Raw genomic sequence first — 71850 nt, forward strand, 5'->3', positions numbered from 1 at the left:
AACCACAACAGGCACATCCTCACAAATACCAACAGGTATAGCAGTTGATTAATCAGCCATTTGCAAAGATATTTCAGTAGGTGTCAACTTAATCAAACCAAGTCTATGATATAAAGAGAGAGGCATAACACTAACACCGGCTCCAAGATCACACAATGCAGTTTTAACATAGTTTGTTTTAATGGAGCATGATATAGTTGGTACTCCTGGATCTCCAAGTTTCTTTGGTATTCCACCCTTAAAAGTATAATTAGCAAGCATGGTGGAAATTTCAGCTTCTAGTATCTTTATTTTATTAGGAACAATATCCTTCATGTATTTAGCATAAGGGTTCATTTTAAGCATATCAGTCAAACGCATACGCAAAAAGATAGGCCTAATCATTTCAGCAAAGCGCTCAAAATCCTCATCATCCTTTTTCTTGGATGGTTTAGGAGGAAAAGGCATGGGTTTCTGAACCAATGGTTCTCTTTCTTTACCGTGCTTCCTAGCGATGAAGTCTCTCTTATCATAACGTTGATTCTTTGATTGTGGGTTATCAAGATCAACAGCAGGTTCAATCTCTACATCATCATCATTGCTAGGTTGAGCATCAACATGAACATCATCATTAACATTATCACTAGGTTCATGTTCATTACCAGATTGTGTTTCAGCATCAGAAATAGAAATATCATTGGGAATCTCATGTGTGTCAACAACAGATTCACTAGAAGCATGCAAAGTCCTATCATTTTTCTTTTTCTTCTTCTTAGAAGAACTAGGTGCATCAACATTAATTCTCTGAGAATCTTGCTCAATTCTCTTAGGATGGCCCTCAGGATACATAGGTTCCTGAGTCATTTTACCTCCTCTAGTCATAACTCTAACAACATTATCATTTTTCTTATTGTTTAATTCATTGAGCAAATCGTTCTGAGCTTTAAGTACTTGTTCTACTTGAGTGGTAACCATAGAAGCATGTTTACTAATAAGTTTAAGTTCACCTTTAACTCTAGACATATAATCACTCAAGTGTTCAAGCATATCAGCATTGTGTTTCAATTGTCTACCAACATAAGCATTGAAGTTTTCTTGTTTAACAATAAAATTATCAAACTCATCCAAGCATTGGCTAGCAGACTTATAACGAGGGATATCACCTTCATCAAATCTATAGAGAGAATTTACCTTTACTACCTGTGTCGGGTTATCAAGACCATGTATTTCTTCAATAGGTGGTAAATTCTTAACATCTCCAGCTTTAATACCTTTTTCTTTCATAGATTTCTTTGCCTCTTGCATATCTTCAGGACTGAGAAATAGAATACCCCTTTTCTTCGGAGTTGGCTTAGGAGTTGGTTCAGGAAGTGTCCAATTACTTTCATTAGTCAACATATTATTCAATAGCAATTCAGCTTGATCAACAGTTCTTTCCCTGAAAACACAACCAGCACAACTATCCAGGTAGTCTTTGGAAGCATCGGTTAGTCCATTATAAAAGATATCAAGTATTTCATTTTTATTGAGAGGATGATCAGGCAAAGCATTAAGTAATCGGAGAAGCCTCCCCCAAGCTTGTGGGAGACTCTCTTCTTCAATTTGCACAAAATTATATATTTCCCTTAAGGCAGCTTGTTTCTTATGAGCGGGGAAATATTTAGCAGAGAAGTAATAAATCATATCCTGGGGACTACGCACACAACCAGGATCAAGAGAATTAAACCATGTTTTAGCATCACCCTTTAATGAGAATGGAAACAACTTAAGGATAAAGTAATAGCGAGTTTTCTCATCATTAGTGAATAGGGTGGCTATATCATTTAATTTAGTAAGATGTGCCACAACAGTTTCAGATTCATAGCCATAAAAAGGATCAGATTCAATCAAAGTAATTAACTCAGGATCGACGGAGAAATCATAATCCTTACCAGTAATAAAGATAGGTTAAGTAGCAAAGGCAGGGTCATATTTCATTCTAGCCTTCAAAGACTTTTCTTTAAGCTTAGCTAATAATTTCTTAAGATCAGATCTATCATTGCAAGGTAATAAGTCTCTAGCATTTTCTTCATCCATAACATAACCCTCAGGCACAACAGGCAATTCATATCTAGGGGGAGAATCTTCATCATCACTTTCATCAATATTATCAGTTTCAATAATTTCATTCTCTCTAGCCCTAGCTAGTTGTTCATCAAGAAATTCACCTAGTGGCACAATATTATCAAGCATAGAAATAGTTTCATCATAAGTATCATGCAAAGAAGAAGTGGCATCATCAATAACGTGTGACATATCAGAATGATTAGCAGGTGTAGGTGTCGCAAGTTTACTCAAAACAGAAGGTGAATCAAGTGCAGAGCTAGATGGCAGTTCCTTACCTCCCCTCGTAGTTGAGGGAAAAATCTTGGTTCTTTGATCTTTCAAGTTCTTCATAATGATAAGCAGATATAAATCCCAAGTGACTCAAAGAATAGAGCTATGCTCCCCGGCAACGGCGCCAGAAAATAGTCTTGATAACCCACAAGTATAGGGGATCGCAACAGTTTTCAAGGGTAGAGTATTCAACCCAAATTTATTGATTCGACACAAGGGGAGCCTATGAATATTCTCAAGTATTAGCAGCTGAGTTGTCAATTCAACCACACCTGGAAACGTAATATCTACAGCAAAGTGTTTAGTAGCAAAGTAATATGATAGTAGTCGTAACGGTAGCAAAAGTAATATTTTTGGTTTTATAGTGATTGTAACAGTAGCAACGGAAAAGTAAATAAGCGAAGAACAATATGTGAAAAGCTCGTAGGCAATGGATCAGTGATGGATAATTATGTCGGATGCGATCAATCATGCAACAGTTATAACATAGGGTGACACAGAACTAGCTCCAGTTCATCAATGTAATGTAGGCATGTATTTCGAATATAGTCATACGTGCTTATGGAAAAGAACTTGCATGGCATCTTTTGTCCTACCCTCCCGTGGCAGCGGGGTCCTATTGGAAACTAAGGGATATTAAGGCCTCCTTTTAATAGAGTACCGGACCAAAGCATTAACACTTAGTGAATGCATGAACTCCTCAAACTACGGTCATCACTGGTAAGTATCCCGATTATTGTCACTTCGGGGTTAACGGATCATAACACATAATAGGTGACTATAGACTTGCAAGATAGGATCAAGAACTCACATATATTCATGAAAACATAATAGGTTCAGATCTGAAATCATGGCACTCGGGCCCTAGTGACAAGCATTAAGTATAGCAAAGCCATAGCAGCATCAATCTCAGAACATAATGGATACTAGGGATCAAACCCTAACATAACTAACTCGATTACATGATAAATCTCATCCAACCCATCACCTCCAGCAAGCCTACGATGGAATTACTCACGCACGGCAGTGAGCATCATGAAATTGGTGATGGAGGAAGGTTGATGATGACGATGGCGACGGATTCCCCTCTCCGGAGCCCCGAACGGACTCCAAATCAGCCCTCCCGAGAGAGATTAGGGCTTGGCGGCAGCTCCATATCGTAAAACGCGATGAATCCTTCTCTCTGATTTTTCTCTCCCCAAAAGTGAATATATGGAGTCAAGATGGACGTCGGTGGAGCATCAAGGGGCCCACAAGGCACGGGGGCGTGCCCCCCACCCTCGTGGACAGGGTGTGGGCCCCCCTGACATGGATTCTTCTTCCAGAATTTTTATATATTTAAAAAATAATCTCCGTTGATTTTCAGGTCATTTCGAGAACTTCTATTTCTGCACAAAAATAACACCATGGCAATTCTGCTGAAAACAACGTCAGTCCAGGTTAGTTCCATTCAAATCATGCAAGTTAGAGTCCAAAACAAGGGCAAAAGTGTTTGGAGAAGTAGATACGACGGAGACGTATCACTAGCTCATCTGTTGCATGGCTGCTCCTTCCAATTGCTTCCTGAGCAGATATCGAACCTTTTCATCGCCGCACGCGACCAATTCGATTCTTCTGCTCCTTCCTCTATATCAAACACAACCACGACCTCCTCATAATCTTGCTCTGACACCGCTTGTTAGAATAAATCCGAGGCGTTCCATCGATCTACCGAGGACCAAGCAACAACACGAGCACATAACCGAGATTTGTTAACGAGGTTCACCGATATTGCTACATCTCCGGGGCATGACTACGGGTGCTCCTCCCCATGACACTGTCACAATACCGCACCCCGGCCGCCCGGGCACCGGCACACGTGGCCGACATACCACATCCCGGTTGCCCGCACACGCCGTCGGCTCCCCCACATGCCCGTGCTATTATGTTGGAGGTTACATCGTGTGTCTACCCCCGCTATATATGAGAGGCCTAGGATAGAAGTGTCCTTTTAGGACACAACTCCTACCCTATCTACACATAGTCCAAAACCAAGTCCAGCTGTATCCTACCTTGTACAATAATAATCGACACAACTCTAACATTATCTATGGTAGGCCCTTCATTCCTAAACAATACGAAAGTATCAAATTTAAACATCATCATATTCTCATGAATATTAATAGTGGTTTCAGAAAACAAAATATAACTTATAATTTAATTGGCATGCGAGAGCGCTAGTAATTGGTCAATTTGTATAGGAGGAACTATGGGTGTAACAACCGTAGGGATGTCCTTACCATCCTCCCCTTGTTGAATTGACATTGTCCTCGAAGTAAGTTCATATTCTTCTCCCAAATGAAGCTTTAAATCTGCAATGTTAAACACGGGACTAACCCCAAAGTTTACAAGCAGCTCAAGTTTATATGCATTACTAGCAAGATGCCCGTGCATTGCACGAAACATCGAGATGCATTTTTTTACAAAACATCTGCTGTGACTGACCCATGCAGGAGTAATCCCATGTGTAAAAACTAATGATGACTCGAGAATTTCATCAAAAAAATGGTATCTCAAGAATTTCATCAAAAAAATGATATCTCAAGAAAGATGAGAGATAAGGTAAGGAGGAGTGGGGCACGGTGGTGATTGGTCGTCGGACTTAGCAGAGGCATGGGGATGGACGATGCCGACAGCGGCCACCATGCCAAATTCCAGAGGCTTCCTTTTTTTAATTACTCAACAATGAAGTTATGGGAGATAAGGATGAATGAGGGAGGTGCGGGTTGAAGGAAATATGCCCTAGAGGCAATAATAAAGTTGTTATTTATCTTTCCTTATATCATGATAAATATTTATTATTCATGCTAGAATTGTATTAACCGAAAACTTAGTACATGTGTGAATAAATAGACAAATAGAGTGTCACTAGTATGCCTCTACTTGACTAGCTCATTGAATCAATGATGGTTATGTTTCCTGACCATAGACATGAGTTGTCATTTGATTAACGGGATCACATCATTAGAGAATGATGTGATTGACTTGACCCATCCGTTAGCTTAGCACGATGATCATTTAGTTTGTTGCTATTGCTTTCTCCATAACTCATACATGTTCCTATGACTATGAGATCATGCAACTCCCGAATACCGGAGGAACACTTAGTGTGCTATCAAATGTCACAATGTAACTGGGTAACTATAAAGATGCTCTACAGGTGTCTCCGATGGTGTTTGTTGAGTTGGCATAGATCGAGATTAGGATTTGTCACTCCGAGTATCGGAGAGGTATCTCTGGGCCCTCTCGGTAATGCACATCACTATAAGCCTTGCAAGCAATGTGACTAATAAGTTAGTTACGGGATGATGCATTACGGAACAAGTAAAGAGACTTGCCGGTAACGAGATTGAACTAGGTATTGAGATACTGATGATCGAATCTCGGACAAGTAACATACCGATGACAAAGGGAACAACGTATGTTGTTGTGCGGTTTGAACGATGAAGATCTTCATAGAATATGTAGGAACCAATATGAGCATCTAGGTTCCGCTATTGGTTATTGACCAGAGATGAGTATCAGTCATGTCTACATAGTTCTCGAACCCGTAGGGTCCGCACGCTTAATGTTCGGTATTATGAGTTTATGTGTTTTGATGTACCGAAGGTAGTTCGAAGTGCCGGATATGATCACGGACATGATGAGGAGTCTCGAAATGGTCGAGACGTAAAGATCGATATATTGAAAGCCTATGTTTGGACATCGGAATGGTCCCGGATAAGTTCGGGCATTTTACGGAGTACCGGGAGGTTACTGGAACCCCCCGGGGAGTATATGGGCCTTATTGGGCCTTAGTGGAATAAAGGAGAGGAAGGAAAAAGGTGGGAGGCACCCCCCCCTAGCCCAATCCGAATTGGGTGGGGGCCAGCCCCCTCCCCTTTCCTTCCCCCTCTCCTCCCCTTCCTTCTCTCCTACTCCTACTACTTGGAAGGGGGGAATCCTACTCCCGGTGGGAGTAGGACTCCCCTAGGGCACGCCATAGAGGGCCGGCCCTCCCCCCTCCTCCACTCCTTTATATACGGGGGAGGGGGAACCCCATAGACACACAAGTTGATCACTGTCATAGCCGTGTGCGATGCCCCCCTCCACCATAATCAACCTCGGTCATATCGTCGTAGTGCTTAGGCGAAGCCCTGCGCTGGTAGCTTCATCATCACCGTCATCACGCTGTCGTGTTGACGAAGCTCTCCCTCAACACTCAGCTGGAGCGAGAGTTCGTGGGACGTCACCAAGCTGAACGTGTGCAGATCACGGAGGTGTCGTACTATCGGTACTAGGATCGGTCGGATCGTGAAGAAGTACGACTACATCAACCGCGTTGTCATAACGCTTCCGCTTACGGTCTACGAGGGTACGTGGACAACACTCTTCCCTCTCTTAGCTATGCATCACCATGATAGATCTCGCGTGTGCGTAGGATTTTTTTTTGACATTACTGTGTTCCCTAACAGTGGCATCCAAGCCAGGTCTATGCGTAGATGTTATATGCACGAGTAGAACACAAAGGAGTTGTGGGCGTGGGTATATACATATTGCTTGCTGTCACTAGTTGATTCTTGATTTGGTGGTATTGTTGGATGAAGCGGCCCAGACCAACATTACGCGTACGCTTACGCGAGACTGGTTCTACCGACATGCTTCGCACACAGGTGGCTGGTGGGTGTCAGTTTCTCCAACTTTAGTTGAATCAGATTCAATGAACAAGGTTCTTTCTGAAGATCAAAAAGCAATCACTATACCGCGTTGTGGTTTGTGATGCATGGGTAAGAACGGTTCTTGCTCAGCCCGTAGCAGCCACGTAAAACGTGCAACAACAAAGTAGAGGACGTCTAACTTGTTTTTGCAGGGCATGTTGTGATGTGATATGGTCAAGACATGATGCTAAATTTATTGTATGAGATGATCATGTTTTGTAGCATAGTTATCGGCAACTGGCAGGAGCCATATGGTTGTCGCTTTATTGTATGAAATGCAATCGCCATGTAATTGCTTTACTTTATATCTAAACAGTAGCGATAGTCGTAGAAGCAATAGTTGGCGAGACGACAACGATGCTTCGATGGAGATCAAGGTGTCAAGCCGGTGACGATGGTGATCATGACGGTGCTTTGGAGATGGAGATCAAAGGCACAAGATGATGATGGCCATATCATATCACTTATATTGATTGCATGTGATGTTTATCCTTTATGCATCTTATTTTGCTTAGTTTGGCGGTAGCATTATAAGATGATCTCTCACTAAATTTCAAGGTATAAGTGTTCTCCCTGAGTATGCACCGTTGCTAAAGTTCCTCGTGCCGAGACACCACGTGATGATCGGGTGTGATAAGCTCTATGTTCACATACAATGGGTTCAAGCCAGTTTTGCACACACAGAACACTCGGGTTAAACTTGACGAGCCTAGCATATGGAGATATGGCCTCGGAACACTGAGACCGAAAGGTCGAGCGTGAATCATATAGTAGATATGATCAACATAGTAATGTTCACCATTGAAAACTACTCCATCTCACGTGATGATCGGACATGGTTTAGTTGATATGGATCACGTGATCATTTAGATGATTAGAGGGATGTCTATCTAAGTGGGAGTTCTTAAGTAATTTGATTAATTGAACTTTAATTTATCATGAACTTAGTACCTGATAGTATTTTGCATGTCTATCTTGTTGTAGATAGATGGCTCGTGCTGTTGTTCCGTTGAATTTTAATACGTTCCTAGAGAAAACTAAGTTGAAAGATGATGGTAGCAACTACATGGACTGGGTCCGTAACTTGAGAATTATACTCATTGCTGCACAGAAGAATTACGTCCTAGAAGCACCGCTAGGTGACAAACCCGCTACAGGAGCAACGCCAGATGTTATGAACACCTGGCAGAGCAAAGCTGATGACTACTCGATAGTTCAGTGTACCATGCTTTACGGCTTAGAACTGGGACTTCAATGGCGTTTTGAACGTCATGGAGCACATGAGATTTCCAGGAGTTGAAGTTAATATTTCAAGCAAATGCTTGGATTGAGAGATATGAAGTCTCCAATAAATTCTACAGCTGCAAAATGGAGGAGAATAGTTCTGTCAGTGAACATATACTCAGAATGTCTGGGTACCACAACCACTTGACTCGGCTGGGAGTTAATCTTCCTGATGATAGTGTCATTGACAGAGTTCTTCAATCACTGCCACCAAGCTACAAGAGCTTTGTGATGAACTATAATATGCAAGGGATGGATCAGACGATTCTTGAGCTCTTCGCAATGCTAAAGGCTGCAGAGGTAGAAATCAAGAAGGAGCATCAAGTGTTGATGGTCAACAAGACCACCAGTTTCAAGAAAAAGGGTAAAGGGAAGAAGGGGAACTTCAAGAAGAACAGCAAGCCAGTTGCTGCTCAAGTGAAGAAACCCAAGTTTGGACCTAAGCCTGAGACTAAGTACTTCTACTGCAAAGGGACTGGTCACTGGAAGCGGAATCGCCCCAAGTATTTGGCGGAGAAGAAGGATGGAAAAGTGAAAGGTATATTTGATATACATCTTATTGATGTGTACCTTACTAATGCTCGTATTAGCACCTGGGTATGTGATACTGGTTCAGTTGCCAACTTTTGCAACTCGAAACAGGGGCTATAGATTAAGCGAAGATTGGCTAAGGACGAGGTGACAATGCGCGTGGGAAATGGTTCCAAAGTCGATGTGATCGCCGTCGGCACGCTACCTCTACATCTACCTTTGGGATTAGTTTTAGACCTAAATAATTGTTATTTGGTGCCAATGTTGAGCATGAACATTATATCTGGATCTTGTTTGATGCGAGACGGTTATTCATTTAAATCGAAGAATAATGATTGTTCTATTTATATGAGTAATATCTTTTATGGTCATGCACCCTTAATGAGTGGTCTGTTTTTACTAAATCTTGATAGTAGTGATACACATGTTCATAGTATTGAAGCCAAAAGATGCAGAGTTGATAATGATAGTGCAACTTATTTCTAGCACTGCCATTTGGGTCATATTGGTGTAAAACGCATGAAGAAATTCCATTCTGATGAACTTCTGGAATCATTTGATTATGAATCACTTGGTACTTGCGAACCATGCCTCATGGGCAATATGACTAAAACTCCGTTCTCCGGAACAATGGAGCGAGCAACAGAGTTATTGGAAATCATACGTACTGATGTATGTGGGCCAATGAACAATGAGGCTCGCGACAGATATCGTTATTTTCTCACCTTCACAGATGATTTGAGCAGGTATGGGTATATCTACTTAATGAAACATAAGTTTGAAACATTTAAAAAGTTCAAAGAATTTCAGAGTGAAGTGAAAAATCATCGTAACAAGAAAATAAAGTTTCTACGATCTGATCGTGGAGGAGAATATTTGAGTTACGAGTTTGGTCTTCATTTGAAACAATGCGGAATAGTTTCGCAACTCACCCCACCCGAAACACCACAACGTAATGGTGTGTCCAAACGTCGTTATCGTACTTTACTAGATATGGTGTGATCTATGATGTCTCTTACTGATTTACCGCGATCGTTTTGGGGATATGCTTTAGAGACGGCTACATTCACGTTAAATAGGGCACCATCTAAATCCGTTGAGACAATACCTTATGAACTGTGGTTTGGCAAGAAACCCAAGTTGTCGTTTCTTAAAGTTTGGTGCTGCGATGCTTATGTGAAAAAGCTTCAACCTGATAAGCTCGAACCCAAATCGAAGAAATGTGTCTTCATAGGATACCCAAAGGAGACTGTTGGGTACACCTTCTATCACAGATCCGAAGGCAAGATATTTGTTGCTAAGAATGGATCATTTCTAGAGAAGGAGTTTCTCTCGAAAGAAGTGAGTGGGAGGAAAGTAGAACTTGATGAGGTAATTGTACCTGCTCCCTTATTGGAAAGTAGTTCATCACTGAAATCAGTTCCAGTGATTCCTACACCAGTAAGTGAGGAAGCTAATGATGATGATCATGAAACTTCTGATCAAGTTACTACCGAACCTCATAGGTCAACCAGAGTGAGATATGCACCAGAGTGGTACGGTAATCCTATTCTGGAAGTCGTGTTACTTGACCATGACAAACCTACGAACTATGAGGAAGTGATGATGAGCCCAGATTCCGCAAAATGGCTTGAGGCCATGAAATCTGAGATGGGATCCGTGTATGAGAATAAAGTGTGGACTTTGGTTGACTTGCCCGATGATTGGCAGGCCATAGAGAATAAATGGATCTTCAAGAAGAAGACTGACGTTGACGGTAATGTTACTGTCTACAAAGCTCGACTTGTTGCAAAAGGTTTTTGACAAGTTCAAGGAGTTGACTACGATGAGACCTTCTCACCCATAGATCTTAAGTCTGTCCGAATCATGTTAGCAATTGCCGCATTTTATGATTATGAAATTTGGCAAATGGATGTCAAAACTGCATTCCTTAATGGATATCTTAAAAAAGAATTGTATATGATGCAACCAGAAGGTTTTGTCGATCCAAAAGGTGCTAACAAAGTGTGCAAGCTCCAGCGATCCATTTATGGACTGGTGCAAGCCTCTCGGAGTTGGAATATACGCTTTGATAGTGTGATCAAAGCATATGGTCTTATACAGACTTTTGGAGAAGCCTGTATTTACAAGAAAGTGAGTGGGAGCTCTGTAGCATTTCTGATATTATATGTGGATGACATATTGTTGACTGGAAATGATACTGAATTTTTGAATAGCATAAAAGGATAATTGAATAAGAATTTTTCGACGAAAGACCTCGGTGAAGCTGCTTATATATTGGGCATCAAGATCTATAGAGATAGATCAAGACGCTTAATTGGACTTTCACAAAACACATACCTTGATAAAGTTTTGAAGAAGTTCAAAATGGATTAGGCAAAGAAAGGGTTCTTGCCTGTGTTACAAGGTGTGAAGTTGAGTCAGACTCAATGCCCGACCACTGCAGAAGATAGAGAGAAAATGAAAGTCATTCCCTATGCTTCATCCATAGGTTATATCATGTATGCTATGCTGTGTACCAGACCTGATGTGTGCCTTGCTATTAGTTTAGCAGGGAGGTACCAAAGTAATCCAGGAGTGGATCACTGGACAACAGTCAAGAACATCCTGATATACCTTAAAAGGACTAAGGATATGTTTCTCGTATATGGAGGTGACAAAGAGCTCGTCGTAAACGGTTACGTCGATGCAAGCTTTGACACTGATCCGGATGACTCTAAGTCACAAACCGGATACGTGTTTTTATTAAATGGTGTTGCTGTCAGTTGGTGCAGTCCCAAGCAGAGCGTCGTGGCGGGATCTACGTGTGAAGCGGAGTACATAGCTGCTTCGGAAGCAGCAAATGAAGGAGTCTAGATGAAGGAGTTCATATCCGATCTAGGTGTAATACCTAGTGCATCGGGTCCAGTGAAAATATTTTGTGACAATACTGGTGCAATTGCCTTGGCAAAGGAATCTAGATTTCACAAGAGAACCAAGCACATCAAGAGACACTTCAATTCCATCCGCGATCAAGTCAAGGAGGGAGACATAGAGATTTGCAAGATACATACGGATCTGAATGTTGCAGACCTGTTGACTAAGCCTCTCTCACGAGAAAAACATGATCAGCACCAAGACTCCATGGGTGTTAGAATCATTACAATGTAATCTAGATTATTGACTCTAGTGCAAGTGGGAGACTGAAGGAAATATGCCCTGGAGGCAATAATAAAGTTGTTATTTATATTTCCTTATATCATGATAAATGTTTATTATTCATGCTAGAGTTGTATTAACCGGAAACTTAGTACATGTGTGAATACATAGACAAACAGAGTGTCACTAGTATGCCTCTACTTGACTAGCTCGTTGAATCAATTATGGTTATGTTTCCTGACCATAGACATTAGTTGTCATTTGATTAACGGGATCACATCCTTAGAGAATGATGTGATTGACTTGACTCATCCGTTAGCTTAGCACGATGATCGTTTAGTTTGTTGCTATTGCTTTCTCCATAACTTATACATGTTCCTATGACTATGAGATCATGCAACTCCCGAATACCGGAGGAACACTTAGTGTGCTATCAAACATCACAACATAACTGGGTGACTATAAAGATGCTCTACAGGTGTCTCTAATGGTGTTTGTTGAGTTGGCATAGATCGAGATTAGGATTTGTCACTCCGAGTATCGGAGAGGTATCTCTGGGCCCTCTCGGTAATGCACATCACTATAAGCCTTGCAAGCAATGTGACTAATGAGTTAGTTGCGGGATGATGCATTACGGAACGAGTAAAGAGACTTGCCGGTAACGAGATTGAACTAGGTATTGAGATACCGATGATCGAATCTCGGACAAGTAACATACCGATGACAAAGGGAACAACGTATGTTGTTGTGCGGTTTGAACGATGAAGATCTTCATAGAATATGTAGGAACCAATATGAGCATCTAGGTTCTGCTATTGGTTATTGACCGGAGATGAGTCTCGGTCATGTCTACATAGTTCTTGAACCCGTAGGGTCCGCACGCTTAGCGTTCGGTGACGATCGATATTATGAGTCTATGTGTTTTGATGTACCGAAGGTAGTTCGGAGTCCCGGATATGATCACGGATATGACGAGGAGTCTCGAAATGGTCGAGACATAAAGATCGATATATTGGAAGCCTATGTTTGAACATCGGAATGGTCCCGGATGAGTTCGGGCTTTTTTGAGAGTACCAGGAGGTTACCGGAACCCCCCGGGGAGTATATGGGCCTTATTGGGTCTTAGTGGAATAGAGGAGAGGAAGGGAAAAGGTGTGAGGCACGCCCCCCTAGCCCAATCCGAATTGGGTGGGGGCCGCCCCCCCTTTCCTCCCCTTCCTTCTCTCCTACTCCTACTACTTGGAAGGGGGGAATCCTACTCCCGGTGGGAGTAGGACTCCCCTAGGGCGCGCCATAGAGGGTCGGCCCTCCCCCTCCTCCACTCCTTTATATACGGGGGAGGGGGCACCCCATAGACACACAAGTTGATCATTGTCTTAGCCGTGTGCGGTGCCTCCCTCCAGCATAATCCACCTCGGTCATATCGTCGTAGTGCTTAGGCGAAGCCCTGCGCCGGTAGCTTCATCATCACCGTCATCACGCCGTCGTGCTGATGAAGCTCTCCCTCGACACTCAGCTGGATCGAGAGTTCGTGGGACTTCACCGAGCTGAACGTGTGCAGATCGCGGAGGTGCCGTACTTCAGATACTAGGATCGGTCAGATCGTGAAGACGTACGACTACATCAACCGCGTTGTCATAACGCTTCCGCTTACGGTCTACGAGGGTACGTGGACAACACTCTTCCCTCTCGTAGCTATGCATCACCATGATAGATCTTGCGTGTGCGTAGGAATTTTTTTGAAATTACAGCGTTCCCCAACACGGGTATCCTTTTGCAAAATTGCCATAGTTTGCTTTCTATCCGTCAGATATAGATCAGACGGTCTATATTGCAAGATGGCAAGCATATCATCATCACCAACTCGGTTTTTTTATAAGAGTAGAGATTATTTATTTTCTCTAACACCTTAAGAAACATTAGCATGTGGCATTAGCTTTGACCTGCGTAGATAATAAAACCTATATTTTACGTAAGTGTAACCTAATAAGATCTCCAGATGCAAAGACAACATGTGTTTCTACCTTTATCTTCAGCAAGTTTATATTTAGCGTTCAAATGCTTAATATTTTTCTTAGTTAACTTGTACGTTTCTAAGATCAATTTAGCATGTTGCTTAGTGATACATTCATTTTGCATCATGTTTTCATGGTGATATTTATTGCTTTATGGACTGTTATTTCACTTTATAATACAATTCTCATGTCTTTTCACTCTTTTTTTTGCAAGTTTCACATGAAGAGGGAGATTACCGGCAGCTGAAATTCTGGACCGAAAAGGCCTATATCGGAGGCAACTTTTCTGAACATCTCCAAATGAGCTGAAAATTGACGGAGAATTATTTTGGGATATATTAAAATTATCAGTGAAATAAATACCAGAGGGGGACCCACCAAGAAGCGACAAGCCTGGGGGCGCGCCCCGCCCCCCAGGGCATGCCCCCCCAGCTTGTGGCGCCCATGGTAGGCCTCCGGGGCCCATCTTCTCCTATATGGTGACAACCTAGAAAAAAAATAGAAGAAAGGTTTCAGGACGAAGCGCCGCCGTTTTGAGGCGGAACCTAGGCAGGAACACTTTTGCTCTCCGGCGGAGCGATTCCGCCAGGGACACTTCCCTTCGGGAGGGGAAAATCGAAACCATCGTCGTCACCAACAACCCTCTCATCGTGGGAGGACCAATCTTCATCGACGTCTTCACCAGCACCATCTCATATCAAACCCTAGTTCATCTCTTGTATTCAATCTTTGTCTCAAAAACCTCATATTGGTACCTCTAGATCGCTATTAGTGTTGATTACATCTTGTAGTTGATGCTAGTTGGTTTATTTAGTGAAAGATTATATATTCAGATCCTTAATGATATTCAACAACCCTCTGATCTTGAACATGAATATGATTTGTGAATAGTTACTTTTGTTCTTGAGGACATGGGAGGAATCTTGTCATAAGTAATCGTGTGAATTTGGTATTCGTTCGATATTTTGATGGTATGTATGTTGTTGTTTCCCTTAGTGGTGTTATGTGAACGCCAACTACATGACATTTCACCATATTTAGGTCTAAGGAAATGCATTGTAGAGTAGTAATTAGATGATGGTTGCTAGAGTGATAGAAGCTTAAACCCTAGTTTATGCGTTATTTCATAAGGGGCTGATTTGGATCCATATGTTTCGTAGTTGCGGATGCTTGCGAGAGGGGGTAATCATAAGTGGGAGGCTTGTTCAAGTAAGAACAACAGCGAAGCACCGGTCCACACACATATCAAATTATCAAAGTAACAAACACGAATCAAACAAATATGATGAAAGTGACTAGATGAAATTCTCGTGTGTCCTCAAGAGCGTTGTACCTACTATAAGAGAAAATTCCGGCCTGTCCTTTGCCACAAAAAGGATTGAGCTACACAGATGCCCCAGTTATCACATTAGCCAGAAGTGGTCCAAACGAGGTTAACTGAGTTGCTTTTAGAAGGAACCCGCCTCTGGCAAAGGAACCGGTCTCTACTTCCCTACAAAAGATGAAGGCAATGGAGGAAGAGAAGAGAGATGAAAAAGAAAGAAAGCAAGAAAGAATGAACCGGTGAAAGATGGTGAAAAATGCATGAACAGAAGAGTGAGGGGAGAGGAAAAGATGGTTATTGATGTCTAATAAAGTACTATTGTGTTGTCTATCTTGATGCATGTAAATCTCACCGGCAGCCTCGTCTACGTGGATGGGCATGAGGCAGCATCAACACGACGCCTCCATGGTTCATGCCCTAATGAGCATTTTCTAGAGACGCATGAGACCATATTTCTTGGATGTTGTTAAGAAATTCCGGTTCTAGTAGTAGGAGTGGTACAAACATCGCTCTCGGGATTGGCCATTTCATGAGGCGAGATCCACCGGAAACCACGGCAGCACGTCGTCACGACTCCACGAGACACAAAGATCTCTGCCGTCCTCTGCCAAGCCCGGAACCTCGACGAACCCGGTCTTCCAGCACCGCTCTCCGTACACAGGAGCACCGAATCCTCTACCCGGCTTCGCAGCACCCGTAGACCCAGTCCACGCAGCCGCAGCTCCCTCCTCCGTCACTGAGTAGGGCACCCGTGAGACGTTACTCGTCCCCTAGGCGGCCTCCACCCTCCAGAACCCCACCCCACCCCCACCCCCACCACCGCCGTCCCCCACCGCCACCAGCCGCTCCGTCCGCCGAATCGAAGTCCGCGCCGCACCAACCACCGCCCCCTCCCAGATCTAGCCCCCCACCCAACCTACGTGTTGCCCCTCGATTCGGCGCGCCCCCGACCCGGCCTCGTGCCCGGAGCATGCCACGCGCGGCCTCAAATCTGCCAGATTCCACCACCTAGCTCCCGGTAGCAGCACCACCAGCAGCCGCGAGCCGTCCGGCGGGCGCGATGCAGGCGCGGGTGGCGTCCATGGAGGACATGAAGGAGGCGAGGCTGGGGGCGCCGGGGCAGGGCGGCGGGAGGGTGTTCCCCACCGGGATGCTCAAGGTCTTCCTCGGCTTCCTGCTGCTCGGCGTCGGCCTCTCCGCCGCCGGCATGTACATGGCGCGCCACACGCTCGCGGCCGCCGCGCCGGCCATCTTCCGCCCCTGCCTCGGGGCCTCCGCCTCCGCCGAGCCGCAGCCGCTCGACGGGCTCGAGCGCTGGACGCGCCCCCCGTCCCGCGCGCGCCACGCGATGACGGACGAGGAGCTGCTCTGGCGCGCGTCCTTCGCGCCCCGGGTCCGCCCCTACCCGTTCCCCCGCGTGCCCAAGGTCGCCTTCATGTTCCTCACGCGCGGCCCGCTGCCGCTCGCGCCGCTCTGGGAGCGCTTCTTCCGGGGACACGAGGGCCGCTACTCCGTCTACGTCCACGCCCTCCCCTCCTACCGCGCCAACTTCACCAAAGACTCCGTCTTCTACCACCGCCAAATCCCCAGTAAGGTTAGCTCCCCTCTCGCCTGCTCGGCCTCGCCTCCTCATGCCGTAGTAGACTGGTAGTGTGATCGCGTACTCAACCTAGCAGGACGCCATGAGAGTGTGATAGGTGGGCTGCCTACTCATGCTGATCTAGTGATACCAACAGCAAACCATATTCAGTCGTAGGCCAACTGCCAAGATTGTACTACTACATTGAGCTGTGCTGTACTGATACTATGCCAAATCAAGACTGGGATTGAGCTGTACTGTACTGTTGCTCCACGACTTCATACGTGATATTATGACAAACCTGTAACTGAATCCCCACGTTTCAGCCATTACATTGAGCCGTGGTTCTACTTACTAGTTACTACAGTAAGGAGCCTATGATCAATGCACATGTTAGAGCTCAGGCACTGCATATGTTGGGTGCTAACTTGGGTGATTAAAACAGCTGTTGGCAGTGAAAATTTCTGAACTTCCTTTGTTATTTTTTTAAATATATATAAAAGAACTGTGCATTTTTGCATTGAAGCCTTGAAGGAGAAAATGTAGGTACAGCGAGCTACCTTCCCGAGCATGGACCGCCATTACAACGAAAAGTTTAGTAGACGTGTTGATTGATAGCCCTGATAGGTTTGGATTATGGTACTGTATTTATGTATCTTTTGGAGTTAACTTTAGGCCTACATGATGTGATCCACCTGTTACTAACTATATCACTAACTTACTCTGGGGCAAGATTCTTAAACTCAGTAACTGGTATGCATTCTGTCACCCATATATCTAGTAGCCACCGCGCCCTAACTGGAACTGGTACTATAATAGGTAGAGTCAGGGAACTCTAGAACAGGCACAGCTAGGGCTCTAACCAGAACTTATAACCCATTCCTTGTATGCGGCAGCGTATGGCCTAGTAGAGCCATTTTCTAGACAGTCTGTCAGGAGACAAACATTTCCAGCTTGACCAGAACCCAAGCAGATCTGCAATTGGGCAGACTTGTCTCTGTCTTCTTTCACCGAGAACAATCTATGACTTGTCCTTTCAGGATTTCCACATATCAAGTACTCCCTCCGATCCAAAATAAGTGTCGCAGTTTTGAACTAACGTTAGTTCAAAACTGTGACACTTATTATGGATCGAAGGGAGTAGTAATTTAGCAACACACCCATGCAGGAAGACTAAAAAAAATCTTTACCTTCCCTGTTGTGCTCAGAACTTGAGATGACCGTGTACCTGAAATTAATATGTGATCTGTTTGGTGCTCACAGGTTGCCGAATGGGGTCAGATGACCATGTGTGATGCTGAGAGACGCCTGCTGGCTAATGCTTTGCTGGATATATCTAATGAGTGGTTTGTGCTTGTGTCTGAGTCATGCATTCCCATATTTGATTTCAACACCACATACGACTACTTTCAGAATTCAAGCCAAAGCTTTGTCATGGTGTTTGATGATCCTGGGCCATATGGACGGGGCCGGTATAATTATAACATGACCCCTGAGGTTGAGATCGAACAATGGCGCAAAGGCTCGCAATGGTTTGAAGTAGACAGAGATCTTGCCATCGAGATCATCAGAGACACACGCTATTACCCGAAATTCAAGGAGTTCTGCAGGCCTCATTGTTATGTCGATGAACACTATTTCCCTACAATGCTCACGATTGAAGCTCCGCAAAGCCTTGCTAACAGAAGTGTCACCTGGGTAGACTGGTCGAGAGGTGGTGCACATCCAGCCACGTTTGGTAGGGGAGATATCACTGAGGAATTCCTGAGAAGAGTCCAAACGGGACGGACTTGCCTCTACAATAATCAAAATTCCACAACATGCTTCCTGTTTGCTCGGAAGTTCGCACCAAGTGCGCTGCAGCCATTGTTAGTGCTAGCGCCCACTGTGCTGGGTTATGGTTGATGTATGCTTTTAACAGGTGCCCCCCTGTAAGTTTTGATACTAGATCATAGGTAGGTTTACATGTGTGGAGGCATGGGCTTATTTCGATGGATGACAACCTGTACTCTGCCCACATCATTATACACAAATTTGTACTATTATTTTGTACAGTAACCTGACAGTGGACAAGAGAACTCTTCTCTTGCTCTATTGCACTGTATATTTTGTGTTAATCAGAATGTATTACCAGACATTGTGTTGGAAAAATGTCGAGATAAAGGCAAGAAAAATAATTCAAACATGTGGCCCGAAAATAAAAATAAAATGCAGATACCAGGAAAGCAAAAATGTTAACGGAAGTATGTTTACATGTGTAAACAGTTCTGCATGTGGTCAGATTTGCCCCTGTCTGTTTCCATCCAGAGAAAAATCTGTGGCCTTGGTCCATTCCAGGATTTCAACATCTAGCAACCTGGCTAGGCTTCCATGTAGGAATTAAGAGAGCACACAGGAGAGCAAACTCATCTCGCCCGATGGCTCCGCCTCCAGGTAAGCTGATGGACACGATCAGAAGGCCGGTCGCAGCAGCTTCATCTCTCCATCATTCAGCGGCGAAGCATCTGGCCATCTTGGCTCATAGGAACGGGGTTAACAGGAGGTACCTCCTCACTCTACTGGCATCCGCCGCAGCCATACCTGAGGCCGGTGAATCAAGAAAAGCCCTATTGCAAGGTACACAAGCATCCGGTCCGATTTTCCGGGTTTATTGCATCCGATGTTTGTAGTCGGTTTGCTGTTCACCTTGGATAGATAAAATAAATCTGCCTGCATTTGTAGATTATGTGAAGAAATCAAAGGAAAACAAAGAAAAGAATGACAAGGAGGTATGTGGCCTTCCTTCAACTGTTTCCTTGGTATCGCATCATTGCTAATGGAAGAAGCCCTTTGCTTTTGTTTTGAGTCAGTAATTTATATGCATTTCTCTGTGAAATCATGAGCCTTTTCAACTATTAATAATTTGGGTCCATCTGCTCTCAATTTCATTGCTTCGGTTGCTTTTATACTTATTGTCCCTTTGCCTTTTCATTTTTCATGAAAAACCTGAGGATGGTTTGACCTATGCTGTAATTTTCTATCCTTATTACTCGTAGTACACGTTCTAGTTTGTTTGTTTGTTTTGCAGTAGATGTCTCTGATTAAAATAGGGAACCTTGTGCGGTTGTGCCACCGGCAACCCATCATACTAGTTTACATCTCAAGCGAAATCAAGTGCAGCCCTCTTCAGAATGTTGTCAATTTTATCACTAAGTTTACTGGACTAAAAATTGACCGAGAAGATTTTACACCGTGGTTGCAACTAATTGTGCTGCTGTTTTCTCATATATTCCAGAGGCGGGACGCCGTTTACAAAAGGAATTACAAGGATTATTTCGGTTTCATGGAAGGCCCGGTTAGAGAGAAGCCAGCGGAGGAGCTCACAGAGTCGGAGAAAGGAATTCTCGCGTGGCTGGACAAGAACAAGTAGCTAGTGTTGAACATGGGAGGAGCACGCCAACCAAATAGCCGAAACAGCTTTTTCTGTAGGAAAATTCCTTCCGCGGTGAAGTTGTCAATGAGTTAATAAGCTTAGCATATAGCACCTCACTTGCCTCTTAAACCTGATGCAACTTGTTCTGTTTCATCATTGCTATCTCATCTGTGCAGTAGCACAAATCTTTGCTTGATCTGACAGTATGTTTCATTTTTGCAAAATCAGAAAAAATTCATAGAATGGACATCATTATACACCGATCTGTACTTATTATTTTGTACAGTAACCTGACAATGGACAAGAAATCTTTTCTCTTGCTCTGTATATCTTCTTTGCTAATCAGAATGTATTACTAGAAATTTGTTGGGAAAATGTCGACGTAGAGGCAAGATAAATAATTCAAATATGTGGCCTAAAAATAATGAAGATACCGGAAAGGCAAAAAGGGTTGTCCAAAATGCAGACTTGTCCAAAGCCCAAGCAGTACTGCGTATGGTCCGATTTGCCCCTGTCTGTTTCCATCCAGAGAAAAACCTGTGGCCTTGGTCCATTCCAGGATTTCATCATATCATATCATATCAAGTAGCAGCAACCTGGCGACGCTTCCATGTAGGACATCAAGAGAGCACACTGGAGAGCAAACTCATCTCATCCCATGACTCAGCCTCCAGGTAAACTAATGGACACAATCAGAAGGCCGGTCGCAGCAGCTTCATCTCTTCATCATTCCGCGGGAAAGCATCTGGTCACCTTGGCTCAGAGGAATGGAGTTAACAGAAGGTGCCTCCTCACTCTACTGGCATCCGCCGCAGCCATACCCGAGGCTAGCGAATCTAGAAAGGCGCTATTGCAAGGTATGTAAGCATCTGGTCCAATTTTCGGGGTCTAGTATTTGTGGTCGGTTTGCTGTTCACCTTGGATAGATAACTGGTTCTGCCTGCATATGGGTAGATTATGTGAAGAGGTCAAAGGAAAACAAAGAGAAGAATGACAAGGAGGTATGTGGCCTTCCTTCAATTGTTTCCTTGGTATTATCCCATCATGGCAAAAATGGAAGAAGCCCTTTGCTTTTGTTTTGATTCAATATTCTATATGCATTTCACTATTAAATCATCAGCTTTTTTCCAACTACTCATTTGAGTCCATATGCTCCCAATTTCATTGCTTCAGTTGCTTTATACCTATTGTCCCTTTGCTTTAGAGCTCTCTTTTATCAAAAAAAATTGTCCCTTTGCTTTTCCATTTTTCATGAAAAAAGTGAAAATCGAAAAGGTTTGACATGTGCTGTGATTTTCTACCCTTGTAGTACAATGTTTCAGTTTGTTGGTTTTGCAGTAGATGTCTCTGATTTAAATAGGGAACCTTGTGCTACCTGCAAACCCAACCTACACAGTTAAATACAACTATCATACTAGTTTAAGTCTCAGGTGTTCCAGCCTCTGTAGAATGTTTACTGGAGCAACAGATTGAACGACAAGAGCTTCTACGCCGTGGTTGCACTTAACTATGTTCTGCTGTTTTCTCATATGTTCCAGAGGCTGGACGACTTTTACAAGAGGAATTACAAGGATTATTTTGGTTTCATGGAAGGCTCGGTTAGAGAGAAGCCAGTGGAGGAGCTCACGGAGTCGGAGAAAGGAATTCTCGCATGGCTTGACAAGAACAAGTAGCTAGTGTTGAGCATGAGAGGAGCACGCCAGCCACCAAATGGCTGAAACAGCTTTTTCGATAGGAAAATTCCTTGCCCGGTTAAGTTCTCAAGGAGTTAATAAGCTTAGCATTTAGCACCTCACTCGCCTCTTAAATCTGGTGCAACTTGTTCCGTTTCATCATTGTCATCTCATCTGTGCAGCACAAATCTTTGCTTGATCTGATATTGTCTTTCATTTTTTGCAAAATCAAAGATTTTCATAAGTTCTAGAATTCAGGACAGGGAAAAATAGAAAATTATTCCATCCCAAATTCCCAACCCGCATACACTGTAGTTGTGCCCTCAGAAAAACATGTCTCCTTCTCCTCGGACGGGGCGGCAGGGTCTGGTATGATATTAAGGGATGATGGGAGCGTAATCGTTGCTGCATACCGTCATTTATTCTTTTGTACTGATGCTCTTGAAGCTGAGCTCCATGCACGATTCAATCAGATTTCTCAACAGCGCTACGATGTGCTCACCCGATCTTCTGAGGCCCTGGATCGGTTGGCTTATGCCTTATGGTCATCTTATTTTAGAGATCAAGAGTCTTATGGTGGGTAGGGGGTTTGTTCCTATGAAAATTTCCAGGGACCAAAACAGAGTAGCAGATCATGGTAGAACTGTCTATAGCACAGCTTGTTAACTTCAGAATGAAACTCTAACTCCCCTTTCCCTCAGAAATAAATAAATAAATGAAAGCTAAACTCAATGTGCACAGACATATCCCGGAATATACTGATTTGAAGAAAGGGGATTATATATTTAATAATTAGACGAGCACAAACATATCCCGGAATGACTGAAGATATACATTGTTCTTCTCCTCGTTTCTTCTAGCTACCGCCGATGGTGAAACCAGCACAAGCTCTGGCGAGCACATCGTATACGCCCTGCAGCGGAGCCGGCAGATCGGCCCCGTGTATGCAGTTGGAGCGAGGCCGACGTTTGTCTCCGGCAGAGAACACGTTGAGGAGCTCGTACGGCCCAGATAATAGACATTACACTGCGTCAAACCAACTCCCATGCAGAATACGACGCCGAGAAATGCAACCTGCCCAGGAAGAACACCTGATCATAGACGCGATCCACCTTGGACCATGCAAGCGACGAGAAATCCATCTTGTAGAGGGCGATGCTGGCCAGACTATTATGGGCGATGACGAACAGGTAGAGCCTCCCGCGGGACTCCGCCAGATGAGGGAACGCCAGCTCCCAGGAATCCCATGCGACTCGCGCTCCCTTGGTGTCCATCATGGTGAACGTCGGGCCCGGGAGGAAGTCGAGGACGCCGAGCTTCGAGGGGGACACGTCGAAGTAGAACTTGCCGTCCACGGCGGCGATGCTCCGTATCTGGAATCGATGACTGCCATGCCCGTCGCTTGGTATTCTTATTCTCTTCCAGCTGTGTCCCTCCAAGATGTACTCTGTTCTTGTTTCTTCGTCGGGAGAGATGAGGTTCGTTGCACACCCTGCTTCTTCGAAAGACTGTTTTTTCACCAAGCGAAAATTGGGTGAACCCCGTGGTTTCTCGACAATGATCTCGTACTCGTGCCTGCTCCATCGCTCGCCTCCGACGCGGCAGAACCAGATCACCGGCTCGTCGTCGACGACGACCAGCACCACGCAGCCTGCGCGGGAGCCGGGCTCGCGCGACAGCAGGCACTTGCAGTTCCGGGGAAGGTCCTTCTCCATTGATGGGAGCTCCACCTTCTCCTTGGTCGAGGGGTTCCACAGCGCGGCGCGCAGCGAGGGCGTGTCCAGCGTGAGCAGCCAGCGCTGGGGAGTCGCCCAGCACCTCGTCGTCTTCGCCGCGTCAGGCTCGTCGTCGGTCTTGGTCGCCGCCGTTAGTAGATGCTGGAGCGTGCTTATGAAAACCTGGGACTCTTTTATGCTCCAGCCGCCGCAGAAGAGGGCGTGCGCTTCCTTCATCAGTTCTTCCATGGATGGACCTCGCTTTGGTAATAGACACCACAAGTGATGGACGGATGGGGTAAAGTAAACTGAGATCGATCTTGATTCTGTTCAACTCAGTTCGATTGTTCAGCAACAGCAAAGAGAACCAACAACAGCAGTCGAGATGAGCTGGGGCTTCTTGGAACCTTCCGAGTTTAGTTATTCCGACTTGCGGGATGGCTGGCGACGTACGCTGGAGGGTTCGCTTCGCAGCGGACCTGGCGACCGCACGTCACGTCACGCTCGACGACGGCGAGCTCTGGCTGCGCAGGGAGGCGCTCCGGATCGTGCTGCTCGATACTAGGGGGTACACGGTGGATGCACGATACCTACGCCCTGGTGAGTGGATCGATATCGGGGACATCGTCGCCTTTCCCTGCCACTTTGCTAGGGTTTATGACAGATCTCCGGCGAACGGAGGAATCTCCGGCGGGGATGCACTGCCGCGTGGTTCACCGCGTGGGCTCGCGGTACACGGGAGCGTTCGTGCGGATAGGGACATGTACCGCCGAGCGTCACGTATGACAGATGGACCAGGGGTTCTGAGGCGCGGACCGGTCCGCCATGGGACGGATGTGCGACACGTAGGCGAGGGGAGATCCAACCGCCATGAGAGCGATGGAGCTAGGGTTTCCGGGGGCGCCGCGGGTATAAATCTTGCGGCTGCTACTCCTTCCCCCATTTTGGATCTCGACGAGGGGCTCACCCACTTCTGGAGCGCTTCGCCTCTCGCCAGATCTAGGGTTCGTCCTAGCTTTGCTTGGTGGGAGGGCAAAATCCATGGCGATCTGCGTTCTTTTGCCCAAGTAGTTGCCTCTCAATCCCCCACAAATCCCCTTACTAGATCCAAAGAGAAGCCACCTACGAGTTCTTTCGCGAATCCTGCTGCTAGATCCAAAGAGAAGCCACCTGTTGAGATGAGAGGGGACGGATTTGGTGCGGGCCGCCATGGGCGCGGCGCTGGGCGTTTCGATCGTGGCGCGGCCGCGGCTTCGACTCTAACGTCTGGAAGCGCAAGACGGAGATGGGAAGCTCCTCCACCACCAACGACAAGTGGGATGAGGCGGCCGGCGCCCTGCAGGCGAACCGAACCCGGCAATCCAGATGGGATGGGGATGGTGGCGACCTGCAGGAGTCTCAGGTGCCGGTGACGACAGATGGGCAGCAGGCACCTCCTCCCCACCGCCAGGAGCTGCGTGGTGGTGATGCCGGAAGCGACAAGGCTCACCACGCCTTCGACAAGAACACTGCCACTGCTGCTAATCGCGAGTACTCCTCCTCTGGTACTATCGTTCCTCCTTGTGATGCTTGTCAGATCTGCCATCTTCCTGGGCATTTCACCGTTAGGTGTCCTCAGGCTCTCTGTGATAGATGTAAAAAGAGAGGTCACCTGTCCTTTGTCTGCAATGAGTTCTTTCCTTGGGATTACACACCTGTGATGTGTGCTTTTCAAACTAAGGGTCAGGGCTTCTTTTACATTCCTGATTACAGCGTGGATAGGCAGAGTAGGGATAACATTTTCAACATTGTTGTTACCATTACTGATGGCTCTGCTCACACCAAAGATATTGAACATGAGTTGAGTGTTTACGTTGGCCAGGGATGGCGATGCTCTGCTAGATTCTTTGCTCCACAAAAGTTTGTCATGAGAATGCCGAACCCTAGAGAGGTTGACAGAGCTCTTTTTGTTGAAAATATTAAACTGAAAAAGTGTGGGGTCAGTGTCAAGTTTTCTCCTTGGTCTGAGGATATTGATTCTGAGGGACTGTTAGAGATTGCTTGGGTTAAGATCGGAAAAATTCCACCTAACAAGAGATGTGATAAAACTGTAGCTTATGTGGGAGGCCTTGTTGGAATTACCCTGGAAGTTGATATGTCTACCATAAATCGCCCATCCTCTGTCAGAGCTAAAATCGGTTGTAGATCGATAACTCAACTCCCTGCCACTGCTGAAGGGGTGCTTGCAGGATGTTTCTATAGGTTTACATATGAGGTTGAGGAGGTTTTGGTTAAAAATCATGTGGACACAGAAACCGTTGATCCTATTCCTGATGAAAGGACCAAGCCAGACCAGACTCCTAAGAGAAAACGTACTGAACAAGAAAAAGGGATGCTGCAGCCTGAGTCTGCTGGGCATGGCAATACTGGGGGCTCTTACCTTGGTGACAAGGCCTGTCGCCTGCTATACGATGATAAGGAGGGATCTCCCTCTACTGAAAGTGATGGGGACAATTCCCTGCTCATTGAAACATTACAGAGAGAAATTGAGGAGAAAATGAAGGATGGCAAGGGAGATTCCTCCAACTGGATTGTCCCCAGGAATCCTGTTGTCATGGAGAAAACTGCTCAAGTCATTCAGGTGAAGAGAGCCATACATAATAATTTTGCTTCACCCTGTCAGGCTGCTTCTAACCATTCTCAGATTGTGGAGGTAACTGGTGAGGTGGACCCTGGGATCAAGACTTCGTGCAGCTATGTGGTACAACTCCCGTCCCCTGAAAGCACTGAAGAGATCATTCTCACTCCTCCACTAGCAACTGAAGCCCCGCTGAGATTCAGCAAGCGTAACCTTTCTGGAATGCAGGACAAGGTGGAGGATAAGGCCAAAAAATGGCTAGTAAGAGGAATCTGGAAGGTAATAATATTCCTACCTCCAAAAATTCATTTGATGTGCTTTCTGATAATGAGTTAATTAGCAGAGCTCATAAGATAGGGGTAGAAATACCCAATGATGATTTCATTGTTGTTGACATTATTAGAGAGCTTGAGTGCGTCCGAAAAGAATTAGATGATAAAAAAGAAGATAATAATGATGATAAAGAGCAGGATAACATGACTGTGACAAATGGCTTAGGCAGGAATACCCCTGTGATATTAGAGTGGTTAGACCAGGAAGAGCATATTTTTGAGCGTATTTCTTCTGTGAAACCTAAGAAGAAAAAACATAATAAATCCAATATCAAAATTTCTAGGCCTGTGACTAGGAGTCAGAAAAGAAACAACACTGAGAAAGAATTGTTATGTAACCCTGCCCTGTCTCCTGGTAGGGTTACTAGAGCCAAATTCCACAAAAAACGTTCCAAATGAGAGGCCTCATTTGGAACTGTCGAGGGGTAGGTAAGAAAGGAATGGCCACCTGCCTCTCAGACATGATTAGTGACCATTCCCTTGACTTCCTGGGTCTACAAGAAACTATAAAAAAAGAATTCACACCAAAGTGTTTGAGAAGAATTGACCCCTTTGACATATTCCAATGGAACTGGGTGCCCTCTATGGGCAAATCTGGGGGCATTTTATGTGGTACGAGGAAAGATACTTTTGATATAGTATCCTGTGCTAAGGGCAAATATGTTCTACAACTAGTGTTGTTTGACAAAAAGAAGAAAATTCAATGGGGGCTGCTGGTAGTTTATGGATCGGCGCATGATGAATTCAAAAATGAATTCCTGGTGGAGCTAGCATCCTTTTGTAGTGGCATGACCATACCCTACATTGTGGGGGGATATTTTAATATCCTGAGACATTCGGGAGAGAAGAATAAAAAGATGGTGAACAACAAAGCCACTGACCTGTTTAACTCCATTATCAATACACTAGCTCTTAGGGAGATCCACATCAATGGGGGGAAGTATACTTGGACTAACAACCAGACTCATCCCACGCTGGAAAAACTAGACCGAATCCTTATGTATGAATGTTGGGAAGATATTTTCCCATTGGTCTCAGTGAGGAAACTAGTTCGGGAGCTGTCTGATCATAACCCACTCCTGCTGTCCTCCGGGGAAGAGGGGCGCGAAGCCCCGAAACCCCGCGAATTTCGTTTTAACCTGTCCTGGATCAATGATGACAAGTTCATGCCCACTGTGAGGAGAATTTGGGCTAGAAAAGTAGCTTCATCAGATCCAATTGATACCCTGAACATCAAGCTGAAAAGAATCAAATCTTATTTTAAAGGTTGGGGCTCGAATAAGTATGGGCATGATAAGAAAAAGAAAGAAGAACTACGTATGGAACTAGCTATGCTTGAGAAACTGGAAGAAGAAGATATGTTGCCTCCTGACTTGTATAGTAGAAAAATGGACATCAACGCTGAGCTCTATGAGCTCCTGGTTAATGAGGAAATATTTTGGCTTCAATAGTCCCACGAGCGCTGGCTGCTCAAAGGAGACCTGAACACTGACTATTATCATAAAATTGCTAATGGACGGAAACGTAAAAATACAGTCCAATCACTTAAAGTGGGAGAGACATCGATTGAAGGCACGGACAATTTGATTGCACACGCCACTGAGTTCTACAAAGAGCTGTTTGGACCAGCCCCTGGTAACCGGGTTCATCTTGACCCGGGAACCTGGTCCCCTGAAGAGAAATTAGATGAAAAAGATAATAAAGATCTTTGTCGAGAATTTACAGAACAAGAGGTCAAAGAGGCTCTTTTCGACATGGCTCCTAATAGAGCCCCTGGACCCGATAATATTCCTGCTGAGTTCTATCAGGTGTGCTGGGATATAGTCAAAAATGACATTATGGCCCGTTTTAAAGCTTTCCACCAAGGGACACTGGATGTTCAACGGCTTAACTATGGAGTTATTACTCTACTCCCTAAGGTTTCTGAAGCCGAGAAAATCCAACAATACAGGCCTATCTGCTTGTTGAGATGCCCATATAAGTTGATCACCAAAGTTCTTGACCGTAGAGTTGCCATTTATGTGAACAAACTCATTATTACTACTCAAAACGCCTTTGTAAAAGGGAGAAACATCATGGACGGGGTCCTGTCCCTTCATGAAATCCTCAATTACACTTATGTTAAGAAGAAAGTGGGAATCGTCCTTAAGTTGGACTTTGAAAAAGCCTATGATAAGGTGAATTGGGACTTTCTCCTAGAATGCCACAAGATGCGGGGCTTTGACAAACCTGGTGTGGTTGGATTGAAAAGATACTGCACAATGGGACGGTGAGCATCAAACTAAATGGTAGTGTTGGGCCGTATTTTCAAAGCAAAAAAGGGGTTAGGCAGGGGGACCCACACTCTCCTTTCCTGTTCAACCTAGTAGTTGAATGCCTCACTAAAATGATCAAAAATGCCCAAAAAAACAAACTTATTGTGGGCTTGGCTGCAGACCTCATCCCTGATGGGGTGGCGGTCCTGCAATATGCAGATGATACAATCATTTGTATCGAGGATGATGCTGATAAGGCTGTCAACCTGAATTTGCTGCTATATATGTTTGAAATGATGTCTGGCCTGAAAGTTAACTTTCAAAAAAGTGAGATCCTCACTGTGGGTGGAGATGAAAATACGGTGAAAAATATGCAGAAATCTTCAACTGTGAGGTTGGCAGTTTCCCGCTCAAATACTTGGGAATGCCTGTGAGCTATACTAATCTAAAATCTTCTGATTGGGAGTTTATTGTTGGTAAGTACCTCAAGAGGTTCGAGGCCTGGATCGGCAACGCTGCCTCAATAGGAGTGAGGCACACTTTGCTTGATTCTGTTGTCACACAGATATCTCTCTACCACATGTCTATGTGGCTCATGAATAAGACTTTCATCGAGAGGCTAGACAAACACAGACGTAGGTTCTTCTGGCAAGGGTGCAACAAAAAGAGGAGATACTATCTTGTTAAATGGAGAAAGATATGTAGATCGAAAGATAAAGGGGGTTTAGGTATTAAAGATCTTAGAAAGCAAAATATTAGTCTCATGGTCAAATGGTGGTGGAAATTAGAGACACAAAACGGGCTATGGCAGGATATAGTCCGGGCCAGATATCTGCGCAACACCTCTGTTGCTGAAGTTTCCCCCAAATTCTCTGACTCGCCCTGTTGGAAAGCTTTGCTCAAGATTAAAGATATATATATATGATGGGCAGAAAGATTGAGACTGGGGCTGGGAACTTGATCAGGTTGTGGAAAGATTCGATAAATGGGCTGACCCCATTTCAAGATCAGTATCCGCGCTTGTTTGAAATCTGCAACTACCCAACAAGCACCCTGGACCGAAAAGATAGGCTTGACGACGCCTCTATGTTCAGACGTAGGCTTACCCCTGAATTATCCAAGCAATGGGAAGATATGCATGCTGTGGTCAATAAAATCCCCCTTACTGAGAGGGATGATCGTATTTTCTGGGGACTCAACCAGAATGGCAAGTTCACCACTAAGTCAGTATATAAAATGCTGGAGAAATCCCTGAGTGGGTGCCATTATAGATGGATTTGGAAAGCCAAGATCCCTCTTAAAATCAAGATCTTTCTGTGGCAAATGTCGCAAGACGCGGTCCTTACTAGACAAGTGATGAGCAAAAGAAATTGGACAGGGAATCCCTGTTGCTCTTTCTGCAAACAGGTGGAAACGGTGAAGCACTTGTTCTTTACTTGTCCCGTGGCCAGAATTGTTTGGCGATCCATTGGAGTAGCTCTTGGCACCGATAGATGCCCGTCGAACTACTGGCAATACTTTGTGTGGTGCCACAAATTCCTTCCTGGGAAGCAAAAGTTTCATACGGTAGGACTAGCGGCCGTATGTTGGGCCATTTGGTTGGCACGCAATCGAGCTACTTTTGAAAATAAACAAATTAAGACTCCTTTTGAGATTGTGTTTTCTCTATGTTCCTTTCTATTATATTGGACAGGGCTTCAACAAGGAGAGGACGCTAAGGATCTTCGCGCTGGAGCTGAGATGATCAGGACTGGGACGATGCAGCTGATGAAGATGTGTGGTGCTGTCAAGAAACCAATCCAAGGTGCCTGATGCTCTCTGGAGGTGTGCTGGATGAGGAGATGACGGGCGTGCGATCCCAATACTGTTTCCCCCTTCGAGTTTCATGCGACTGTGTGTTTTGATACTTTGATCTGATCTTTTGAGAATGTAATAGGTTAGATGTTATGCTGTGCTACCCAGGTTTTCGCCCCATGATACTCGTTTCGACGGCGAGCGAGTATGGTGGGTTTCCTGGTAGTGCTAGAACTCACTATGCCTCTTTCCCCCCTCCTGTTTTTCTAGCTTGAACTGGTTGTATTTCCGTTCTTTGCAATGGAAAGGGGTAAAAGCCCGGTTCTAAAAAAAGCTGGGGCTTCTTGGGGATGCACGCAAACAAGGGGTTTGGGGGGTGAGAGCCGGAAAGATAACAGAGGCGGGCTGGGACCGTGTCGGAAACCAGGTCTTCTCCAACAACTAGCTAGGATTTTTCTAAAAAAGAAACTAGGAGTAACTCTAATAAAAATAAAATAAAAATAGGCCACGAATATCTAGCGAATGTTTGAACACAGGCCACTGGCGAGGATCAGCATCCTGTTGATGGCGAAATGACGACTCGTTGGCACGTTACATTCGTCTCGGACCTCGTCGCGGCGCGCACGCTCACCGCCGCCGACGGCGAGATCCTTCTCCGCCACGGCGCGCTTCGGATGGTGCTGATCGAGAAGCGAGGCGTGACGATCGACGCAAGGTACATGCGCGAGGGAGAGTGCATCGAGGTCAACCAGGTCATCTCCTTCCCGTGCCATCTGGCTAGGGTTGGCCGCCTCATCCCACCTCCATGCGCGACCTCGTCGCATGCGAGTCCTTGCATGCAAAGCGGGGAGCTGGAGAGGCATGCAGCGGTTATATGCGCTACATCTGGCACCACGAGAGCTGCCGGATCCGATCCATGGCCGTCTCACCGCCATGAGGGGCTCAACCATGGCCGTGGTGAGGAGATATTTAACGGAAACCGAGGGGAGGGGGTCGCACCCAATCCCCCACGTACCACCACTACAACCAGATCCGATTCGCATCTCGCTCACCTTTTTGGGCATCTATGAGAGAGAGCTAGCATTTCCTCATCCCCTCTGCGCGATTCCTTCAGCTGGTGGCGCGGCAAGGTCGGCGGCGACGACCGCTCCTTCGCGCAGATCGCCAGGGGCTCGAAGACCCGCGGCAGCCCGCCCGCGACAATGGGAGATCGAGACGGGGGAAGATTCGGAGGGCGACGCGACACCTCTGGCCGCGATGGGTTTGGGGGTGGGCGCAAGGCGCCGCCGCCCAACCAGATGCGCCATATGGTATGGCAGCGGCCAGATCTATCGCTGTCTGCCACTGGGAGTTCGAGATCTGCTGGAGGAGGTGCTGGAGACAGATGGGAGGCGGTAGCGCGGGCGATGGGAGGAGGAGCCAAGGAGTGGGAGACCCAGAAGACGGCGGCGTCCAAGGAAGCGGTGCCGCCTCCTGCTGCTAATTCGACTACGACTCCGACCACATAGCTCTGAAGATCGGTGCCTCAACTGCAACAATCCAGGTCATTTCGCTCCCCGCTGCCCTACCATTCATTGCGAGAAATGCAACAAACTTGGTCATATGACTCAGTTGTGTCAATCATTGAGGCCGTGGGAGTGTGTTCCTTTGCTGTGTGGATTTCAGTCCCCTGGACAGGGTTTCTTTTACATCCCTGATCTGTGTGCTTCTAAACAAAACTCTGAAAAAACAAACAATGTGGTAATCACCATTATTGAAGGGGCTGCTACTGTGAAAGAGATTGAACATGAATTTAATGGTTTTTTCTCATAAACCCGGGGAAAACCTGGGGAAATGGTTTTTTTGCTCATAAACATTTCCCAAGCACCTCTTCAGCACTGCGATAATCCTCATGGAGTTGTGTTTCCTCCTTTGTCAGATTATGTGATCTAGCCTTCTTTGCCTCATATTGTCCCTCTTGAAGAAGGTTCGGCGGAGGAGGAAGAGAACTGCAGTATGTACACAGTTGAGTCACCTTCTGGATCGCCCATGCACGATTATGTGGTGCATGAGGACATGGCTACACACAGACAATTCCAGAAGCTAGAGAGGGTGGAAGATAGGGCTGCCAACAGACTGAAAAAACGTGATGCTGAAGCTAAAAAAATTCTCAACACTAATAATCAGTTTTTGGTCCTGTCTAATACTGATATTGTGTTGCGTGCATCCCTTATGGGAGTACAAATCCCCGATGAAAATTTTGCCACTATTGATGTCATTCGTGAACTAGAGACATCTAGAAATTTACTTCTTGACAAAAAAGAGAAAGAATCCCATAACATCACTATTAATGATGGTTTGGGTAATAACATTCAATTATCTTTGACCTGGGATGAGGATTATAAATAAGAAGAGGAACCTTTTAATCTTGTCTAGTCAAGGCAAAAAAGAGGAAAAGCCAGCGAAGAATAACAGTGGTCATTTCATCCCCTAATGACTTTGTTAGGCCTATGACTAGAAGTCAAAAGAAAAGGGAGTATGGTAGGGATGGTATGAATCCTCGCAGACCTACCAGGGTGAGAGATAAATCGTAGCGATATAAATGATAGGTATATTTTGAAACTGTAGGGAGGCATGTAAGAAAGGCACGTCTACCTGTCTCACTGACATGATTAATGCCAATGGGGTGGACTTTCTTGGGTTGCAAGAAACTATGAAAAGCAACTACACTCCTTCCTTTTTTAGGAAGCTGGATCCATATCAAAAGTTTCATTGGGAGTGGAACCCTTCTAGGGGAAAATCTGGAGGCATCCTTTGTGGTGTGAATTAAAGATAAGTTTGATACCCTAGGGGTGAAACATGGGAAATTTATTTTACAAATTGACCTTTTCGACAGAAGCAAAAAGAGTAAGTGGGCCTTGCTGGTTGCATATGGTGCTACTCATGATGAGCAGAAACCCGAGTTTATGGTAGAAATGTCCTCTATGTGCCATAATACTCACATTCCTTATTTAGTGGGAGGGGATTTCAATATTTTGTGTCATAGCGGGGAGAAAAACAAAAAAAAGCATGTCCCATTTCTCTGACGTGTTCAACTCTGCCATTCACCTGTTAGGGCTGAGAGAGATCAGTATGTCAGGAGGCTGTTACACTTGGTCTAACAAACAGGAGAATCCTACCCTGGAAAATTGGATAGGGTGCTGATGTCATCTGATTGGGAGGATCTGTATCCTCTTGTTTCTGTTTATAAAATGGTCAAGGAGATTTCTGATCACAATACACTTCTCTTGGATTGGGGGATGGGGGGGGGTGGCACCATCTAGGGCACCGGGAAATAGGTGCTTTAAGTTTGATAATGTCTGGTTGAATAACCCGGACTTTCTCGCTTTAGTGGCCGAGATCTGGTCCAGGCCAGTTTATACTAATGACCCTATTGATATTTTAAATATCAAATTGAAGAGGTTTAAGAAATTTTTCAAAGGTTGGGGCTCGAATATTTTTGGACATAATAAAATCAAGAAGAACCTTATTAAACTCGAGCTGCAAGAATTAGAAACACTTGAGGAAACTGTTGGTCTTTGTGGGGAGGCTTATACCAGAAAGTTGCATCCTAGTTGAGCTTAATAATCTATATGTAGAAGAAGAACTTCATTGTCATCAATTCTCTAATGAGAGATGGCTCTTAAAAGGGGATAATAATACTGACTTTTTCCATAAAGTGGCCAATGGGCGACGTAGAAAAAACTCTATGATCTCACTCGAGTGCGGTTCAGTGAGAAGGGACCAAAACCTATTGTCCCATGCTACTACATATTATAGAGATTTGTTTTGACCAGCCCCTGGCAATATTTATCACATAGATTTCTGGTCCCAGGATGAAAAAATTTCACCTGAGGATAATGAGGACCTGGACCTTGTCCTGGACCTCGTCGCGACGGGCACGCTCACCGCCGACGACGGCGAGATCCTTCTCCGCCACAGCGCGCTTCGGATGGTGCTGATCGACAAGCGAGGCGTGACGGTCGATGCAAGGTACATGCGCGAGGGAGAGTGCATCGAGGTCAACCAGGTCATCTCCTTCCTGTGCCATCTAGCTAGGGTTTACCGCCTCATCCCACCGCCATGCGCGACCTCGTCGCATGCGAGTCCCTGCATGCAAAGCGGGGAGCTGGAGAGGCATGCAGCGGTTGGATGCGCTACATCTGGCACCACGAGAGCTGCCGGATCCGATCCATGGCTGTCTCACCACCATGAGGGGCCCAACCATGGCCATGGCGAGGAGATATTTAACGGAAACCGAGGGGAGGGGATCGCACCCAATCCCCCACCTACCACCACTACAACCAGATCTGATTCGCATCTCACTCACCTCTTTGGGCATCTATGGGAGAGAGCTAGGGTTTCCTCATCCCCTCCGCCTCCTCCGCGCGATTCCTTTGGCTGGTGGCGCGGCAAGGTCAGAGACGACGATCGCTCCTTTGCGCAGATCACCGGGGGCTCGAAGACCCGCAGCAGCCCGCCCGCGACGATGGGAGATCGAGACAGGGGAAGATTCAGAGGGCGGCGCGACACCTCTGGCTGCGACGGGTTTGGGGTGGGCGCAAGGCGCCACCTGCTACCTCTTGAGCACTGCGTTGGTTTTCCCTTGAAGAGGAAAGGGTGATGCAGCAAAGTAGCGTAAGTATTTCCCTTAGTTTTTGAGAACCAAGGTATCAATCCAATAGGAGACTACACGCAAGTCCCTCGTACTTGCACAAACAAATAAGAACCTTGCAACCAACACGATAAAGGGGTTGTCAATCCCTTCACGATCACTTACGAGAGTGAGATCTGATAGAGATAATAAGATAAATATTTTTGGTACTTTTATGATATAGATTGAAAGTAAAGATTGCAAAGTAAAATAGATGGGAAACTTATATGATAAAAGATAGACCCGGGGGCCATAGGTTTCACTAATGGCTTCTCTCAAGATAGCATAAGTATTACGGTGGGTGAACAAATTACTGTCGAGCAATTGATAGAAAAGTGCATAATTATGAGAATATCTAGGCATGATCATGTATATAGGCATCACGTCAGCGACAAGTAGACCGAAACGATTACGCATCTACTACTATTACTCCACACATCGACCGCTATCCAGCATGCATCTAGAGTATTAAGTTCATAAGAACAGAGTAACGCATTAGGCAAGATGACATGATGTAGAGGGATAAACACAAGCAATATGATATAAACCCCATCTTTTTATCCTCGATGGCAACAATACAATACGTGCCTTGCTGCCCCTGCTGTCACTGGGAAAGGACACCGCAAGATTGAACCCAAAGCTAAGCACTTCTCCCATTGCAAGAAAGATCAATCTAGTAGGCCAAACCAAACTGATAACTCGAAGGAACTTGCAAAGATAACAAATCATACATAAAAGATTTCAGAGAAGAATCAAATATTGTTCATAGATAATCTTGATCATAAACCCACAATTCATCGGATCTCGACAAACACACCGCAAAGAGAATTACATCGAATAGATCTCCAAGAAGATCAAGGAGAACTTTGTATTGAGATCCAAAGAGAGATAAGAAGCCATCTAGCTAATAACTATGGACCCGAACGTCCGTGGTAAACTACTCACACATCATCGGAGAGGCTCTGGTGTTGATGTAGAAGCCCTCCGTGATCGATTCCCCCTCCGGCGGAGCTCCGGAAAAGGCCCCAAGACGGGATCTCTTGGGTACAGAAGGTTGCGGCAGTGGAAATAGGGTTTCGTGGTGCTCCTAGATTTTTTCTTGATGTGGGTGGGGGCGCTGCGAGGGCCCACGAGGGTAGGGGCGCGCCCAGGGGGGCAGGCACGCCTCCCTGCCTCGTGGCCTCCTCACTCCTTTCTTGACGTCTACTCCAAGTCCCCTGGATTACGTTTGTTCCAAAAATAACTCTCCCGACGGTTTCATTCTGTTTGATATTCCTTTTCTGCGAAACACTGAAATAGGCAAAAAAACAACAATTTGCACTGGGCCTTGGGTTAGTAGGTTAGTCCCAAAAATATATGAAAGTGTATAATAAAGCCCATTAAACATCCAAAACAGATAATATAATAGCATGGAACAATAAAAAATTATAGATACGTTGGAGACGTATCAAGCATCTCCAAGCTTAATTCCTGCTCGTCCTCGAGTAGGTAAATGATAAAAACAGAATTTTTGATGCGGAATGCTACCTAGCATAATTCTCAATGTAATTTTCTTTATTGCGGCATGAATATTCAGATCCGAGAGATTCAAGGCAAAAGTTTAATATCGACATAAAAATAATAATACTTCAAGCATACTAACTAAGCAATCATGTCTTCTCAAAATAACATGGCCAAAGAAAGTTCATCCCTACAAAATCATATAGTTTGGTCATGCTCCATTTTCGTCACACAATAATGCTCTCATCATGCACAACCCCGATGACAAGCCAAGCAATTGTTTCTTACTTTAGTAATCTTAAACTTTTTTCAACTTTCACGCAATACATGAGCGTGAGCCATGGATATAGCACTATGGGTGGAATAGAATATAATGATGGGGGTTATGTGGAGAAGACAAAAAAGGAGAAAGTCTCACATCGACGCGGCTAATCAACGGGCTAGGGAGATGCCCATCAATTGATGTTAATGCAAGGAGTAGGGATTGCCATGCAACGGATGCACTAGAGCTATAAATGTATGAAAGCTCAACAAAAGAAACTAAGTGGGTGTGCATCCAACTTGCTTGCTCATGAAGACCTAGGGCATTTGAAGAAGCCCATTGTTGGAATATACAAGCCAAGTTCTATAATGAAAATTTCCCACTAGTATATGAAAGTGACAAAACAAGAGATCCTCTATCATAAAGATCATGGTGCTACTTTGAAGCACAAGTGTGGAAAAAAAGATAGTAGCATTGTCCCTTTTTATTTCTTTTTTCTCTTTTTTGGGGCCTTTTTTTATTTGGCCTTTCCTTTTTTTGAGGGAAAATGCTCTATTAATGATGATCATCGCACTTCTATTTATTTACAACTCAATGATTACAACTCAATACTAGAACAAAATATGACTCTATATGAATGCCTCCAGTGGTGTACCGGGAAGGGCAATGAATCAAGAGTGACATGTATGATAAATTATGCATGGTGGCTTTGCCACAAATACGATGTCAACTACATGATTATGCACGGCAATATGACAATGACGAAGCGTGTCATAAATGAAACGGTGGAGAGTTGCATGGCAATATATCTCAGAATGGCTATGGAAATGCCATAATAGGTAGGTATGGTGGCTGTTTTGAGGAAGATATAAGGAGGTTTATGTGTGACAGAGCGTATCATATCACGGGGTTTGGATGCACCGGCGAAGTTTGCACCAACTCTCAAGGTGAGAAAGGGCAATGCACGGTACCGAAGAGGCTAGCAAATGATGGAAAAGGTGAGAGTGCGTCTAATCCATGGACTCAACATTAGTTATAAAGAACTCACATACTTATTGCAAAAATCTATGAGTCATCAAAAACCCAGCATTAAGTGCATGCTCCTAGGGGGATAGATTGGTAGGAAAAGACCATCGCTCGTCCCCGACCGCCACTCATAAGGAAGACAATCGAAGAACACCTCATGTTTTAAATTTGTTACACAACGGTTACCATACGTGCATGCTACGGGACTTGCAATTTTAAACACAAGTATTTCTTAAATTCACAACTACTCAACTAGCACAACCTTAATATCACCATCCTCATATCTCAAAACAATTATCAAGTATCAAACTTCTCATAGTAATCAATGCACTTTTTATGATAGTTTTTATTATACCAATCTTGGATGCCTACCTTATTAGGACCTTTTATAACCGAAGCAAATTACCATGCTGTTCTAAAGGACTCTCAAAATAATATAAGTGAAACATGAGAGATCAATAATTTCTATGAAATAAATCCACCACCGTGCTCTTAAAAGATATAAGTGAAGCACTAGAGCAAAACTATCTAGCTCAAAAAATATAAGTGGAGCACATAGAGTATTATAATAAATTCCAATTCATGTATGTCTCTCCCAAAAGGTGTGTACAGCAAGGATGATTGTGGTAAACTAAAAAGCAAAAACTCAAATCATACAAAACGCTCCAAGCAAAACACATATCATGTGGTGAATAAAAATATAGCCTCAAGTGAAGTTACCGATGGACGAAGATGAAAAAGGGGATGCCTTCCGGGGCATCCCCAAGCTTAGGCTTTTGGTTGTCCTTGAATTTTACCTTAAGGTCCCTTGGGCATCCCCAATATTAGGCTCTTGCCACTCCTTATTCCATAATCCATCAAATCTTTACCCAAAACTTGAAAACTTCACAACACAAAACTCAACAGAAAATGTCATGAGCTCCGTTAGTATAAGAAAACAAACCACCACTTAAGGTAATGTAATGAACTTATTCTTTATTTTTATTGGTGTCAAACCTACTGTATTCCAACTTCTCTATGGTTCATACCCTCCCATAATAGCCATAGATTCATCAAAATAAGCAAACAACACACGAAAAACAGAATCTGTCAAAATAGAACAGCCCTTAGTAATCTGTAGTTTTCCAATACTTCTGTAACCCCAAAAACTCTCAAATAAATTTGTTGACGTGAGGCATTTTTCTATTAATCATCTGCAAAAGGAATCAACCTAATCGCACTCTCCAGTAAAATATGGCAGCAAATCTCGTGAGCGCTAAAGTTTCTGTTTTTTACAGCAAGATCGCTAAAACTTCCCCCAAGTCTTCCCAAAGGTTCTACGTGGCACAAACACTAATTAAAAGAATAAAACCACATCTAAAGAGAGGCTAGATGAATTATTTATTACTAAACATAACAAAAAAGCAAGAAACAAAAATAAAATTGGGTTGCCTCCCAACAAGCGCTATCGTTTAACGCCCCTAGATAGGCATTGATAAATTCAATGATGCTCACATGAAACACAAGAATTGAGGCACAAAAGAGAGCATCATAAAACGCGTGACAAACACATCTAGGTCTAACATACTTCCTATGCATAGGCATCTTATAGGCAAACAAATTATCATAGCAAGCAAAAACTAGCATATGCAAGGAAGCGGAAAGAAATAATAGCAATCTCTGTTGGGGAACGTAGTAATTTCAAAAAAAAATCGTACGCACACGCAAGATCATGGTGATGCATAGCAATGATGGGGGAGAGTCGTCCACATACCCTCGTAGACCATTAAGCGGAAGCGTCATGACAACGCGGTTGATGTAGTCGTACGTCTTCACGATCGACCGGTCCTCAGTACCGAACGTACGACACCTCCGCGTTCAGCACACGTTCAACTCGGTGACGTCCTGCGAACTCACGATCCAGTAGAGCTCGAGGGAGAGTTTCGTCAGCACGATGGTGTGGTGACGATGTTGACGAAGCTACCGTCGCAGGGCTTCGCCTAAGCACCGCTACAGTATGACCGAGGTTGATTATGGTGGAGGGGGCACCGCACACGGCTGGGAGAGATCAATGATCAACTTGTGTGTATAGAGGTGCCCCCTTCCCCCATATATAAAGGAGCAAGGGGGGAGAGGCGGCCGGCCAAGGACGGCGCGCCAAGGGGGGTGTCCTACTCCCACCAGGAGTAGGACTCCTCCTTTCCTACTAGGAGTAGGAGAGGGGGAAGGAAAGGGAGAGGAGGAGAAGGAAAGAGGGGGCCGGCCCTCCTTGCCCTAAACCAATTTGGTTTGGGCCTTGGGGGGGAGCCCCACACTCCCCTTGCTGCCCTCTATTTCCACTAAGGCCCATGTAGGCCCACTAAGCCCCCAGGGGGGTTCCGGTAACCCCAGGTACTCCGGTATTTATCCGGTAACCCCCGGAACCCTTACGGTGTCCGAATATAACCTTCCAATATATCAATATTTATTTCTCAACCATTTAGAGACTCCTCGTCATGTCCGTGATCACATCCGGGACTCCGAACTACCTTCGGTACATCAAAATATATAAACTCATAATACCGATCGTCACAGAACTTTAAGCGTGCGGACCCTACGGGTTCGAAAACTATGTAGACATGACCGAGACACGTCTCCGGTCAATAACCAATAGCGGAACCTGGATGTTCATATTGGCTCCTACAAATTCTACGAAGATCTTTATCGGTCAAACTGCATAACAACATACGTTGTTCCCTTTGTCATCAGTATGTTACTTGCCCGAGATTTGATCGTCGGTATCTCAATACCTACCTCAATCTCGTTACCGGCAAGTCTCTTTACTCGTTCCGTAATGCATCATCCCGCAACTAGCTCATTAATCACATTGCTTGCAAGGCTTATAGTGATGTGCATTACCGAGAGGACCCAGAGATACCTCTCCGACAATCGGAGTGACAAATTCTAATCTCGATCTATGCCAACTCAACAAGTACCATCGGAGACACCTATAGAGCACCTTTATAATCGCCCGGTTACGTTGTGACGTTTGGTAACACACAAAGTGTTCCTCCGGTAATCGGGAGTTGCATAATCTCATAGTCATAGGAACATGTATAAGTTATGAAGAAAGCAATAGCAGTAAACTTAAATGATCAAGTCCTAAGCTAACAGAATGGGTCAAGTCAATCACATCATTCTCCTAATGACGTGACCCCATTAATCAAATGACAACTCGTGTCTATGGCTAGGAAACTCAACCATCTTTGATCAACGAGCTAGTCAAGTAGAGGCATACTAGTGACACAATGTTTGTCTATGTATTCACACATGTATTATGTTTTCGGTTAATACAATTCTAGCATGAATAATAAACATTTATCATGATATGAGGAAATAAATAATAACTTTATTATTGCCTCTAGGGCATATTTCCTTCAGTCTCCCACTTGCACTAGAGTCAATAATTTAGATTACATAGTAATGATTCTAACACCCATGGAGTCTTGGTGTTGATCATGTTTTGCTCATGGAAGAGGCTTAGTCAATGGGTCTGCAACATTCAGATCCATATGTATCTTGCAAATCTCTATGTCTCCCACCTGAACTTGATCCCGGATGGAATTGAAGCGTCTCTTGATGTGCTTGGTTCTCTTGTGAAATCTGGATTCTTTTGCCAAGGCAATTGCACCAGTATTGTCACAAAAGATTTTCATTGGTCCTGATGCACTAGGTATGACACCTAGATCGGATATGAACTCCTTCATTTGCTGCTTATGAAGCAGCTATGTATTCCGCTTCACACGTAGATCCCGCCACGACGCTTTGTTTAGAACTGCACCAACTGACAGCTCCACCATTCAATGTAAACACGTATCCGGCTTGCGATTTAGAATCGTCTGGAACAGTGTCAAAGCTTGCATCGACGTAACCATTTACGACGAGCTCTTTCTCACCTCCATAAACAAGAAACATATCCTTAGTCCTTTTCAGGTATTTCAGGATGTTCTTGACCGATGTCCAGTGATCCATTCCTGGATTACTTTGGCACCTCCCTGCTAAGGTAATAGCAAGGCACACATCAGGTCTGGTACACAGCATTGCACACATGATAGATCCTATTGCCGAAGCATAGGGAACACTTTTCATTTTCTCTCTAGCTTCTTCAGTGGTGGGCATTGAGTCTGACTCAACTTCACACCTTGTAACACAGGCAAGAACCCTTTCTTTGCTGGATCCATTTTGAACTTTTTCAAAACTTTGTCAAGGTATGTGCTTTGTGAAAGTCCAATTAAGCGTCTTAATCTATCTCGATAGATCTTGATGCCCAATATGTAAGCAGCTTCACCGAGGTCTTTCATTGAAAAACTCTTATTCAAGTATCCTTTTATGCTATCCAGAAATTCTATATCATTTCCAATTAGCAATATGTCATCCACATATAATATCAGAAATGCTACAGAGCTCCCACTCACTTTCTTGTAAATACAGGCTTCTCCAAAAGTCTGTATAAACCATATGCTTTGATCACACTATCAAAACGTTTATTCTAACTCTGAGAGGCTTGCACCAGTCCATAAATGGACCGCTGGATTTTGCACACTTTGTTAGCTCTTTTTGGATCGACAAAACCTTCCGGTTGCATCATATACAAATCTTCTTCCAGAAATCCATTCAGGAATGCAGTTTTTACATCCATTTACCAAAATTCATAACCATAAAATGCCAATTGCTAACATGATTCAGACAGACTTAAGCATCGCTACGGGTGAGAAAGTCTCATCGTAGTCAACTCCTTGAACTTGTCAAAAACCTTTCACAACAAGTCGAGCTTCGTAGACAGTAACATTACCGTCAGCGTCAGTCTTCATCTTGAAGATCCATTTATTCTCTATGGCTTGCCGATCTTTGGGCAAGTCAACCAAAGTCCACACTTTGTTCTCATACATGGATCCCATCTTAGATTTCATGGCCTCAAGCCATTTTGCGGAATCTGGGCTCACCATCGCTTCTTCATAGTTCGTAGGTTCGCCTTGGTCAAGTAACATGACCTCCAAAAGATGATTACCGTACCACTCTGGTGCGGATCTTACTCTGGTTGATCTACGAGGTTGGGTAGTAACTTCATCTGAAGCTTCATGATCAACATCATTAGCTTCCTCACTAATTGCTGTAGTTGTCACAGGAACCGGTTTCTGTGATGAACTACTTTCCAATAAGGGAGCAGGTACATTTACCTCATCAAGTTCTACTTTCCTCCCACTCACTTCTTTCGAGAGAAACTCCTTCTCTAGAAAGGATCCATTCTTAGCAACAAATGTCTTGCCTTCAGATCTATGATAGGAGGTGTACCCAACAGTTTCTTTTGGGTATCATATGAAGACACATTTCTCCGATTTGGGTTCGAGCTTATCAGGTTCAAGCTTTTTCACATAAGCATCGCAGCCCCAAACATTAAGAAACGACAACTTTGGTTTCTTGCCAAACCACAGTTCATAAGGCGTCGTCTCAACGGATTTCGATGGTGCACTATTTAACGTGAATGCAGCCGTCTCTAAAGCATAACCCCAAAATGTTAGCGGTAAATCAGTAAGAGACATCATAGATCGCACCATATCTAGTAAAGTATGATTACGACGTTCAGAAACACCATTACGCTGTGGTGTTCCGGGTGGCGTGAGTTGCGAAACTATTCCGTATTGTTTCAAATGTAGACCAAACTCGTAACTCAAATATTCTCCTCCACGATCAGATCGTAGAAAATTTATTTTCTTGTTACGATGATTTTCCACTTCACTCTGAAATTCTTTGAACTTTTCAAATGTTTCAAACTTATGTTTCATTAAGTAGATATACCCATATCTGCTCAAATCATCTGTGAAGGTGAGAAAATAATGATACCCACCGCGAGCCTCAATATTCATAGGACCACATACATCAGTATGTATGATCTCTAACAAATCTGTTGCTCGCTGCATAGTTCCGGAGAACGGCGTTTTAGTCATCTTGCCCATGAGGCATGGTTCGCAAGTACCAAGTGATTCATAATCAAGTGATTCCAAAAGTCCATCAGTATGGAGTTTCTTCATGTGCTTTACACCAATATGACCCAAATGGCAGTGCCAAAAATAAGTTGCACTATCATTATCAACTCTGCATCTTTTGGCTTCAATATTATGAATACGTGTATCACTACTATCGAGATTTAATAAAAACAGACCACTCTTCAAGGGTGCGTGACCATAAAAGATATTACTCATATAAATAGAACAACCATCATTCTCTGATTTAAATGAGTAATCGTCTCGCATCAAACAAGATCCAGATATAATGTTCGTGCTCAACGCTGGCACCAAATAACAATTATTCAGGTCTAAAACTAATCCCGAAGCTAGATGTAGAGGTAGCATGTCGACCGCGATCACATCGACTTTGGAACCATTTCCCACGCACATCGTCACCTTGTCCTTAGCTAATCTTTGCTTAATCCGTAGTCCCTGTTTCAAGTTGCAAATATTAGCAACAAAACCAGTATCAAATACCAGGTGCTACTGCAAGCATTAGTAAGGTACACATCAATAACATGTATATCTCATATAAGTTTGTTCACCTTGCCATCCTTCTTATCTGCCAAATACTTGGGGCAGTTCCACTTCCAGTGACCAGTCTGTTTGCAGTAGAAGCACTCAGTCTCAGGCTTAGGTCCAGACTTGGGTTTCTTCTCCTGAGCAGCAACTTGTTTGCCGTTCTTCTTGAAGTTCCCCTTCTTCTTCCCTTTACCCTTTTTCTTGAAACTGGTGGTCTTGTTGACCATCAACACTTGATGCTCCTTCTTGATTTCTACCTCCGCAGCTTTAGCATTGCGAAGAGCTCGGGAATTGTCTTATCCATCCCTTGCATATTATAGTTCATCACGAAGCTCTTGTAGCTTGGTGGCAGTGATTGAAGAATTCTGTCAATGACACTATCATCCGGAATATTAACTCCCATTTGAATCAAGTGATAGTTATACCCAGACATTTTGAGTATATGTTCACTGAAAAAACTATTCTCCTCCATCTTGCAGCTGTAGAACTTATTGGAGACTTCATATCTCTCAATCCGGGCATTTGCTTGAAATATTAACTTCAACTCCTGGAACATCTCATATGCTCCATGACATTCAAAACGTCATTGAAGTCCCGGTTCTAAGCCGTAAAGCATGGCACACTAAACTATTGAGTAGTCATCAGCTTTGCTCTGCCAGACGTTCTTAACGTTGTCAGTTGCATCTGCAGCAGGCCTGGCACCCAGCGGTGCTTCCAGGACGTAATTCTTTTGTGCAGCAATGAGGATAATCCTCAAGTTACGGACCCAGTCCGTGTAATTGCTACCATCATCTTTCAACTTTGCTTTCTCAAGGAACGCATTAAAATTCAACGGAACTACAACACGGGCCATCTATCTACAACAACATAGACAAGCAAAATACTATCAGGTACTAAGTTCATGATAAATTTAAGTTCAATTAATCATATTACTTAAGAACTCCCACTTAGATAGACATCCCTCTAATCATCTAAGTGATCACGTGATCCAAATCAACTAAACCATGTCTGATCATCACGTGAGATGGAGTAGTTTTCAATGGTGAACATCACTATGTTTGATCATATCTACTATATGATTCACGCTCGACCTTTCGGTCTCAATGTTCCGAGGCCATATCTGCATATGCTAGGCTCGTCAAGTTTAACCCGAGTATTCTGCGTGTGCAAAACTGGCTTACACCCGTTGTATTTGAACGTAGAGCTTATCACACCCGATCATCACGTGGTGTCTTGGCACGATGAACTTTCGCAACGGTGCATACTCAGGGAGAACACTTATACCTTGAAATTTAGTGAGGGATCATATTATAATGCTACCGCCAATCAAAGCAGAATAAGATGTATAAAGGATAAACATCACATGCAATCAATATAAGTGATATGATATGGCCATCATCATCTTGTGCCTTTGATATCCATCTCCAAAGCACCATCATGATCACCATCGTCACCGGCGTGACACCTTGATCTCCATCGTAGCATCGTTGTCGTCTCGCCAATTATTGCTTATACGACTATCACTACTGCTTAATGACAAAGTAAAGCAATTACAGGGCGATTGCATTGCATACAATAAAGCGACAACCATATGGCTCCTGCCAGTTGCCGATAACTCCGTTACAAAACATGATCATCTCATACAAAAATATAGCATCATGTCTGGACATATCACATCACAACATGCCCTGCAAAAACAAGTTAGACATCCTCTACTTTGTTGTTGCAAGTTTTACGTGGCTGCTACGGGCTGAGCAAGAGCCGTTCTACCTACGCATCAAAACCACAACGATAGTTCGTCAAGTTTGTGATGTTTTAACCTTCTCAAGGACTGGGCGTAGCCACACTCGGTTCAACTAAAGTTGGAGAAACTGACACCCGCCAGCCACCTGTGTGTGAAGCATGTCGGTAGAACCAGTCTCACGTAAGCGTATGCGTAATGTCGGTCCGGGCCACTTCATCCAACAATACCGCCGAACTAAAGTATGACATGCTGGTAAGCAGTATGACTTGTATCGCCCACAACTCACTTGTGTTTTACTCGTGCATATAACATCTACGCATAAACCTGGCTCGGATGCCACTATTGGGGAACATCGTAATTTCAAAAAAATCCTACGCACACGCAAGATCATGGTGATGCATAGCAACGAGAGGGGAGAGTCGTCCACGTACCCTCGCACTACAAAAAAAAGACACATCCATGACATTTTGGGCCGAACGAATTTTTTTTTCTATCATACATATGACACTTCTATGACGATAATTGTGACAAAACCTGGTATCATCATAGATGTGGTGGTCTCCTACTTCTATGACCAAAAATCATGACAGAAAATGGGCTTTTCGTCCTGGGCGGGCCAGAGACGCGGCTGCATGACATTCTTTGGGCCGTCCATGACGGAAAAAACCGTGGTAGAAGCAAGGGGGGGATTTCGGGGAGTTCCCAGTTACGGTGGGAGGTCGAGGGCCGAGTGTCGGTGTCAAAACCGGCGGATCTCGGGTAGGGGGTCCCGAACTGTGCGTCTAGGCCGGATGGTAACAGGAGACAAGGGACACAATGTTTTACCCAGGTTCGGGCCCTCTTGATGGATGTAAAACCCTACGTCCTGCTTGATTAATATTGATGATATGGGTAGTACAAGAGTAGATCTACCACGAGATCAAGGAGGCTAAACCCTAAAAGCTAGCCTATGGTATGATTGTTATATGATGAAGTTGTCCTACGGACTAAAACCCTCCGGTTTATATAGACACCGGAGAGGGTTAGGGTTACACAAAGTCGGTTACAATGGTAGGAGATCTTGAATATCCGCATCGCCAAGCTTGCCTTCCACGCCAAGGAAAGTCCCATCCGGACACGGGACGAAGTCTTCAATCTTGTATCTTCATAGTCCTGGAGTTCGGCTGAAGGTATAGTCCGGCTACCCGAACACCCCCTAATCCAGGACTCCCTCAGTAGCCCCTGAACCAGGCTTCAATGATGACGAGTCCGGCGCGTAGATTGTCTTCGGCATTGCAAGGCGGGTTCCTCCTCCAAATTCTTCATAAAAGTTTGTAAACACCAAGAGTAGTGTCCGGCTCTGCAAAATAAGCTTCCACGTATTGCCACGTATCCCCACTTCCTCCGCGGACTGGGTTTTCCTCTCCACCCGTTTGTCCGCGGGCTCATGTTCTACTATGGCCTAGATTTCCATGATCTGGCCCTGAACTTCATCCTCAATATCTCGGCGTTTATCGTCGTGTGCGAGGCTTTCCTCTGCATTCGCCCCCATTTCGGCCTCTGGCTCAACACCTTCAACGTCAAGCCAAAGGTGGTGCGCGGCAACCAGGTGGAGTGTGGAGGTGCCATGGCGGGCAAAATTGCCAACGTCCTTGGCTCGAGGGCTCCTTTGTGGAGACCTTGAAGGGGTGGCAGTCAGGGTGGTTTTACATCACCGAGCCACGCGATCCGAAGTGGATCGCAGCCCCTGAATTCCGATCCGGACCCCCTACGCGGCTCACGTCTTGGAAGGAGACGAGCTTGTCGTGGGGCAACGAAGAAGAGTTGACCGGACTACAAAAATGCATCCAGTCCCTGGTGAACAAGCAGCTCAAGCTTGTCAACGTAATCCAGGTCATGCTCGTCCGCCGGATCCTTCCGTGTCAAGAACGGGACTTCAATTTGTGGGAGTTCAACCCGGCGCAGCACCGCACTCTGAGCAGGCTCTTCGACACGACGTACGAAGATGTCTGGAGGGGGCTAACCAAAGGCGCCGAGGCTCCCACATCTGCCTCCGAAGACCGCGGATTCAGCTCACAGCGTCCTGCTGGCGAGGTAAGATATTTCCATCCTTTACAGGATGTTAAGTTTTTTCATAGTTTGACTCTATGCGGGATCTAAACTCCCTCACCTTTGACAGGATTGGCGGGAGAAGTCTGGACAGATTAACTGTCCGGCTCCCTTGCCCGAAGACCCAGCCCCTGCTCTCCTAGAGAAGCTGCTGGTTCCGGCACCTTATGTGGTGCCGGAGAAGAAGGCCACGGGGACTCGAAAGAGTTCCCGGCATATGGTGGTGTCGGACTCATCGTCCGACGAGTCCGAGACGCACTCCTCCCGTGAAAACGAGGAGGAGGAAGAAGAAACCTCTCCCCCTCCAGCGGGGGGAGGAGAGAAGAGGAAGGCCGCCCCAGCAGGGGAAGCCGAGGGGTCCAAGAAGAGGAAAACCCCTCCGCTGGACTACGTCCCTGACGCCGACGAGGACGAAGAGGAGTGGCCAGACAGGGCCAAGCGTCCGGCGAGATCGTAAGTGTTCGGATACCAGAGTAACTCGTGATATTACTTTTGTTGCACGGCTTTCCCTAACGTCGGATATAATCATGCAGTCCGCCCAAGGACTGGCTCGACGAGTCGTCGAGCGGCTCCCTGGATTCATCGGACGTGAATTCAGTTCCGCCCGCTGCTTCCCCCTGTGCTGCGAATGATGCCGAAGTGGCATCGCGACAAGCTCCGGGGCGAGAGGAGGTGGTCCAGGAGGAGCCGCGAGGCGACCTCCCGGACTCCAGGAGTGAAGGGGACAAGACCCCCCTGGGCTCCAAGTCCGGCTTTAAGCCGGACACTGCGCCGGAATCATCAACGGTTCCGGACCGCGGTAGGCAAACTCCTGCCAAGAGGAGCAAGCCCACTGAGACGGCGTCCTCCGTCCAACCGGAAGCGCCGGACAATCTGCTGGAGGAGCTTAAGGGCGCCTCCATCGACGAGGAGCACCGTGCCATCATGAGTACGGTGGTCCAGAAGGTTCGGTCCGCCAAAAGCGGACTGAACGAAGCTTGTGCTAACAGGCTTCGAGGTAAGTAAAAATATGTAAAAATATGACCGTATAGACAGTAGCCCCTGATGCTCTGTTTGGCATTCGGAAAGAAAAGCCGAATAGAGGATCTATTAAATATCGCAGGAGTCTAACTAAAAAGGAGTCAATATACGTATGCAGGCTTTGCTGCTGGCCACCTGCGGAGGTGGGTGCCCTGAAGCAGGGCCTCGAGCGGACCGAGCAAGAGCTCGGCCTTGCCAAACGGAAGCTCGAGGAGAAAGAAGGTAAGATATACCTTATAGAAAAAAATGCCTATAGGAAGGCGCAATTGCAAAAAATGACAGGACTATACTGCTTATTGTAGGGGCCACAACTGAGGTGGCGACCCTCAAGCAGGCGCTGTCTGAGGCCGAGAAGAAAGCGGCCACGGAGCGCGCCGAGCAGGAGAAATTTGAGGCGCAGGTCGGCGAGGTGTGGCAAGAGCTTCAGGTTCTCATGCAAAAACAAGAGAGTTTGGAGCTCGACTCGAAGACGCGAGCGTCCGAGCTTGCTGCGGCCCTTAAAACTGCCAAATCTGCCAAGGCCGAAGCCCAGAAGGCCCTCCAGGAATTGGATGCAGTGAAAAAGATAGCGGTGGGTAAGGCATTCTATATGCAAAGCAGACATATAAAAGTAAACTACTTGTTACTTACCCGAATCCGGAGCTCTCCAGGGGCATTCGCAGATCTTCCCCGCGGCGTATCCGATGCCGCCGCATTCTACCGAGCCGAGGAAGGCGGCTCGACGGAGAAGGTGTTCTGGTCTCAGTACGCTAAGGCCGGACACCCTGTGCCCTTGAGCGACCAGCTGAAGCAGCTGGTCGAGCTCCACAAGGCGGCCGAACAGGCCCTGAAGGGCTTCATAGTTCGGCTGTGGCCTGGAGAGGCCCTGTCTGGGAGCTACTTCGGACTGCTGCGGCGGCTGGTGGAGGCTTGTCCAAGGCTCGAGGTCATCAAGCGCTCCGTCTGCATCGAAGGGGCCCGTAGGGCCCTTGCCCGTGCAAAGGTGCACTGGGGTAAGCTGGACGGTGAGAAGCTTGTGAAGGACGGGCCGCCGCCGGGGAAGGAGCATCGCAAGCCCGAGAACTATTACAAGGATGTTCTTGCTGGTGCCCGCCTTGTGGCGGATGAATGTACCAAGGATGTAATTTTTGAGTGAACTCGCTCGTGTTATCCTATGCGCTGAAAACTTGTTCATATGCGCTAAGCAATGCTTGAATTTAAAATATTACTTTCTGTGCGGCCGTTTATCAAAAAATTGAGAGATGGCCAGTCGTCGGCTTCTGCCCCCATGCCACTAGTGCTGGGGTGTTCGGAATAAACCTGAGCGCTCTTTTTCCCATGATTGGGTCCATCCAGGCAGGCGGTCAGCACAACGAACCAGGCAATCAGACTATAATGCTTGAACACTCTCACTTAGCCATAGAACTCTATAATTTTAAATTTCGGCGAAGCCCCTAGTATTCGGAAGACCGAGTTCGAGGCGCTATCCACGCCTTGGCCGGACAAAGCCGGTTCCTCGCTTGAAGCGGCATAAGCCTTTAAGGACTCGAAAAACCTCTCGAACAGCGACCGGTCTCTCGCCTTATCATGACAGTCAGTTTTAGCTTTCTCCACTGAGGTGCTCGGCCCAGCTCAACTGGGGCACAATCACAGTGGTTCTCCTAGTGCTACCTTAGCCGATATAGCGGAACGTAAGGCACCAAAACATAGGAGCCGGGCAAACCCAACTATTGACCCAAATCATGATTCGGAGCCGATGCATATAGTGCTATAAGTTCGGGGTGCCGCACTTGTGAAAGTGGACGGACTTCTCACGCTATATTGATGGGTACTGAAGCCCCTGGCGTATTTTGCCGTACCACAGTGTACGGATGCAGCATGTCATTAATAAACATATATATAAAAAGAGGGTAATGCAAAAAAATAGACAAAAAGCTATGCATTGTTTATAGAAAGTCTGCTATGAAAGAGGAACGATACAAATAGTGCGATAAACAAAATAATTTGGACTATTTAACATGTCCTGGCCAGGGGCAGGCCGCGGAATTATATTAAAAAACAGGTATACTGCTCGCAATAGAGACCACCTGGGAGTTCCATAATGCGGCGTGGCTCGTCTACTTCCCTGCATCTTGCATCGTTTGTGCGGCAGTTGAATTGCCGAACGGGTCATCCCAAGTATGGAGTCCTGAGAGTAAGAGAAAAAAAAGGAATCCGGCAGCCCCTGGTGCGGTTTAAGCCGTATTTCGGGCGTGCCGTGATAGTGCCCCTTCCCCTGTGCCCATGGTATTTCAAGAGCGTAGTTATGTACGCGAAGCGCTGGTTTCGCTATATCCCGAGGGCTAGGGTTGGGGCCGCATTGCTACGCTAGCTCGGAACGTGCCAGGCGGTCTTGTTGTAGGGTACTCCGGGCGCGCTTGACAGTGTCCGGCTTTTTGAAGGCCGAACTGGAGGACTGCCTAGAGAGGCTGCTTTGTACTTCTGCTGCGAGCGCTGCCGTGTGCTCCTCCGTTCGGAGGGAGCATTCAGTGTTCCCATTGACCGTGATTACTCCTCTAGGGCATGGCATCTTGAGCTTGAGGTATGCATAGTGTGGTACCGCGTTGAATTTTGTGAATGCGGTTCGCCCGAGCAGTGCGTGATAGCCACTACGGAACGGGACTATGTCGAAGATTAACTCCTCGCTTCGGAAGTTATCTGGAGATCCGAAGACCACTTCCAGTGTAACTGAGCCTGTACAGTAGGCTTCTACACCTGGTATGACGCCTTTAAAGGTCGTTTTGGTGGGCTTGATCCTCGAGGGATCTATGCCCATCTTTCGCACTGTATCCTGGTAAAGCAGGTTCAGGCTGCCGCCGCCGTCCATGAGGACTCTTGTGAGATGAAATCCGTCAATGATTGGGTCTAGAACCAATGCGGCGAAGCCGCCGTGACGGATGCTAGTGGGGTGGTCCCTTCGATCAAAAGTGATCGGGCAGGAGGACCATGGGTTGAACTTTGGGGCGACCGGCTCCATCGCATATACATCCCGTAACGCACGCTTCCGCTCCCTCTTGGGGATGTGGGTTGCGTATATCATGTTCACCGTCCGCACTTGCGGGGGAAATCCCTTCTGTCCACTGTTGTTCAGCGGCCTCGGCTCCTCCTCGTCGCCGCTATGCAGCCCCTTGTCTTTGTTTTCGGCTCTTAACTTGCCTGCCTGCTTGAACACCCAACAATCCCTGTTGGTGTGATTGGCTGGCTTTTCGGAGGTGCCATGTATCTGGCACAAGCGGTCGAGTATTCAGTCCAAACTGGACGGGCCCTGAGTTTTTCTTTTGAATGGTTGTTTCCGTTGACCGGATTTGTAGCCTCGGAATCCGGCATTAACTGCCGTATCCTCGTTGCTGTCGCTGTTAACGCGACGCTTTTGTTTGTTCCGATGCGGCCTGTCACTTTTGTCATTGGTATTTGAATTACCAGTGTTCTTGGTTAAGTTGTTACTGTGAGCTAGCCAGCTATCTTCTCCCGCGCAAAAGCGGGTCATGAGTGTCGTGAGGGCTGCCATAGATTTCGGCTTTTCCTGTCCCAGGTGCCGGGCCAGCCACTCGTCACGGATATTATGCTTGAAGGCCGCTAAGGCCTCTGCATTCGGACAGTTGACTATCTGGTTTTTCTTTGTTAGGAACCGTGTCCAGAATTGCCTGGCCGATTCTTCTGGCTGCTAAATTATGTGGCTTAGGTCATCGGCGTCCGGTGGTCGCACATAAGTGCCCTGGAAGTTGTCAAGAAATGCGGCTTCTAGGTCCTCCCAAGAACCGATTGAGTTTGCTGGCAAGCTATTAAGCCAATGTTGGGCCGGTCCCTTAAGTTTGAGTCGGAGGTATTTGATGGCGTGTAGATCATCGCCGCGGGCCATGTGGATATGAAGGAGATAATCCTCGATCCATACCGCAGGATCTGTTGTGCCATCGTACGATTCGATGTTTACGGGTTTGAAGCCCTCGGGGATTTTATGATCCATTACTTCATCTGTGAAGCATAGTGGGTGTGCGGCGCCTCTGTATTGGGCTATATCACGACGTAGCTCAAAGGAGCTTTGTCTGTTGAGTTCGGCCCGGCCGGATTCATTGCGTCCGGAGTGACGATCACCGTCACGTGCCGTGGGGCGCCTGCGCGATCCGTAGATTGATCTTGTTTGCCTTGCCTTGTATTCCAGGATGTTGCGCAGGTCGGGCGCATTTTCCCGTGCCTTAGTATGCTTGACGCGGTGCCGGGGCATGGCTTGAGTGGAGGGCCAAGAGGCCTCTCTGTCGCGGCCACGTGGTGGCCGGTCGGCCATGTCATGCGCTGGTGATGTAGGTGCTTCCTCCTTTAGTCGGGGTAGCAGCCTGCGCTTTGGGTAACTCTTGGAGGGGCGTTCGAGTTCATACTCTTCGGCCGCAAGGACTTCAGTCCATCTGTCAGCTAGCAAATCCTGATCAGCTCTAAGCTATTGCCGCTTTTTCTTGAGGCTGCTTGTCGTGGCCATGAGCCTGCGTTTAAAATGTTCTTGTTCAGCAAGATCCTCTCGCACGACGAAATCGTCGTCGTCAAGGCTTGCCTCGTCTTCGGAGGGAGGCGTATGATTATCATCCTCAACCTCTTGGTCCGCCGCCCTCTCGTGAGGGCTGGCTTCTCTGTCCTCCTGTGCCGAATTTTGCTGGAGGGGGTGTTCTTCGGCGCTATCCGGGGTAGTATTATCTCCTGTGCCGGAATCACCGTTTTTGCTTTGGCGGGATTTAGAGCGGCGCCGGTGACGCCGGCGCTTGGGCTGTTTCTTAGAGGTATCGTCCACCGTTGTTCCATCGCCATCTCCATCCTTTGGAGTGTCCACCATATATATGTCATATGACGAGGTGGCCTTCCAACGCCCTACAAGTGCTGGTTCTTGTTCGTCTCCTGCATCGTCGTCCATGCCGTCGATGTCTTCGGAGTCGAAGTCAAGCATGTCGGTTAAGTCGTCGACAGTGGCTACGAAGTGGGTGGTGGGTGGGTTTTGAATTTCTTCATCGTCCGTATCCCAACCTTGCTGACCGTAGTCCGGCCAGGGCTCTCCTGATAAAGAGAGAGACTTTAGAGAATTCAGGATGTCGCCAAAGGGCGAGTGCTGAAAGAAGTCTGCGGCGGTGAACTCCATTATCCGCGCCCAATCGGATTCGATCGGCGGGGGCGCGGGGGGCACGGAGTTCGGAGAGGAATCCGGCTCCTTGGAGTCACCGGCCATGCGGAGTGCGGGGCTGGAGTTCGGCTCGATCGCCTCTGAGATCGCAGCCCTTGAGGCAGCGTCCAACCGCTGATCCTCGATTGGCGCAGTGGGCTCCGAATCAATGGTCGGAACCAATGCGTGTGCGGCCTCCAAGGCGCTGTTCAGCGGCAAAGCTGTATCATGCCCATCGGGACAGTGCGGCACGCTTGGCTGTGGCTCGAATCAGTCGAAGATCAAGTCCCCGCGGATGTCAGCGTGTAGTTTAGGCTTCCAAACCTGACCTGATGGCCAGGGGCGTAACTTTCGATCTACTCAAGGTGACCAAGCAATTTGGCCCGCAGTGCGAAGCCGCCGAAGACGAAGATCTGTCCGGGGAGAAAAGCCTTACCCTGGACTGCATTGTGGTTGATGATCGAAGAAGCCATCGGGCCTGAAAGCGACGACACAGAGGAACTCTCAATGAAAGCACCAATGTCGGTGTCAAAACCGGCGGATCTCGGGTAGGGGGTCCCGAACTGTGCGTCTAGGCCGGATGGTAACAGGAGACAAGGGACACAATGTTTTACCCAGGTTCGGGCCCTCTTGATGGAGGTAAAACCCTACGTCCTGCTTGATTAATATTGATGATATGGGTAGTACAAGAGTAGATCTACCACGAGATCAAGGAGGCTAAACCCTAAAAGCTAGCCTATGGTATGATTGTTATATGATGAAGTTGTCCTACGGACTAAAACCCTCCGGTTTATATAGACACCGGAGAGGGTTAGGGTTACACAAAGTCGGTTACAATGGTAGGAGATCTTGAATATCCGCATCTCCAAGTTTGCCTTCCACGCCAAGGAAAGTCCCATCCAGACACGGGACGAAGTCTTCAATCTTGTATCTTCATAGTCCTGGAGTTCGGCTGAAGGTATAGTCCGGCTACCCGAACACCCCCTAATCCAGGACTCCCTCACCGAGCGATGCGCGTTTCTGTCGTACACGTATGCGCGTGTGTGCGAGGCGTTGGCTCTAACTGAACCCGAGCGAGGCGTTGGGCTCTAACTAAACCCGAGCGATTGCACTACAGGCTACACGTTACTGAACCCAAGCAATCAATCGATGGCTGTTAACTGAACCCGATCGAGCGATTCCTTCGCTACTGCTGCTAACTGAAGCCGATCGATGTTGCCTCTGGGATGAACAGTGAGCATTGCAGGGGGGTTTGGATGAACAGTGAGCGGTGGCGTTGCCTCTGGATGAACAGGACCCCGTGGTGTGGTGGAGGGCTGGATGAATAGTAGACGGTGGCGGGGTGCCCGTGGAGGGGTGGTTGAACAGGACCCCGTGGTGTGGAGGGCTGGATGAACAGTAGACGGTGGAGGGGTGGTTGAACAATAGCCGGTGGAGTAGCATGCGGTGGAGGCTGGATGAACAGGAGCCCGTGGAGGCTGGAGGAGGTCGACGGTAGCCCGTGGAGGCTAGAGGAGGTCGACGGTGGAGATGAACAGTATCCCGTGGAGTCCCGTTTTGCGGTACACCACACCCCTCCCGATGAACAAGACCCCTGTTTCGATCGTAGGAGGTCTGTTTCGTCCGTTTTGCGGTACGCCACACCCCTCCCGATCAACAGGACCCCCGTTTCGACCATAGGAGGTCTGTTTCGTCCATTTTGCGGTACGCCACACCCCTCCCGATCAACAGGACCTCCGTTTCGACCGTAGGAGGTCCGTTTCCTCCATTTTGCGGTACGCCAGACCCCTCCCGATCAACAGGACCCCGTTCCGAACGTAGGAGGTCTGTTTCCTCCGTTGTGCGGTACACTAGGCCTCATTTACGTCGCCTGTTCCGTCCAAGCCCTCCAGATGAACACGACCACGCATTCCGTTCTGACCCAGCCGGTTGGCTCCCACGCGTTCCGTTGCCTCCCGATGAACACGACACATTCCGTTGCCTCCCCATGAACACGACGCATTCTGTTGCCTCCCCATGAACACGACGACGCTGTTTCTTCGTTCCGACCCAGCCATGTACACGAGCCCTGGCCGTACGTATGCGCGAGTAGGCGTTCGAGACCCCGCCCGTATATACACATAAGTGGCCGTATTTTCTTTCTTGCACCCTGGCCACTGTATGTATGTGTACATGCTACGTGCGCGCCTCTACTACGACACGTACGCGCCTCCACTACGACACGTGCGCGCCTCTACATCCACCAGTATATATGTACGTACACGTTCGCGACCAGAATGACAACGCTACGTATGCTTCGACCAGGTGGGTCCCGACTATCACGCACTTCCTTGCCTGCGAAGATATAGCTGGTGGGTCCCAGCAGTTAGGGGGGCTAATCGTTTTTTTTTGCCCGGACGCACTTCCTTGCATGCGAAGATGTAGTTGGTGGGTCCCAGCAGTCAGGGGGGCGAATCGTTTTTTTTCGGACGCACTTCCTTGCGTGCGAAGATGTAGCTGGTGGGTCCCAGCAGTTAGGGGGAAACGTTTTTTTCGCGAAAAACGGTGGCTCGTCCGGTGGGTCCCCGATGTCAGGTGGAGGAATAATTATTTTGCACGTAATAAGGAGGCACTTCCTTGCTGCGGCCATGGACCCAGCTGTCAGCCTCTCCACATACAATCCACGTCTGATGGAAGCCGTTCCTTGACCCAGCTGTCAGCCTCTCCACCAGTATCAAGCGATGATGCTGTTCTTCTTGCCTCGGTGTTCTTCATGCTCAAACGCCATGAAATGGGTGAGAGATTGGTGCGAATGCTGAGAAGATTTTGCACAGAGAGAGAGACGCATGCGCCTGCATGCAGATATTGAGCGGAGAGAGAGAACCCGCATGCATGCAGAGAGGTGGACAAAGGAGAACGTGGGCGCGAGAATACAGGGTCTCGAGCCAATCGTTGCATGCGCACAATAACTACCCAGCGTCCCTTCTGTAGCAAACCAGGGGCAAAACAGTCCGATTTTTGCTGCTCTCTCCTCTCCTTGGTATGCGGGCTGAGCATAGAACGCAAAGAAAAAAGGACCGGAGGGAGTACTATAGATTAGTACGACCAAAAATTGAACTAACATTATATATAGTACGATAAATGCTGATGCATGTCACCTAAAATTATATCATTCAAAAATATGTTCAAATATGAATCCAATGATATAGTTTTTGTTGACATGCACTAACATTTTGTCAGTTAAATCTTCAGTCAAATTCAATGGGGGACTAATAAACCACGACCGATGTAGTACAAGTGTAGAGGGCGGCGCTGCATGGGAGTCTCACCTCTCACCCGCTCATGGCACGGCAGTAAAGCCATCATATCACAAAACCCAACCACTCCCAGTAATAAGTGGCCTGGTAAAATAAACGGACAAGCAACCATCACATCCCTCTGTCTTTTTTGCATTTCATCTCTCTGCATTTACTTTCTCCGGTTCATCTCGCACACTTGATCCCTAGCTACTACTCCTAGGGCCAGTTCTTTTGGCGGCTTCCCCAGCTTTTCCCACAAGGCGCCTCACTCATTTATTTCGGTTTGTAAACTACTACTCCATCCTGATTTATTCCTCACCATTGTAATTTGTGCTAAATTTTGACCACAGATTTAACTGTTTTATTCCTCACCATTGTAATCCCTCCATCTAGGTGTGTAAGTCATCTTACGAAAACCAAATAATCACAAGCTTGACTAGTGCTGTTTTTCTACTTTTACAAAAACCGCATCGTAATGTTAAAACGTGCATTTGCACGTACATAAGTAATAGTAGTACTCCCTCCGTCTAGGTATATAAGTCTTCCCTCCTTGGTCACGGTGCACAACCAAAGATGACTTATTGACCTGGATGGAGGGAGTAGCACAGTCTGCAAGCATATATCGAGAGAGACGTGTAGTGCGATAGTATATAGTAAAGTTTGTGCTATACGCACGTACTTGCAAAATGCGTACGAATACATAAGGTTTCCAAACTTTCCCTTTTACATACTTAATTAAGGATGCTAAAAATTCCTGAACGTTCGGGATTTATCATTTGCGTCCCAAAACTAATGAGATCGCCTTACTAAACAAAAATTATACTCCTCCTAAAAGCCACGACGCTCGCAGGAGCGCTTGTGGCGTGCCACGAGTGCCCTGGTGCGCGGCCGTTTCCCAGCGCGCCGACACAACGCCTCTTCCTCAGCCTCGCAACTCGCGAGGTGCTGATTGGCGGCTTGCCGGCGGGCGAGCGCGATCTCACCGATGTGGTGATCCGGCGCCAACAGGTACTCCTCCTCGCTAGAAGCGTGCACCCGGTCCACGTACCGCCAAGCGTCGATGAGGTGCTTGGGCCCGACTGCACTCAGGGCGTCGGCACGGGCGTCCTCCGCCACCCTCACGGCCCTCGCACGAGCCTTCTGCCAAAGAGTCAATCGCCTGACTCTCTCGGACGCGACATAGGCCTCCCAGGCAGCTTGTTCCGCGGTGCGCTTCTCTTCCTCGGCCTTCTTCTCCGCCTCTATTTTGGCGCACTCTGCTGGAGGCAAAGCCTCCCACAAGGCGACATCCATTTCTTTCCAAAGCTCCTCAAGGCTGGGGGGGCTCGGCGGGCGGCGCGGCGTTCTCCTCATAGCGGGGAGCCGACGCGTCCTCCGGCGTGCGTGCTGGCGAGATTGGGAACACCGATGCGTCCACCTCGACGCGTCGCAGCGAGGAGCGGAACACCGACGCGTCCTCCTCGACTAGTGGCGGTGAGGAATGGAAAGGCGACGCGTCGCGTAGCGGCAAGGAGTGGAACACCGATGCGTCCTCCTCGACTAGTGGCGGCGAGGAACGGAACGGCAACGCGTGACCGTCCGCGCGGTGCAGCGAGGGGCTCCTAGGGCTTGGGAGGGGCGATGCCATGGTGGTCGACGTGAGAGGGAGGTGGAGGAGATAGCGATGAACGTGAACATGAGGGGGAGGAGATAGCGATGTCGTGGGAGGCGCAATATTTATAGCGAGCAATGGCACACCTACGTAAGATATGGACTGAGCTGCACTGACTTAACTGCAGGTCCAGTTGCGTCACTGAGATGTGGGCCAGACCCCTGTTGGGCCCATATGTCAGTGACCCAATGCACCTGCAGTTAAGTAACAGCTACGTGGGCATATTTGTTGGAGTAGATTACGGGGGAGCGAAGGGGTGGAAATATTGCTGGTCACAACGGATTGGATGAGCGTGGGGGGAGGAGAGTCATGCATGCAGATTTTTTTCACACGGGGTGGAGTGGTGGGACCGCCGGAGGGAGAAGGAGAGTTTGGCAGGCATATTGTTTCCACACATGGGGAGGAAAAGATTTGGAGATGAACGGGCTTCCTGTAGGTATGGGGAACGGTGCATAATAAGTCATTTTGCATGCCGGTCTAGGTATAGTCTCAAGTCATTAAAAACATACACGCCCCATACATGTTCATATTTCAAGGTGCACTAAATTATTGCATGCGATGATTAAGGCTAGCCATAATGGTGGTATCTTAGCTGGTATCATGCACACGGGAATAGCAAACATGCTGATGTGGCAAAGAACTAAAGAAGAGAGGGGGGTTAGAGTAACTAGTGTTCATGCATGCATCTCGTTTTCCATTCACATTTTACAAGTAAAATTCGTGGACAAACTTTGACCCAAAGTACGATGGGGACTAGTAAACCAGAATGGAGATAGTAGTTTTTTTAATCAAAGAAGGGTTTCCCCTTTCGATTTTCATTACTGAAAACCAGCATCTAAATCTAAACCATAGTATTTGCCCTAGAACTACCAGGTTCAACATCTCGCAACATAAACCCATACAACCTCCATCGCAAAAAAAATCATACAACCATACGCCAAGGAGGTACGTAGTACTATGAATTCCATTTTCGCTCCATACCAATCGTTCTAAAAACTACTTACTACTTATAACGCGCCATTGAAAATTGGAACTCTTAACCCCGCTAAAAACAATATTTTAAATGTGGCTACTCGATCTGTGGCAACTAGCGAGCCACCGCGCTCCAAGTCATTCACATGTGGTCCCGACCATCAACTCCTACGGATCAAATTATCATGCGAGCTGACTATTCCTACAAAGGTGCTCCACCACGTACCCGGTACCCGCGAATGCAGCAATCGTGCACCTAGGGTTTTAAGGTTTATTTGTTAGCGTCGCCTTTACGTAACACTCATGTGTGCGAGACAACGAGAGGCTGACTACGTGCGTGCGCCTCTTCTCTTCGTATATGTACTCCACTGTTTGTCTGGTGTCCAAAAAGTTATAATAACTACTAGCAATGTGCCAATGCGTTGCCACACGATCAAAGTAGATTAATACATATTCACTGATTTGATAGAAAAAAAGTCTAGTTTTGAAATACGTATATCACTAAAAATATGTTATGTTTCACTCAAAATATATTCCTTTGGCGGTTTTGATGAGATAAGGGAGGAATGTTGTTGGCTTCAAGATTCGAGAAGTGGTATGTGTCTAATTTCTACTCTTACTAGCAAGATGCCCATGCGTTGCACGGAACATCAAGATCTTGTGGGAGAAAAGGATGAATGAGGGAAGGCCTTATCTACAAATGTGGTGAAGAGTGCGGGTAAATTGCCATATTTTCCTTCCTATCCGTCAGATATAAATCAGACGACCTATATTGCAGGATGGCAGGCCCACCATCATCACCAACTCTATTTTTTATCCCTACTCTTATAAAAAGCATTGTCGGTGATGATTGTGTGCCTGCCATCCTGCAATACAGGCCGTCCGATCTATATGTGACGGATAGGAAGGAAACTATGGCAATTTTGCAAAAAGATACCCACACCCCTCTCCACATTTGCAAATAAGGCCTTCCCTCATTCATCCTTTTCCCCCACAAGATAAACTACTCATAAAAATGCATCTTGATGTTCCGTGCAACGCATGGGCATCTTGCTAGTTGTTGAAAAAAGCCCATGTGTGTGTGAGATAGAGGGAGAGTGGAGGAGGACGGAGTGCATGTGTGACAAAGACACAAGGAGTGTGTGTGCGATAGGTATCAGCTTAAAATGAGGCGATAGTGTGTGTGTGCACGATCGAGAGGGCGTGTCTCAAGAAGGGAAGAAAAATCTACATAGATACAAGGAGCGGGAGAGAGACATGTATGCGATGGTGGAAGCACGAGTGTGCGGGTGTATAAACCTATCTAGAGGCTAGCTAGTCGATAAATGTTTGTGAGAGAAATACGAGTCGGGGTGTGAAAGTGAGAGTTGTGTGAGAGAGACGGTAGTCAGGAAGGGGAGTGGAAGCAGGAGTTGTGTGTGTGTCTGTGTGAGAGAGAGAGGAGACGGTAGTCGGGGTTGTCTGGTCGGTAAATAAATGAATAATGTCAGTCTGGGATAGAGACGAAAAGGAGACCGCAACAAATGTTGTGTCTATAGGAGAGAGAGAGAGAGAGTAATTTTAGTGGTATGAGTCATATGTAGAGACATATAGGGTGTGTGAGAGAATCCCATAGAGAGAAAGACAAAGTGAAAGACGAGTGGAGACTGTGTATGTGGCGGCGAAAAAGAAAGCTTAGGTACCGAGTGATACCAGAGAACAGTAGAGACGTGAGAGATAATGAAAACCGTGTAATGTATAATGATAGGGAGAGTGTGACACTTCTCAAGGGAGACGTAAGAGACCATATTTGCGAGGATAGGAGAAACATGAAGTGAGCGTGCGGGTGAGCTGGAGAAAAGAGAGTGATAGCTACCTGAAGGAGCATGCATACGAGAGAGATGGGCGTCAAAGGAGTGAACAAAAAGGGATTCAAATATTTGAATTCGAGATGATGATACATGTAATCCATACTCGAACCAAAATTGATCTATCAAACATGCATACTCATATGAATTCACGCACATCTATGTTATTTAATATGTAGATATACTGATCCATACATTTTAGTAGAGCATAATTTGGTTAAAAAAATTCGAATTCAACCTTAAGATTTCGAGATCGTTGTATTTGTAAATCATATTATACATATAAAGGAGTAGATTCTTTATTGTGCTTTTGAAAGTATATATAAAAATGATGTATATAGAATGTAATTCCAATTGAAAATGGATCCCGCCCGAAAAAAATTAGAATACAAACGGGATTCGAATTGAGTTGGCACGGTAAACGTGCACTCTGCAAAATTTGAACGGAGCGGGGAAAGTCGCAGTAACCGCCCGAAACCAAAATCTGCGAGATGGAAATCACTACTGCCTATCCCTGCCACGCAAAGCCTATCTGCTGGATTTCTATAGGTTTTGATAAGGGTAGGTTTGTAATTTCACCCAAACGTGACGTAACCGCCTCTCACCCGGATTCATACACGGTGGGCGCCAAAACACAGTGTGTCCTCGACTAAAATCAACTCCCTCCCTGATTCATATTCATACACGGTGCATGCCAAAAACAAACTCTCATCGGCAAATATTCGGTGTATGCGAGATTACCATCCTATCCCCAACCGACTAATGTTGCTGTGATGTATTAGAAATTTGAAACGGGGGCTAAGTTTGTAAATTTCCTCGCATTTGAGACAAGCGCGCCCCGAATACATGGTTCCCCCCTTCCTCTCTACCTCCATTTTCCCCATTCGTACTCCGTGGGCGCCAAAACACCCTCTCCACCCCACCCTCCTCCGTCCGCCGCCGTCCGCCACCCCATCCACCGCCGTCCTCCTCCACCATGTCGGAGCTGATACCCCGACACCGCCGTCCATTACAAGAGATCGACCTCTCTCATCCACGGCTTCGGACCGGGATCCTTGCATCCCGTCCTCTCGCTTCATCCCTGTCGTCGTCCACCTTGCCGGCACCGCTCCTACGACCGTCTCGTCCACCGCGCCCCGCCGCCACCGTCTACCCTCCTAGATCTTCTTCCACGCCGCTGACAGCCATCACTACCGCAGCACCATCAAATTCTCAGCAGATGCGTACACGGCGCCGCACCAGAGGCGGTACTCTTTCGTATCTGCTCAACTTATTTAACGCAGCAAGAAAATAGATCACCACTGCTTTACTCTGATTTCTTGTCTTGGTTGCGAAGTTTCCTTTGTCCGGTTTGCACCTTCAGATCCGCCATGGCACGCTCAACACTATACTCCCAATGCTTATGGTTTTCCCCTTTTATATTCCACACTAGTTAAATCACAGTAGACTAAATTTGAAAATTGGGTCAGTCGATTTTTCAGAGCTCGCCGGAGTTTGCCGGTGCGATCGAAGGGGCTCGGGTGGTTGTGGGGCCTCGCCAAACGAAGAAAACTTGACTCGGGTGGGGGTTGGGGCGGGGGTGGGGTGGGGGTGGCGGAGGAACACAGGCGGTGGGGGCCGGTGGTCCGGCCGGCGGCCCGTGCGGTGTTCTGTATGGGAAGAATCAGAGATGAGGAAGAAGAAGGGTTAGGAGACGTAGGATCTTCATCCAACCGCCTAAAATGGTCGAGAGACAGCCGGGAGTTGCATTCTTAATGCGCTCTGGTTCATCATGTGTGGGCACTGCGCAACCAACATTTTATTATCCAAAATCTGCTTGCTCTTCTTTACCATGTTCCTCTTCCGTTCTTCTTTAATATGTACTCTCTCCGTTCCTAAATACAAATCTTTGTATAGATTCCACCATGGACTACATATGGAGCAAAATGAGTGAATCTACACTCTAAAATGTATCTGGATACATCTGTATGTGATCCATAGTGGAAATCTCTACCAAGACTTATATTTCGGAACAGAGGGAGTATGATAGTAGTAAAGTATGTTCCTTGTACTGAAGATGAGCAGGGACATTTGCAGTGTAGAGGTCTATACGGTCGGTTGTGATGGACACTTTGAGCCTCTTTGATTCGTAGGATCTTGTAAACATAGGAATAGGATTTGTAGTGGCCTGCCCACTTGAATCCTATAAGAATAGCAAGGAAATGCGGGGAGCTGTGTCGACTTTGAGAGTTACACTGATATTAACAGTACCGCACCTTCACTTGAAGAGAGTTGGTATCCGAAGCCTTCCTAGCCGTACCAGCAATACTAGCACATATATTCCAGCAAGTTCCACTTTGCTGATTTTACTCTGATGCTTAAGGTTTTCCCGTTATATCTACACTATGATCTGTGTAGCTGCTTTGTGTCGCACTAGCACCAGTCCACTCTTGAAGCTAAACACTGCAATGACTTACAAAATTGGCACCAAGGCATTGAGTGCCATTCTAGATGCAATGAAACTCATACGCTCCCCACTTGTTGATCCTTGTCCAGAATATGATCCTAATGACTATTCTAACCTCGAGGAGTCAAAGGCAGATGGCATGTCCTGTTCACCCATCAAGGTGCCTATTCTAATTTGGCAATGTTTTATTGATTGCGGGTATCTTGCATATGTTGTCTTGCATTTCTTCTACTTTGTTGCACCGCCATTTGCTTAGTTTACTCATCATATATGTCAAGATGCCATGCCCATCCATTATCAATACATATTCCATCTGTCATCATACCATGTTTTTCCACTCAAATGTTGTTCTTGTGCATCGGACATCAAAAAGGAAGAGGGTGATTGCCGAACCTGAAGGAGCACCAGCAAAGTCCTTGAAAAACATGGTGGTGCCAGAGAAATCAGACAGCACCCCACTTATATTGGTTGTACAACCAGTGACACAAAACGTAGGACCGACTCCAGCAGACTGTACCCATACTTCACTGGCCACACCACTAGCCCCACCACACAGGACCTGCACTCTAGCAAAATGTATACCGATTTCATTTGCCATAGCACCAGCTGTACCACAGAAAAATCCCACTCCAGCAAAAAGTACAGCATGTCCACCGGCCGAAGACCTATCCCAACTGCAGAGACAGCCAATTCCTGCAGATTGGAACCCCATTCCATTTATTCCCAGTTTAAAAGACAATGCTTTCAATGTTGTTAGGGACTACGTGCATATATTCCCATCATGGGAAGATTATTGTGAAGACAAACGCCATTTTCATATCTTCCTGTCCAACTTACGTGTAAGTGCTATTATTCATGGTTATTATTTTCCTGTTTCTGCTGATTGAACACATCAATGATTTACATTACATTGTTGTAACTAGGCGAGGGTCAATCTGGATAGTCATGACGAGCAAAGCTTGCTTGTGCTTTTCAAGGAAGCATTGTAGCAGTATCTGTGTTACCTGAGGAAATCACACTTTGATGGCAAGTCTATAAACGAATTTCTGGTGAAGTCTCCTGTGCTAAATTTAGAAGACATTGAATGGAAAATCCTTGTTATGCACTGGTCTCGTTCCCAGGATGAGGTACTATCTATGAAATCACATGACAATTTGAACTTCTACTTTTCTGCATGTGCCTTACGGATCTTTTTTGCAGGAAATCTGCTCGAAGAAGAATTCCAGTTTGACAAGGACGACGGGATATCGCAAATATGCTGCCCGCTGCTTTGCTCTTGTTAGTACCTGTTGTCCTGTATCACTGTACTTGCATACATACCTGGTTCATTATGTGACAGCAGTATGCATGATAGCTTGCTTATCAATTGTTCGCTCCAAATTATCTGATCTGTATGAATGGTTACATTAGTGTAGAATATATCCAGTGCCAATGTTTTTTAGCTCTGCATTGTTCTTGTAAGTACATGTTGTCCTTTATCAGTGTACTTATAATGACAGGTAGTTGTTCATGTACCATCACTCTGCAGCTTATTTTCCTTTGCCCTCCATTTTCTACACATCAGATCTATATTTACTCTTACCATAAGGTTGGTACTGAAGAAGTTTAGTTGTGCATTGCTCTTGGCTGTACCTTTTGCCTGTATCGCTGCACTTACATTTATAGCTACTTGGTTATGTAGCATCACTCTTCATCTTATCTTAAATATTCTCCATTTTTCGTATATTATCACATCTATATTTACTCTTAACGAAATGTAGAATAAAGGCAATGCTTTTGAAGAAGATTCTGTGGTAAACTTCTTGAATTGCCCCCCCCCCCATCAGCATGGACAAGGCCTTTATAGAGCCTGTCTTCACCAATAATGTAAGTTTGTCCATCTCAAGCCTTCAAACTTTGTTGTATATATTTGGTTAGGTATGACTGCAACAGCTGTTTATTTTTGGTGTTTGCATCAAATTGCTTGTTTAAAGTTTATTATGTAGTTCATAAACAAAAGTTTGTCCTTTCTCTATTTAAGTTTTCAGTTGTACAACCAAGTTCCTTCTTCATACCATGTAAATTAAACTATATAGAGCAAGTGATCTTCTTTTGCACTACATGTATGCTTCTGTTCTTCATCCGTAATCCAGTGGTGTGGTGAACCTACCCACTACAGCACAATGTCATATTCTGCAATGTCTTAACTATGAACAATGCCATATCATTCTACTATTATTTAAACCGTCTCTTTATTTGCCAATTTGAAATGGTATAAATTGACAGCACACTAACCATTGATACTTATGAGTTCTTGATCTGTAATCCAGTGGTGTCGTGAAGCTGCCAACTCCTTCACAATGTCATTTCCTACCATGTCTTAACCTGAACAATACCATATAGTGTTAATGCAATTTTAAACTGTGTCACTTTATTCGTCAGTAAGAAATGTGATGAATTGTCAGCACTGATACTTTTATGTGCAAAACCTGTCATCTGTCTGCTTGTTTATCTTTTAGAGTGAGGAAGATATAAGTGTTGAACAAGCGCAGTCTCATCATCTTGCTCAGCTGCTTTCGCTGCAGCTCCCCAGCAGGGCTAACCTTTCTTGAACTCTATTGAAGTGCTATTGGTTTTGTATAGTATTTTGTTCGCGTGTTTATTTGCACTGGTGGCGATCTTTGATGCCCAGTGTATGTAATCTGCTGTTTGCTTGTGCTTTATTATCATAGTGGCGAACTTTGATGCCCAGTGGATGTAATATGCCGTAATTTCTTTATTGTATAGTCTAGGTTTTTTCTTATTCACGATGCTGCAGTTATTTTACTGTATATATATATCCTATCTTCGCAGTAAACCGGCCAAACCGTAAAATTACGGTACATAATCGGGCTGTCATGCAATCACGGTGTAGGTTGGGCCTGAAACATGCAGAACAGCTCATGGGCCGGCAGCAGCCCGAAATGAACCTCGGCCCATGATTGTGCGAATCAAATCACGGGCTTTTAACATGCCAAAATTGTCTCGGTCCTTGTTTGGCCCAATCAAATATCGGCTGCGAGCAGGTCAGATGCAAACCGGGCCGTAGTTAGGCCCAACTATATGACGGGTTTTAACAGACCAAAATTAATATAGGGCTGAAATGTTAAACAGGCCCTTAAGAGGCCAAAACTAATATCAGGTCGAATTACTAAGTGGGCCTTTAGCAAGTGGGCCCAAAAGCATAGTGTCCAGTTGACGGGCCGAATCTGATATGGGCCATAATTGAGCCCAAAGCCTCTTAAAGGGACGGACCTGATCTGGGCCGTAATTTGGCCCAGAACGTGGTAGGCTTTTAATGGGCCGGATCTCATATGGGCCACTATTAGGCCCGGAGCGTAGCAGGCCATTAATGGACCGGATCAAATATGGGCCGGCATTTGGTCCAAAACATGGCAGCCAGTTAATGGGCCGGCCTACTAGGGTGCTCAAAATCTTGTGGGCCTTTAGCTGGGCCGGCCCATTATGATCCGCAAGGATCTTGTGGGCCTTTAACTGGGCCGACCCATTATGGCACACAAACATCTTGTGGGCCTTTACCTGGGCCGGCCCATTATGGCCCGCAAAATCTTGTGGGCCTTTAGCTGGGCCAGCCCATTATGGTCCGCAAAATCTCGTGGGCCTTTAGCTGGGCCGGCCCATTATGGTTCGCGAAATCTTGTGGGCCTTCAGTTGGGCCGGCCCATTTAAAATTGATGGGCCGGTCCATGTGTTAACATATCATAGGCGCGTCTCGCCCATTGGATGAGTGACACCTGTGCCAACGCGGATCTGACACGTGTCTCCTCCAGCCAATGATGATTTTACACGTGGAAAATCCCCATTGGTCGGGGCTGTTAACGGGTTATCGGATCCAAAACCTGACCCGATAGCTTAACAGCGTTCCATTACGGTGGATGCCATGTGTCGGTCACCCTTGACGAAAGCACTTCTGTGACGCGCGATTTATCGTCATGGAAGTGGACACTTCCGTGATGATAATTTTGGTAATGTCATGGAACACTTATACGACAGCACATGTATGACTATCTTGATTCTGTCATAAATTTGTCATGGATGTACATGCATGACAAAAACGCGACCTACTGTGACAAACACGTATCATCACGGAAGTGTATTTTTTGTAGTGTCGTAGACTGTTAAGCGGAAGCGTTATGACAACGCGGTTGATGTAGTCGTGCGTCTTCACGATCGACCGATCCTCAGTACCGAACATACGACACCTCCGCGTTCAGCACACGTTCAGCTCGGTGACGTCCCGCGAACTCACGATCCAGTAGAGCTCGAGGGAGAGTTTCGTCAGCACGACGGCGTGGTGACGATGTTGATGAAGCTACCGTCGCAGGGCTTCGCCTAAGCACCGCTACAGTATGACAGAGGTGGATTATGGTGGAGGGGGGCACCGCACACGGCTGGGAGTGATCAATGATCAACTTGTGTGTATAGAAGTGCCCCCTGCCCCCGTATATAAAGGAGAAAGGGGGAGAGGCGGCCGGCCAAGGAGGGCGGGCCAAGGGGGGAGTTCTACTCCCACCGGGTCTAGGACTCCTCCTTAACTAGTAGGAGTAGGAGAGGGGGAAGGAAAGGGAGAGGAGAGGAGGAGAAGGAAAGAGGGGTACGGCCCCCTTTGCCCTAAACCAATTTGGTTTGGGCCTTGGGGGCGCGCCCCATGCTTCCCTCTATTTCCACTAAGGCACATGTAGGCCCATTAAGCCCTCGGGGGGGTTCCGGTAACCCCCGGTAGTCCGGTATTTATCCGGTAACCCCCGGAACCCTTCTGGTGTTCGAATATAACCTTCCAATATATCAATCTTAATGTCTCGACCATCTCGAGACTCCTCGTCATGTATGTGATCACATCTGGGACTCCGAACTACCTTAGGTACATCAAAACATATAAACTCATAATACCGATCGTCACAGAACTTTAAGCGTGCGGACCCTACGGGTTCGAGAACTATGTAGACATGACCGAGACGCGTCTCTGGTCAATAACCAATAGCGGAACCTGGATGTTCATATTGGCTCCTACATATTCTACGAAGATCTTTATCGGTCAAACCGCATAACAACATACGTTGTTCCCTTTGTCATCGGTATGTTACTTGCCCGAGATTCGATCGTCGGTATCTCAATACCTAGCTCAATCTTGTTACCGGAAAGTCTCTTTACTCGTTCCGTAATGCATCATCCCGCAACTAGATCATTAGTCACATTGCTTGCAAGGCTTATAGTGATGTGCATTACTGAGAGGGCCCAGAGATACCTCTCCGACAATCGGAGTGGCAAATTCTAATCTCAATCTATGCCAACTCAACAAGTACCAATGGAGACACCTGTAGAGCACCATTATAATCACCCAGTTACGTTGTGACGTTTGGTAGCACACAAAGTGTTCCTCCGATAATCAGGAGTTGCATAATCTCATAGTCATAGGAACATGTATAAGTTATGAAGAAAGCAATAGCAGTAAACTTAAACAATCAAGTGCTAAGCTAACGGGATGGGTCAAGTCAATCACATCATTCTCCTAATGATGTGATCCCATTAATCAAATGACAACTCATGTCTATGGCTAGGAAACTCAACCATCTTTGATCAACGAGCTAGTCAAGTAGAGGCATTCTAGTGAGACAATGTTTGTCTATGTATTCACACATGTATTTTGTTTCCGGTTAATACAATTCTAGCATGAACAATAAACATTTATCATGATATGAGGAAGTAAATAATAACTTTATTATTGCCTCTAGGGCATATTTCCTTCAATCTCAACATAACGAGAGGTAATTTAGTAACATGAAAATTTCTAAAATCATATTTTCCTCTCTCATAATAATTACATGTGGGATCATAAGCAAATTCAACAAAATAGCTATCACATAAAATATTTTCAACATGATCCACATGCATGCAAAGTTGACACTCTTCCAAAACAGCGGGATTAACATTAACTAAAGTCATGACCTCTCCAAACCCACTTTCAACAATATTGCAAACACTATTATCAATCTCATATTCATCACGGGGCTTAAATAAATTTTCAAGATCAAAAGAAGAATCACCCCAATCATGATCATTGCAACAAATAGTAGTTATAGCAAAACTAGCATTCTCAAGCTTAGGGTTTTGCATATTATTAGCAAGATTGAACCCAAAGCTAAGCACTTCTCCCATTGCAAGAAATATCAATCTAGTAGGCCAAACCAAACTGATAATTCGAAGAGACTTGCAAAGATAACAAATCATACATAAAAGATTTCAGAGAAGAATCAAATATTGTTCATAGATAATCTTGATCATAAACCCACAATTCATCGGATCTTGACAAACACACTGCAAAAAGAATTACATCGAATAGATCTCCAAGAAGATCGAGGAGAACTTTGTATTGAGATCCAAAGAGAGAGAAGAAGCCATCTAGCTAATAACTATGGACCCGAAGGTCTGTGGTAAACTACTCACACATCATCAGAGAGGCTATGGTGTTGATGTAGAAGCCCTTCGTGATCGATTCCCCCTCCGGTGGAGCTCCGGAAAAGGCCCTAAGATGGGATCTCTTGGGTACAAAAGGTTGCCGTGGTGGAAATAGGGTTTCGTGGTGCTCCTGGATGTTTTCGGGGTATATGGATATATATAGGAGGAAGAAGTAGGTCGGTGGAGCTGCAAGGGGCCCACGAGGGTGGGGGCGCGCCCAGGGGCAGGCGCGCCTCCCTGCCTCGTGGCCTCCTTGCTCCTTTCTTGACGTCTACTCCAAGTCCCCTGGATCACGTTTGTTCCAAAAATAACTCTCCCGAAGGTTTCATTTCGTTTGATATTCCTTTTCTGCGAAACACTGAAATAGGCAAAAAAACAGCAATTTG

At 46.1% G+C, this 71850-nt stretch overlaps 4 protein-coding genes and 1 pseudogene across 4 annotated transcripts; 3 read left to right on the forward strand and 2 right to left on the reverse strand.

The window, feature by feature from the left end:
• Positions 1 to 16179: 16179 nt before the first annotated feature.
• LOC125550518 (glycosyltransferase BC10) lies at positions 16180 to 19097 on the forward strand. Its single transcript, XM_048713535.2, has 2 exons — positions 16180 to 16977; positions 18226 to 19097. The coding sequence occupies exons 1-2, from the start codon at positions 16444 to 16446 to the stop codon at positions 18865 to 18867; spliced, it is 1176 nt and encodes a 391-aa protein (XP_048569492.1). The 5' UTR covers positions 16180 to 16443; the 3' UTR covers positions 18868 to 19097.
• Positions 19098 to 19275: 178 nt separating this feature from the next.
• LOC125550519 (uncharacterized) lies at positions 19276 to 20701 on the forward strand. The gene is made up of 3 exons (XM_087517694.1): positions 19276 to 19578; positions 19684 to 19730; positions 20237 to 20701. Exons 1-3 carry the CDS (start codon positions 19380 to 19382, stop codon positions 20369 to 20371), a joined length of 381 nt encoding a protein of 126 aa, XP_087373820.1. The 5' UTR covers positions 19276 to 19379; the 3' UTR covers positions 20372 to 20701.
• Positions 20246 to 22263, forward strand: LOC147974683 (uncharacterized). Its single transcript, XM_087517693.1, has 4 exons — positions 20246 to 20426; positions 20904 to 21231; positions 21329 to 21375; positions 21913 to 22263. The coding sequence occupies exons 2-4, from the start codon at positions 21033 to 21035 to the stop codon at positions 22045 to 22047; spliced, it is 381 nt and encodes a 126-aa protein (XP_087373819.1). The 5' UTR covers positions 20246 to 20426; positions 20904 to 21032; the 3' UTR covers positions 22048 to 22263.
• Positions 22264 to 22545: 282 nt separating this feature from the next.
• On the reverse strand, positions 22546 to 25621 carry LOC147974684 (uncharacterized). The gene has a single exon (XM_087517692.1). The coding sequence runs from the start codon at positions 24009 to 24011 to the stop codon at positions 23079 to 23081; it is 933 nt and encodes a 310-aa protein (XP_087373818.1). The 5' UTR covers positions 24012 to 25621; the 3' UTR covers positions 22546 to 23078.
• Positions 24179 to 25599, reverse strand: LOC147974685 (uncharacterized; annotated as a pseudogene).
• Positions 25622 to 71850: the final 46229 nt, after the last annotated feature.

This window comes from Triticum urartu, chromosome 4A (genome assembly GCF_056163025.1).
Source record: "Triticum urartu cultivar PI428250 chromosome 4A, HENAU_Tu73, whole genome shotgun sequence".
NCBI lineage: Eukaryota > Viridiplantae > Streptophyta > Magnoliopsida > Poales > Poaceae > Triticum > Triticum urartu.

What these genes read in the sequence shown, in the direction of transcription:
- LOC125550518 (XM_048713535.2), top strand. Translation starts at nt 16,444, where the DNA reads ATGCAGGCGCGGGTGGCGTCCATGGAGGACATGAAGGAGGCGAGGCTG. An exon ending in ACCGCCAAATCCCCAGTAAG is followed by an intron (nt 16,978 to 18,225) that starts GTTAGCTCCCCT and finishes TGGTGCTCACAG; the next exon opens with GTTGCCGAATGGGGTCAGAT.
- LOC125550519 (XM_087517694.1), top strand. Translation starts at nt 19,380, where the DNA reads ATGGCTCCGCCTCCAGGTAAGCTGATGGACACGATCAGAAGGCCGGTC. An exon ending in AAGAAAAGCCCTATTGCAAG is followed by an intron (nt 19,579 to 19,683) that starts GTACACAAGCAT and finishes CTGCATTTGTAG; the next exon opens with ATTATGTGAAGAAATCAAAG. An exon ending in AAGAAAAGAATGACAAGGAG is followed by an intron (nt 19,731 to 20,236) that starts GTATGTGGCCTT and finishes CATATATTCCAG; the next exon opens with AGGCGGGACGCCGTTTACAA.
- LOC147974683 (XM_087517693.1), top strand. Translation starts at nt 21,033, where the DNA reads ATGACTCAGCCTCCAGGTAAACTAATGGACACAATCAGAAGGCCGGTC. An exon ending in TAGAAAGGCGCTATTGCAAG is followed by an intron (nt 21,232 to 21,328) that starts GTATGTAAGCAT and finishes GCATATGGGTAG; the next exon opens with ATTATGTGAAGAGGTCAAAG. An exon ending in AAGAGAAGAATGACAAGGAG is followed by an intron (nt 21,376 to 21,912) that starts GTATGTGGCCTT and finishes CATATGTTCCAG; the next exon opens with AGGCTGGACGACTTTTACAA.
- LOC147974684 (XM_087517692.1), bottom strand. Translation starts at nt 24,011, where the DNA reads ATGGAAGAACTGATGAAGGAAGCGCACGCCCTCTTCTGCGGCGGCTGG.